Source organism: Malus sylvestris, chromosome 8, assembly GCF_916048215.2.
Source record: "Malus sylvestris chromosome 8, drMalSylv7.2, whole genome shotgun sequence".
Lineage (NCBI taxonomy): Eukaryota > Viridiplantae > Streptophyta > Magnoliopsida > Rosales > Rosaceae > Malus > Malus sylvestris.
The window spans coordinates 20,416,856-20,488,944 of NC_062267.1; the positions used below are offsets into that span (position 1 = coordinate 20,416,856).

The 72,089-nt window shown below is 38.3% G+C and overlaps 4 protein-coding genes across 5 annotated transcripts; 2 read left to right on the plus strand and 2 right to left on the minus strand.

Moving 5' to 3' along the window:
• Window positions 1–6,425: 6,425 nt before the first annotated feature.
• LOC126632053 (uncharacterized) lies at window positions 6,426–17,087 on the plus strand. 2 transcript variants are annotated; one of them, XM_050302275.1, is made up of 20 exons: window positions 6,426–8,223; window positions 8,907–8,992; window positions 9,128–9,170; window positions 9,258–9,517; window positions 9,600–9,683; window positions 9,796–10,173; window positions 10,783–10,843; window positions 12,271–12,412; window positions 12,525–12,625; window positions 12,702–12,950; window positions 13,084–13,331; window positions 13,416–13,646; window positions 13,732–13,950; window positions 14,047–14,100; window positions 14,234–14,299; window positions 14,412–14,552; window positions 14,641–14,694; window positions 15,411–15,470; window positions 15,954–16,358; window positions 16,464–17,087. In XM_050302275.1, the coding sequence occupies exons 1-20, from the start codon at window positions 6,819–6,821 to the stop codon at window positions 16,629–16,631; spliced, it is 4,455 nt and encodes a 1,484-aa protein (XP_050158232.1). In that variant the 5' UTR covers window positions 6,426–6,818; the 3' UTR covers window positions 16,632–17,087. The 2 variants fall into 2 exon arrangements, with proteins under 2 accessions (XP_050158232.1, XP_050158231.1); XM_050302274.1 differs by having other exon boundaries at window positions 6,427–8,223; window positions 9,128–9,517.
• Window positions 17,088–23,116: 6,029 nt separating this feature from the next.
• On the plus strand, window positions 23,117–29,186 carry LOC126632545 (histone acetyltransferase of the MYST family 2-like). The gene is made up of 9 exons (XM_050302969.1): window positions 23,117–23,463; window positions 24,261–24,349; window positions 24,541–24,600; window positions 24,884–25,093; window positions 25,222–25,290; window positions 25,819–25,980; window positions 27,346–27,439; window positions 28,258–28,400; window positions 28,777–29,186. Exons 1-9 carry the CDS (start codon window positions 23,157–23,159, stop codon window positions 28,978–28,980), a joined length of 1,338 nt encoding a protein of 445 aa, XP_050158926.1. The 5' UTR covers window positions 23,117–23,156; the 3' UTR covers window positions 28,981–29,186.
• Window positions 29,187–30,952: 1,766 nt separating this feature from the next.
• Window positions 30,953–37,116, minus strand: LOC126631199 (uncharacterized). Its single transcript, XM_050301370.1, has 2 exons — window positions 36,345–37,116; window positions 30,953–31,445 (listed from the first exon to the last, which is right to left on the minus strand). The coding sequence occupies exons 1-2, from the start codon at window positions 36,721–36,723 to the stop codon at window positions 31,144–31,146; spliced, it is 681 nt and encodes a 226-aa protein (XP_050157327.1). The 5' UTR covers window positions 36,724–37,116; the 3' UTR covers window positions 30,953–31,143.
• An 18,935-nt stretch (window positions 37,117–56,051) lies between these two features.
• Window positions 56,052–57,139, minus strand: LOC126631198 (uncharacterized). The gene has a single exon (XM_050301369.1). The coding sequence runs from the start codon at window positions 56,943–56,945 to the stop codon at window positions 56,247–56,249; it is 699 nt and encodes a 232-aa protein (XP_050157326.1). The 5' UTR covers window positions 56,946–57,139; the 3' UTR covers window positions 56,052–56,246.
• Window positions 57,140–72,089: the final 14,950 nt, after the last annotated feature.

Consider the following 72,089-nt stretch of genomic DNA (forward strand, 5'->3'; position numbering starts at 1 on the left):
AATTCGGGTTCATGCCAAGGCACTCAACCATGGAGGTAATCTATCTTTTATGAAGATTGATGGACAAATATAGAGATATGAAAAAGGATTTGCACATGGTCTTTATAGATTTAGAAAAGGCGTATGATAGGGTCCCAAAAGACATTATTTGGAGGATTTTAGAGAATAAATGAGTATGAGTAGCATATATCTAAGCTATAAAAGATATGTATGATAGAGCAAGGACTGCCGTAAGAACTCATAAAGGACAAACCGAAAGCTTCCCCATAACTGTAGGGTTACATCAAGGCTCATTTTTAAGTCCTTACCTTTTTGCATTAGTAATGGATGAGTTAACATGACATATTCAAGATGATATTCCTTGGTGTATGCTTTTTGCAGACGATATAGTGTTGTTAGATGAAACTCGGGAATGAGTAAATGCGAAGCTTAACCTTTGGAGAGAAATGTTTGAATCTAAAGGTTTTCGCCTAAGTTGGTCAAAGACATAGTATATGGAGTGCAAGTTCAGTGCAAACAGAGGCTCAAATAAGTTAGGGGTGAGGATTGGAGATCAGAAAGTGTCAAAGAGCGACCGCTTTCACTACCTAGGATCTATCTTGCAAAAGAACGGAGAGTGGGATAAAAACATAAACCATAGAAAACAAACTGGATGGATGAAATGGAAGAGTGCATCTGATGTGTTGTGTGATCGTCGTATTCCACTAAAGCTCAAGGAAAAATTTTATAGGACGACAATAAGGCCGGTAATGCTTTATGGCATGGAAAGTTAGGTGGTGAAGCATCAAACACATACATAAAATGGGTGTAGCGGAGATGAGAATGCTTCGTTGGATGTGTAGGCACACAAGAAATGATAAGATTAGGAATGAGGATATCTGAGGTAAAGTAGGAGTAGCCGAAATTGAAGGAAAGATGAGAGAAAATCGGTTACGGTGGTTTGGACGTGTGAAACAAAGGTCTACTAAAGCTCCGATTAAAAGATACGATTACGAGATAGAGGTTCCAGGTCGAAGGGGTAGAGGAAGACCTAGGAAGATTTTGGAATATACTATAAGAAAAAACTTAGAGTACTTCGATTTAACGGAAGAAGTGACACAGGACCGAGCGCAATGGTGTTCTAGGATTCATATAACCAACCCCACTTAGTGGGAAAATGCTTTGTTGTTATTATTGTCCTTATTTTATTGAGATTTTCCCCATAATGACCAAAATGATTGATTGTGGACAAATTTAGGGACCAATTCTATCGATTTCAAATCTCAGGGACCAAAGTGAGGTGTTGTGCAAATCTCAGAGACCATTTTGATTAAAAAGCTTTATTTTTAGTTAACAAAAAATTAAAACAAAGAGATGATATAGTTAAAAGGGAACAAAAAGGAGATTGAAGTGAATACTGATTTGGAATGTTTTCTGTTTAATATTGTGGTGAAGCACATTTGGGTTTGTGTCGTAGGGTAGCAACCTGGCTGCTCACACGATTGCCTCATTTACTGCCAGACATGGTGGTTTATTTGTTTGGGACGGAATAGGCTCTGAGTTTTTAATTTAATATTTTTGCTATGGATGTAAACATTTCGATTAAATTATAAATAAAATCTATTTTTGACAAAAAAAAAAGGAACCAAAATGTAAATGAATACAAAATAGGAAAGTTAAAAAGCTAAAAATGTGCCAAATTAGACAAATGACTGGGCGAAAATCATGACTCCATCGTATGAATGGACGCCATGAGTAAATCAGTGCCATTGTACGAGTTCAAATGTGTTGCATCAGTCCACGCTACAATGCCTCCACATATTAAAATAAGAACAAAACTTGGCTATTTAAATATGAGTGAGAACTCCTACTCAAAATTTCTTAAACTTGTTCGTTATCAATTTATATTACTTTGTGTTTATAATCAGATTTATTGATATCCCCGATAAGTTACAAATATGTACATATACTTGAGTCAAAATAAACAAACAAGAGGGAGCCTTCACAAAGGTTGCTTAGGAGAAGTCTCAGCAGTCGGTAGAGCCCCAGAAAGAGAAGGCACCGGAGGGGGATCATTTGGAGCCTCAGTACTGGACATAACCCTAGAAGGAGGAGGCATCAGAGGTTGATCATTTGGAGCTTCATTACGCGGTACAGCCCCAGAAGACGAAGGCAATAAATGCCGTTGGAACAAACCCACAAATCTCTGATGATCAAGTAAAACCTGACCATCAGATTCCTTCATCTGGTCAAGCTTCCTCTTCATGTTTGTAGCATAGTCATGTGCGAGACAGTGCAACTGTTTATTCTCATGTTTGAGCCCTCTAATCTCCTGTTTGAGACTCATCACTTCAGCCGCCAATGATTCAACTTGGCGGGTTCGAGCAAATAGGCGTTGGGCCATATTAGACACAGAACCTGCACACTGAACACTGAGAGCCAGAGAATCCTTAACAGCCAACTCATCAGACCGTTTGGAAAGCAGTCTGTTATCTTTGGGAGTGAGAAGGTTCCTGGCCACTACCGCAGCGGTCATATCATTCTTCATCACGGAATCCCCAACAGTAAGAGGACCAGTAGGGGAGATGAAGGATGGGCGCCATATGTTGTCTGGAGAAGGTGGGGATGCCTCTTCAATAAGGTTCAAGTCCAAACGACGGTCGGATGGGCCAGACATTTTCAAAGGTGTTGAAGAGAGAAGAGGTCGGACAAATCAAGATCTTAGAAGTGCAAGAATGGAGCTTCTACTGGTGGATATTCAAGTGTGCTTTGGAACTTAATGTCAGCCCCTATAAAAATCTGCACTCGACGAAGCTTCAGAAATCGAAGAGGTGCCTGCTCAGAAATCGAAGAGGCGTTTGCTTTCTCAAAAGCTGGGCTGCTCAGAGACCACGAGGGTCGATCTCAGAAATCGAAGAGGCATTTGCTTTTTCAAAAGCTGGGCTGCTCAAAGACCACAAAGGCCGATCTCAGAAATCGAAGAGGTTTGCTTTCTCAAAAGCTGGGCTGCTCAGAGACCACGAGGGCCGATCTTAGAAATCGAAGAGGTACCTACTTTTCCAGCCTTGTCAGCACATGTCACACGCACACTCAACTTTGGGGAAATTATGGGCATTCTGTCGAAGATTTCTGGCGAAGTAGAAAGCACATGAATCGTACTGTTCAATCACCCACTTCCCACACGCAACAGTAGCTCATGGGTACCACAGATAACTTTGCCAAAGTTCTCTGACAAAGTTGAGACACGTGAAGCTTGCAGCTCCCACTACATCGCTCTGACCAAGAAGGGTAAAAGAATAGCAAAGAAACAACACTAACAAAGTTTAGACACATAAATTTTGAAGGTCTAGCTACCATATTATTACCCACAAGGGTAAAGGGACAGTACCACTGCTGGATAATTGGAAAGTCCCGGTGTGTCAACCTCTGTGCTTCGTGGCAAGGTAGACTAGCAAACATGCCCAACCTTTACTCACATTCGAGAAAACACTCCCAACAAGATTGCTTGCTCCAAAATCGAAGAGGCACCGCCCTCCGAATCTCGAGAGCCAGACTCCCAACATGATTACTTTCTCAAAAATCGAAGAGAAGGTAAAGGAACAGTACCACTGCTGGATAATTGGAAAGTCCCTGTGTGTCAACCTATGTGCTTCGTGGCAAGGTAGACTAGCAAACATGCCCAACCTTTACTCACATTCGAGAAAACACTCCCAACAAGATTGCTTGCTCCAAAATCGAAGAGGCACCGCCCTTCGAATCTCGAGAGCCAGACTCCCAACATGATTACTTTCTCAAAAATCGAAGAGCGGGTAAAGGAACAGTACCACTGCTGGATAATTGGAAAGTCCCTGTGTGCCAACCTCTGTGCTTCGTGGTAAGGTAGACCAGCAGGATTGCTTTCTCAAAAATCGAAGAGGCATCGTTCTCCGAATCTCGAGAGCCAGATCCCCGACAAGATTGCTTGTTCGAAAACCGAAGAGGCACCACTTTCCCAACTTCAAGAGCTGGATCTCCTTGGATAAAGCTTGTCTGCAATCTTCACACGCAACATCAGCTTTCCAGATACCACATACCATTTTTTCAAAGTGCTCTGACAGAGTTAAAACATGTGAAGCTGGCAGCTCCCACTACCGTGCTATGACCAAGCAGGGTAAATGAATAGCATTATTACTTGATGTTAGGGAGACTCCTATATATGTCAACCTTCATCCCCAACGGACAGGCAGACCTGCAAAAATGCTCAACCCTTCCTCTTATCTGAGAGGGCACTCCCAACGAAGCCTTTCGAAATATTCAGCTTTCTTTCCCCCCGATAATACCTCTGTAAACAAGCTATACTAGAGCAAGAATATCTCATATCATCAGGGTTAAAAGCAAGAGTATCCCATATCATGCTTTTTCCCTGTCTTTTCCTTTGGCCTTATTCTTACCTGCAAGACAAGGAGAAAGAGAGCAATCAGTCAGCACTTGGAATCAAGCTTCCAGCCAGGAACTGACTGCCTGGAACCCCTTACCTGATTACTTACCTGGCATTGCTCTCGAGTACTCATCTTCAACATCTTATGCTCCCAGGGAAGATACCACATCTGCCTGAGGAACAGATAGGGCAAGTGAGAAGGATACAAGGAAGCATGTGGAGACAAGCGTAACAGCACACGTGCCGATACATCCACTACTCTGTCAAAAGCAAAAGTATCACATATCAGCAGGGTCGAACGTACTCTAGATTTGATGGACTTGTTTTGACCCTCAAATTCTTCAGTCGGCCTTATACTCTGGAGGAAACCAGAAAACCCTCCAGCCCAGTTCAAGAATAAGCTTGTGGAAAGTTACTTCTTCAAAAGCAAAAGTATCTCATATCATCTCTTCTCATTTTTCTTCTCTTTATCCTTCATGTTGCCTGCAAGATAGGGAGAATGTGAACAATCAGCCGGAGCTCTGATTGCTTACCTTGTCTGTCACCTCTTTCAGCAGATCCCCTAGCTCGGCGACTTGGGGGACTCCTACTACATGGTTTGTATCGCGCTTGACCAAGCCTGAAACTACAAGTAAGCTTCAAGTGAAATTGATACATTACCTTGTGTATCTCCACCAGTTACAGATACCACCCATGGATGGAGGAAGAGTACTACCAGAGAAGATGCCACATCTACCTATGAGACAGATAAGGCAAGTCAAGACGATATCACACTCCGATACTTAGAAGTTTCGTGGTTACGAGATCATTCTCCCACAATATTTCCTAATGTCATTTGTACTAAATCATTCACTTGTACTCACTAAAGGAGAGCTTGAACCTATGTACTTGTGTAAACCCTTCACAATTAATGAGAACTCCTCTATTCTGTGGACGTAGCCAATCTGAGTGAACCACGTACATCTTGTGTTTGCTTTCCTATTTCTATCCATTTATATACTTATCCACACTAATGACCGGAGCAATCTAGCGAAGATCACAAAAAGTGACCGTTTTCGCTACCTAGGATCTATCTTGCAAGAGAACGGAGAATTAGATGGAGATCTCAACCATAGAATACAAACTGGATGGATGAAGTGTAAGAGTGCATCCGGCGTGTTGTGTGACCGTCGTAGGCCACTGAAGCTCAAGGGAAAATTTTATAGGACGGCAATAAGGCCAGCGATGTTGTATGGCACAGAATGTTGGGCGGTGAAGCATCAATACGTACACAAATTGGGTGTAGCGGAGATGAGGATACTTCGTGGAATGTATGGGCACACGAGAAAGGATAAGATTGGGAATGAGGATATCCGAGGTAAAGTAGGAGTAGCCCAAATTGAAGGAAATATGAGAGAAAATCGGTTCTGGTGGTTTGGACATGTGCAAAGAAGGCCTACTGACGCTCCGGTTCGAAAATGTGACTACGGGACAGAGGTTCAGGGCCGAAGGGGTAGAGGAAGACCTAGGAAAACTTTGGAAGAGACCCTAAGAAAAGACTTGAGTACTTGGATCTAACGGAGGACATGACACAAAACCGAGCGCAATGGCGTTCTAGGATTCATATAGCCGACCCCACTTAGTGGGAAAATGCTTTGTTGTTGTTGTTGTTGTTGTTGTGTGTTTATAATCAGAACCATTCATATAAATCACCCTACAAAGATCTTCTCTGCAAAAAATAAATTGAAACTAAGGTTGTTTAGTCATCAAATTGTTTAAAAACAAATGAACGGTATTGGTAAAAACATTACAAACCGTCTATGTATTTGCTATAATAGATTGACAAAACGATCTTAGTTTTAATTTATTTTTTGCAGAGATGATCTTTACAGTGTAATTTATAATATAGACGATTCTGATCATAAACACAAAATTCCGTAATTAAAACACTAAGAGTTTTGAGTATGAGTTACTAATCATCTTTGAAGTTGCCAAGTACTCTTCTTAAAATAATACCTCCTAAAACGTACCGTCCACACTCACTCGCTGCAAAAAACGCGAATCTCTCTCTCTCCTCTCTCTTTCTCTCTCTAGAAAAATAAAACCATTTTTCGAAGAAAAAAACAAAAGAAAAAAGGAACCCACTGAAAGAGACGGATCCGGAAGAATACGACCAGAATATAACCGTAAACCCTAGCCCTAGCCCAGCCGCGACTCACCTTACCCACCGCCTCTCTCACTCTCTCTCCACCTCTCTCACTCTAAAGCGAGTTTTCCAATTAGGGTTAGGGTTTTTTCGTTAGCTGCATGTTAAGGGTTGGAGAATCATAGGTCGATTGGGATTTGGGATTTTTGAGAAATTAGGGTTGGATTGGGTTAGGTTTAGGGATAAGATTTCGGCGATGGAATTTGTGGTCGGTTGTGGGTCGGGGGGTTGTTGGCGATGACCGGAGTCCGATGTCACGAGAAGAAGAAGATGATGGGTAGGGGTGCGGTCGGAGGTTGCGGCACCGAGGAGAGGCCTTGCCCAATTCCTAGGGTTCGGCCCAAAATTCCGGCTACCCAACTGGAAATTCTAGAGAAGTCGTCGAGCTCTTTGAGAATTGATTTTTTCTCGCAGGCTAGGAAGGCTTTGTGTGAGCGCTCTCCTTTTGATGTTCCCGAGGACGGCTCATCTTCGAGTGTGCCCACCACCTTGCCTAGGGGTTTGGCTAGCTTCTTGTCGAGGCAGTCGGATAGTCGAAAGCGGCATAAGAAGTCGCATGCCGGCGCTGAGAAGAAGAGTTTTCGGCAGAGAGAGAGGTCCCGGGGTAATAACATTTGGGTGGAGACTGAGGACTACTTTAGACCATTGACACTGCCTGATATTGATGCGTTGTCTCAGGTATCCGAGCTTAGTAATTTAGCTTCTCACAAGTGTTTTTCGATTCCGGTTGTGGGAAATGTTCCGAGGCGGAATGCGAATGAGAACGTTAATGCAAACGGAGTTGTTGTCAGTGAGGAGGATGCAAATGGCGGTAAGTCAAATTGTGTTGTTGTCAAGGATGAAGGTATAAATGGGGGGAATGCAAATGATGCCATTGTCATGGATGAGAATGCAAACGATCAGAATGCTAATGATGGTGTCGTCAAGGCTGAGTGTGCATATGAATGGAATGCCAATTCGGTTGTAGTTGAAAAAGTGAATGAAAATGGTGGAAATGAAAATAGGGTTGTCGAAGACGAGGTTAAGACAGAGAAGGATGAACATTCCATGGAAATAGATAGTGTGGGAGCTTCTGGGTTGCCCCCTAGTGGTCTTGAGTGGCTTTTAGGGTACAGGAATAAGATTTCTTTAACATCAGAGCGCCCGTCAAAGAAGCGGAAGGTTCTAGGTTCTGATGCAGGATTGGAGAAAGTGTTAATAGCGGCTCCATGTGATGGGAATTCATCTTTATGCCATTTCTGCTGCATGGGTGACGCAGGGAACTTGTCAAACCCATTGATTGTCTGTAGTTCTTGTAAGGTTGGAGTTCATCAGAAGTGCTATGGAGTACTAGAGAATGTAGATGCTTCATGGTTATGCTCTTGGTGTAAGAAGAAGACTGATACTAGTGATTCAGTAAAGCCATGTGTGCTTTGCTCAAAGCAGGGTGGCGCTTTAAAGCCAATTATTAAGAGCGTTGAAAATGGTGGATCTATGGATTTTGTTCACTTGTTTTGCTGTCAATGGATGCCTGAGGTTTATATAGAGGACTTAGCAAAGATGGAGCCTATCATAAACGTTGGAGGAATAATTGAAACCCGCAGAAAGTTAATATGTAACATATGCAAGGTGAAGTGGGGCGCTTGTGTTCGATGCAGTCATGGTACTCTTTGTTGCTTTACTGTCTTATACAATTATCGTTTCTGTTTTGGCTGGCATGCCAATGGAATTTTTGGTAATTGGCATATATGCTTAGTTTTTGGTTTATTAGACTTGAGAGTTGTCTAACGCAAAAGATACAAGGGTGTTGCCTTGACGTGTTGCATCTGTGTTAGGGAAAAGGTTAGAAATAATTTTGCTTAGGTAGTTTGTAGGGGTCATAATCTTATTACTTATAATATGTACCCTCTCCTTCCCCAGACTTAACTTCAATTGGTATTGGAATTTAATAGTTTGTGAGATAAGAGTGCAATGTTTTGGCAGAATACCTACATGGGTGTTTTGCATCATCGTACTTTTATCTGAGCCAGATGGCCTGTTTAGGTTTTATCTTAATGACCATTTGCAGGCTTAAAAACATCTTAATAATTATGGTATATTGTGGAATCTGGACTGTCGCTGTAGCTTACAAGGTTAATGCACGTTGCATATGGCAGCTTTATTTTTTTATCAGCTTGGCCTGGTTGTGGTTCATATTATTGATGGCTGAGTGGTAAAATGGAGCTTCTATAAATTCCTAATTATTGCACATACTTACCTGTCAGATCTTTCAATTACTAAGTTATTAAATGTTTCGACTTTGGGATTTCGTTCACCATGCTAATTTTCTTTTGGCTTGGGGGTCAGGAACTTGCAGAACTTCGTTTCATCCATTATGTGCGAGGGAGGCAAGACAGAGAATGGAAATTTGGGGAAAATATGGGTGCGATAATGTAAGAGTTTTATGTATGTATTTGAAAATCGTAATATTTGTTCATCGCTGACTGCTGTCTAGTATTGATATGTCGCCAACTTATGATTGTGATCAACCTTTTTGAATAAAATTCCCAACTTTGATAAACATGTAGGTTGAGCTGAGGGCCTTTTGTTCAAAGCACTCAGAAGTACCAGGTAACAACAACAGTCAATTAGTATCTCCCTCTGTCTCTGCTGACAAGAACTCAAATGTCTCCAACCATCTTCCTATGGCATTGTCAGAAAACAAATTACCCAAGTTAAGGATAGGCCCTAGAAATGGTGATAAAACTGCAGTACCTATTGAGGCTCTAGATATTACTTCTGACAAATCGGGTGATAGTGAATCACAGGAGATAGTGTTTCCTATTCCAAGATTAAATCCTAGGCTGACATCGGAGTGTGGTAATGCACAGCCGATGATTAATGCAGGGGCATTTGAGAGAAGCAAAGAGGATGTTAATGCTTCTAATTCCCTTAAATTTTCTCTGATTTTAAAGAAGGTAAAGTATGCCTCTGGTCACTTATTCTCTATAAATTGGGAACTTCATGAGCTTGTTTTAATACTTATATCTTCTCCTGCAGCTGATTGATTGTGGAAAAGTTAATGTGAAGGATGTGGCATTGGACGTTGGTCTCTCACCTGATTCTTTATCTGCATCACTTGCTGTAATGCGAACTAAAAAATTACTTTTATGTTCCTGATTGGCTTCTAAAATAGTTTTAGCATGTCCGGTGCTTTCTTAAAATTTTCCCTTATGATGTAATGTCCTTCCTGCAGGATGGTACTATGGTGCCTGATGTGCAAGGAAGAATAGTTAAATGGCTAAAAGACCATTCTAACTTGGATTTAAAGCAGAAAAATGGAAAAATGAAATTAAGATCAGCAATGTCATCCATGGCTGAGTTTGGGGATTCTGATGGCTCTGAAGCTGCTTCATTATCGGAGTCTGATATGGCAGATGTAGCTGTTAAGTCAGTACCCCCATGGAGAAGAACCAAAAGCAGTATTAGGTTTCTGAAGGATGACAAAGTAATAAGCTCATCCAAGGGGATCTTTAATGACAATGGCACATTGGACAAGATTAAGGTTGATCAACCTGTCACTGATGAACAAGAAAATTTAAGTAGAGTGTCTGTCCCTGATCCTGTTGAGAAGGTAATGATTTACTAGAGATATGGTGATTATGCACGCCTTCTGACTAGTGCATTTGGATACACTAGTGTAATCTGATTGCTTGGTCGTTAGTACCTTATGATGGACGGGCATTATGTATAAATATCAATTCTGATTTGGTTGAGTGAGTTTCGTTTTAGTGTGTTATCTGTAATTCATGAGTTTTGCAATAAGCTTAAGAAAGCCATCCTCTGTGGCTTCCACAAGGTCAGGCTTTCTCTGTCATAATATGCATTGTTAAACCATTGGGGGTATATTGTTGGACCTTAGTTTACTTATAGGTTTAGTTGAAGTGATTATGCTTAAAGGTTTCATGGGGTTTGAGCTTTATGGATGTTATAATGTACTTGTTACAATAATAAAGTTAAGTCTTTATTTTGCTTTTAAATAGAATTTCTCAGTAGTAATGGAAATATGTTTACTTAACTGTGGCTTTGAATAAACACTTAATGGGGTGCCCCTCTCTCTCTCTCTCTCTCTCTCTCTCTCTCTCTCTCTCTCTCTCTCTCTCTCTACATCCCCCTCCCTCCCTCCCTGTGTGTAATTTCCTACCTCAAGCATTCATTGCTAAGATATTTCTTGTCTTTGCAGAATCCAACAGAGGCCGATGTGTTTCAACATTCTTTGCTGACACATTCACCTAGATCAGAAGGTACTCGTCTCCGTTTCTGCTGGTTAGATGTCAGAAGTATGATTGAAGATTGTGGTTGTTCATGTGCATGTTGATTGCCTAGGGAAAGACTTCTAATTTCTGGTTCTGGGGAGATCCATATTAGGTGAACATAGCCAATTTCCTAATTGTGTCGTACAAATCTTAATTTAATAGATTTGAATAATATCTGGAGGGTTTGGAGTATCCTTGAGTAGGAGTCAGGAAGTTGTCTTATCCCATTGCTGAAAATGGTTAGGAAGTACAGTTGCATGCCTACACAGGAATTTGGATAGGCTTTGTTAGTTTGATTGTAATTTTTCCTTTCATGTTTTTTGTTCTGTATATTCTGTTGTTCAAATAGTTCATGTATAAATTAACAAGTTCATTTTTCATAGGTGTGCTTGAAATGTTTACCTTTCTGCCACTCTTGCCTCATTTAAGCTCACAATCAAATTATTAGTCTTCCTCATATAAAAAAGAATTTAAATTAGGGAAGTGTTATTGGCACTCCAAAAATCTCATTCTACACTTCTCACAAGTGTATTTTCCTTTCTAAATATAGAAAGTTTGGAGTGTAGAATGAGGAATTTGGAGCGCCAATAACAATTCCCTTTAAATTATTGTCTTCTATTTTTAAATCAGCTTAATTTACTGATAAGAGCTTCTGATGTTAATTTTACATTTGGCTATTATCGCCGTGCATTTTTTACTATTCACCAGCCGTAAAGGCTAAGGAAAGGAATGGGACTTGTGTTGACCTCATGTGATGGTAGTCAATGTAGGAAGGACGACAGAGCTATCTTTATTGATAATTACGTTCTTTGTGTGAAATGCCTCTACTTTGCGTTGTCAAGTTAAAGTTCTTTGTTTTGGGTGACATTTACTCTATTTAAACAATTTTCTATACATGAAAAAGTGTTGTTCTTTTCAAGTTCGAAGTTAGCGTCATTTCAGAATATTCTATTGTACATTTAGAGGAATGCTAAACAGCATACTAGTGTTGATGACCTAAATATAAGATACTTGCGTTAGTGAGGGAAGTCAGATTTGTATATAGTGCAAAATAAGTTGGGAACCACTCCAGAACATAACCATTTTAATAGATGTAATTGGGGTCTACGGTGCGCATGATCAACCAAATCAATGTTCTTTTGTTTGCAATTGTATTTTGTAGATGTAATTTTATTCCCTTAATATTTGTTCTAATTTGTTATGCTCTATTTGCTCTGTTTTTCTGGCGATGGGGAGTTACTACATTGTTATTGTACTTTTGAATTTGGTCTGTTAGTACATTTTCTGTTTGGTTGCATAAGTTTGTTGTTGTCTCTGTACTCGTTGTAGTCTTCTCTGTTTCATGCATAAATGACCCTTGCAGCATTAGAATAGGTTCTGGTGTATTATGACTTAAAATATTGTATGATGGGCAGGTCTTTTAGCTAAACCCTTGAATTGCAGCCTTTTGCAAATGGGTCAAGAGCAGTTGGCTACTATTCCTTTGCAGGGTACCTCAGCAATTGCAAATGAAGGTCAATCGTTTTCAGTTGCAAAACCGGTTATTCCTGAATTCAAGTAAGCTTTCTTTTTTATAATTATTTCTATTTTGCTACATGTCAAAAATTTTTTTGCCTGTTTTGTGATGTGATGATAGCTTTTCTGAATCTCGCAAATTCATGGTTTGCAGTAAATCTGACGCTGAAGATCCTGGTTTTTATGTCCATCCATATATTGAAAATAAGTTGTTGCAGATGCAGACTGGGGTGTCCTTAGAAAATTCAATATATGGTATTGATACAAATTTATTTATTTTTGTTTCCATTATGTTGTTATGGGTGAGTTTGACAGGTAGTTTATTTGTCAGGTTCAAGTGAGGGAGAAATTTCACGTCTGGAGGCATCCTCCCATGCAAGTGTTTGCTGTAATCACCAAAATAAGCATCCAAAATGCTGTGACATCATTTTTAAATCCGATGAGATGAAACTAGAACAGTTGGTTAAGGCTCGAAAAATGGGAGTTCTAGAAATCTGTCCAGGTGATGAAATGGAAGGAGAGCTTATTTATTACCAGCATAGGTTGCTCAACAATGCGATTGCAAGAAAGCATTTTACTGGTATATGCAATGCACTTGTCTTCCATTTAGTTTTATTTTCACTGTTCCTGCCTTTAGTAGAGGCATGCAATACTGTCATTTGATGTCGTGTAATATGAATATTAACTTCTGTTGTAAATACATTCTTTTGCAGATAATTTGGTATCTAATGTTGCTAAGAGTCTTCCATTGGAGATTGATGCAGCACGGAGGCAAAAATGGGATGCTGTACTCGTTAACCAGTATCTTTGGGAGCTTAGGGAGGCAAAGAAGCAGGGTAGGAAGGAGAGACGGCATAAAGAAGCACAGGCTGTGCTAGCAGCTGCAACTGCTGCTGCTGCTGCCTCTTCTAGGATTTCATCATTTAGGAAAGAGGTTCTTGACGAATCTTCCCATCAGGAGGTTAATGATTTTCTTATTTTCTCAATAACATGTCTCTTCGTGGTCATTTATTTACTTTCATACTTTGTCATTTTATTCTTGCAGAATGTGACGAAGTTGAATACTTCTAGTGGGAGGTCCAGCTTTTCCTCACAGATGATGCCGCGACCTAAAGAGACATTTCCGAGGGTGGCTGTTCCCCGGATTTCTGTGGAAAAACACTCTGGTTTTGTTCATTCAGTCACTGATTCTTCCAAAGAACATCCTAGATCTTGTGACATCTGCAGACGTTATGAAACGTTGTTAAACCCGATCTTAGTCTGTTGTAGTTGCAAGGTATTCATGCCTTTCTTATGGGTTTACTTTGATGAGACTTGCTACTCTGCTTGGTTTATGACTGATAACCAAGCGCTTTTAACAGGTTGCCATTCACTTGGATTGCTATCGTAGGACTAGAGAATCTACAGGTCCATGGTATTGTGAATTGTGTGAAGAAATGTCATCAACTTGTATTGCTGGTGCTCCTGTCAATTTTTGGGAGAAAGATCATTTTGTTGCAGAATGTGGTTTATGTGGTGGCAAAACAGGTGCATTTAGGAAGTCTTCTGATGGTAAATGGGTACATGCCTTTTGTGCCGAGGTATACTTTTCTGCTGCACACAAATGATGTCATTTACTTTTTTCAATTTTTTTAGTGCTTAAAGAAATTGATGTTATTTTCTGCTTCATTTGGTAGTGGATCTTTGAGTCAACATTCAGAAGGGGGCAAGTATCTCTCATTGAGGGAATGGTATGTGTATAGGTTATGCTGTGGCAGTTGTAATGTTGAACAATTTAGATTACTGTCATTGAATTTTTTTGCTTTTTGATAAGAATTGAACGTAATGTTCCAGCAATTATAACAATATGTCATTGAATGCCAGGAGACGATTTCTAAGGGGCTTGATTTTTGTTATATCTGCCGACGCAAATGTGGTGTCTGCATAAAAGTAAGAGTTTGACTTTTTCTTCTTCCCTCGTGATCTTATACTTAAGTGGAAATGTTTTTTGTCTTTATAATTAGGAAACTGATTGCCAGGCATCTGTATTGTTTGTCTGCAGTGTAACTTTGGCAATTGTCAGTCAACATTTCATCCTTCCTGTGCTAGAAGTTCTGGTTTTTACATGAATGTGAAAACTTTCGGTGGAAAGATCCAACACAAGGCATACTGTGAAAAGCATAGTGTTGAGCAGAGGACGAAGGTCTATATCTTTATCACCCCAAAGCCTCCATCTTTTAGGTGGTTGATGAGTTGTTTTGTTCATTTTCTTGGATTCTGAATTTATGCAGGCTGAAACACAAATACATGGAACTGAGGAGTTAGAGAACCTCAGGAAAATCAGAGTAAGTATCATTCTTGTGTTTAGTTTATTGTACAGTAATTATAGTTGCTCAAATACATTTCTAAGGCCAGAAGTAAAAAACAGAAGATTGAAGAGCAACAAATATGCCACACCGCCGTCAATTCTACCAAATATGCCAAGTCAACCCAACCTGTCACTCCTTTCATCACCCACCCATCCCTTTTAAACCACTCGCATCTCCTCTGCGACCCATTCAATTGATTGAGATGAGGCTTGGGATCTATCAGGAAGAGAGAGACAGGGAACTAGGTGGTGGTGGTGGTTAGGATGAAGCGTGGAAATTTGGAATCGAGCAGAAAGAGCAAGAAGGGGGGAGAGGAAGGAGGGAGAGAGACGTAGGAAGGGGATGTGTTTTTTTGTCCTTGTATTTGATGGGTTTCATGGGTTAAAAATGGGCATAATGGGTATGGACAATAAAAAACCCAAGTCCATCAGACCCCTTTTTTTTAGTCCTATTAGAATAAAATACCCATGAATGTATAATCCATCGGTATAAATGGCCATCCCTAGGCGTGTAGTAGTTTTGAAAGTATTTGTGCCTTGGTGGCATCTCTTTTTGCAACTTGTTTCTCATCTATATATATGTGCTTAGTGATATTGTTTTTGGTCCATCACTTTAACTTCTTTCAACTTGCGTTTATTTGCTTGATGAACCGAATTCTCTGATTGAATTATGACATGAATGATCTTTTGCAGGTTGAACTGGAGAGGGTACGACTACTTTGTGATAGAATCATCAAACGAGAAAAAGTAAAGGTGAGGCATTTCCATGGTTCTGTACATGGTTTAGATGCATGCTTTTATTGGCTCCCTGGTTATCAATTTAGTGTCTGTTATGTTTTCATATGTCTCCAATCTTAAGGTTCGGAAAGAGGTTTTCTGTCTTTTGCCCTTTAACTCTTTGTTGGATCCATGGAAACAGTGACTTCCTAGACCTACATATGGTCCGGTATGACCCACTTTCTCCATGGAATTATTATCTGGTGCATCTTTAGCTTTGCTGGAGATCAGTAAGAAATTGAGACATATGTATGTAATGTTGGCATCTGTAATGCCAATGGAGCTGGAGTAGCGTCACTAGCCACATGATTTGTACCTGACTGTTTATAGCCTTGGTTCAGTTCTTGTTTAATCCTGTTGCCTCTGATTATCTTAAGTTGCATATTTTCATTCCCTTGTATTTCTAAGGTACTTATCTTGTGGAGAATTTATGCTGAATAAGGTTTCTTTTGAATGCAGCGGGAACTGCTCATTTGTTCACATGACCTTCTTGCTGTCAGGAGAGATCATGTTGCTCGGACAGTGCTTGTTAATAGTCCTTTCCTGCCACCTGATGTTAGTTCTGAATCGGCTACAACATCTCTTAACGGACATACAGATGATTACAAATCATGCAGTGATGCAATTCAAAGATCAGATGATGTGACTGTAGATAGTACAATTTCTGTGAAGCGGCGGAGAGTTCCTATAAGTATTGACAATGACCCAAAAACAGATGATGACAGCTCCACATCCCAAAACCATTCTACCAAAAAGCTCTTGGAGAGGCCACAAGTTTCTGATAAACATATTCCTTGTGGAGCTTCTAGTGCTGCAACTTGTAAGCTTTCGGAAGATGGAGGATGGAGGTCAAAATCTAGGAAGGTATTTTACATTTTGCATAAAATATACACACGCGCGCACATACGTCTCTAGAATAAGCACAATAAGGTGTATGATAGAACTAACTGTAAACCTTCCAACTCACAGCATGCTGAGACTTTTGAGAAAGAACTGGTAATGACATCGGATCAAGCATCGATGAAAAATATGAAATTACCCAAAGGATATGCATATGTTCCTGCTGATTGCATTCCAAATGAAAAGCAGATCAACCAGGATGCTTGTTCTGGTGAACAACCGCAAGGAGACGGGTAGTGTCAGAAAACTTCCTCCTTGTGTTTAATCTGCCTTTGTGGAGCTCAAAAGTAATAGAGGACAAGCATTCTCTGCCCTCCATCCCATGGCATCACCTTGCCCTTCCTGGCCTGGAAACCACCACGTTTCTTGGTTTCAAAGGGAAATGGCCGAGTGGAAGCCGGAGGTTAGGTCATCGCCTTGTGCGTAAAGATTTCACGTCCTAATTTCGGATGTGTGTAAGTTTTGGCATCGTTGTATATTCTTGTGAGAGTTAACTGTACAGTGGGTGAGTTTCTTCCATTTACAAGTGTTGGAAGGCAGCGTGGGTTTTTCTTGTGTTTGTTAGGACTAAAGAGAAGCTCTGCTTGTAAACAGGTGTACAAGAAGCTCTGCCTGCTCTGTAAAGTTATTGTATATATCCTTACAATACCAATCCCCCGGATGCATCAGATTAATGGAATCGAGCGTTTAATATTTGAGCCGTGTCGTTTTTATTTTCTTAGTTGAAGTTTTGTCCAACTGACTCCAGTTTGTATGTTGGATGCCGGTAACGTAGAGGAATAAATACAATTCTTATGATTAATACGGTGGTGTATCATGCTGATTATATGAAGGTTTACTATATCTACAACATGCAGAACCTTTGCACACTAGCATTACAAATAACAAATTCAAGTGGTATAATCACTTTTTAACTTCAATTGATATTTAAATGTTATTGAGATTATCTATGAAATAGTTTAAGATATTGGGGAGAACTAAATATTTTTATAGAGTAATTTCGAGGCTAAGTAAAAGTTTTTAACATGATGTTTGAAAGATTGGCCTAAGAACACATTAATGCGTGACTATTACTGAGATAGGGAGAAGACTATATAAGCTGAACCATTTTCTTTTAAGGTCGCAATTTCGAACCACGTTCTCATACTTTCTCAGCGTTTCTTTTTTTTGCCAAACTAATGGTTGACTGCATGCGAAAATATAAGAGTTTGAATGAAAAATAAAGAATTTGAATCCCACATCAATTAGGTATTTTGGCGAATGCCGTTTTGGTAAATGACATTGTATAATTTTGCAATGTCTTCTTTTTGGATTTGACGTGGTGGTCTTTTCATTGTTATAATCATAGTACAGAGAGATAAGCTTGAAGAACAACAAATTGTATAATGATATTACAATAAGTAATTTGGTTTAAGTTTTAAAATAATATGAATTTGGTAAAAGAAACTCATCAATATAGGTTGGGTTCTACTCGACACAATTGGTTAAAAACCAATTCTTTTATTCTCTTACAAATAATAGAAATCAAGATTTAAACTTTGAACCTAATAGTGTACGGTTGTAAATTTGCATTTTTGAGATTTAATGATAATTGAATTTTTTAAGCGTCCAAAAACTACTAGCACAAGAATAAAAGCGAAATTATCACAATAAAAAGAGAGAGAGAGAGAGAAAAGAATGAACGCACTGGCATATCATGCTAATTAGATGAGGGTTTACCATACACAACTAGCAGCCATATTATTACTCTTTACCGATCAAATAATTTTCCCCCTTTGAGTCGAGTGGTATTAGGATGGAGTGGAGAAGTCAGGGTTACGTTAAAAAGAAAAGAAATTTAATCTTGGAATTATATGATATACAGCAGCCGGAAAGAGTTCCTCTCCTAATCTCTCCCTCCAAAATCCAAAGATTAAGTGATCTGAGCCTTTGAATTTGATCTAATGGCTAAAAACAGAGAAATTAGTAAAAAATTGTAAAAGCTATAATAATTTTTAACCGTTTGATTAAATTTCAAAGGCTCGGATCATTTGATCATTGGGTTTTGGAGGGAGATATCTGGAAATGATCTCTTTTCGCCTCAGCCCACCCACAGTATTCGGTAGGCCTGGCAATTCCTGACACGACCCGATAACCTGACACGACACGATACGAAATTAACAGGTATTCGGGTCGACACGATAACGAATATGGTCGTTATCGGGTAACCTGATAAGCACCTGTTAAGATAACGGGTTGGTTCGGGTATACACATGGGTAACACGATACACGATAAGCAAAATATTAATTTTATAATTTTATAACCCTAAAAAAATACTATAATAATTATATATATTAATTTAACAATTTTATACCCCTAAAAACTATAATAATTATATATATATATATATATATATATATATATATTAAATTAAATATTAAAAATTGGTGACCATTGGAAAGGCTTAAATGTACATATCATTCAATTTCTGAAGTGCTATATGTACAAAATAAATAAATTTAAATCTATTTAATAAATAAATATATATTAACGAAAAATCACGATTTAACGATTTTATACCATTGAACTTGATGGGATACGAATTCTACGAAACTAATTTCAACAATCCAGTCGTCAAACTTGTTTGTATATGCTTCGAGATCGCATCAGCAAAAAATCGCAAAAAACAAACATTCAGAGATCAAGTAACGAGACAAAACTTTTCGACGGTTATCAACGAAAAATCACGATTTGACGATTAGTTTAACTTCGATTTTGATGATTTTTTACAACTACACTCCTTGACCCTATATGAATACAATGAATGAACTCGATCTTCAATTTAAAATATTTACACTAGTGGATACCACAAAATCTTATGTTATACTTAATGAAAGTAAAAATAAACTTTAAGTGTTAGTGAATCTATCGTTTTTATGGGATACACATTCTACGAAACTAAATTCAATGATCCAACCGTCAAACTTATTTGTATATGCTTCAAGATCGCATACACTAAAAATCACAAAAAACAAACATTCAGAGATGAAGTAACGAGACAAAACTTTTCGACGGTTATCAACGAAAAATCATGATTTCACGGTTATTTTAACTTCGATTTTGATGATTTTTTACAGCTACATTCCTTGACCCTATATGAATACAATGAATGAACTCGATCTTCAATTTAAAATATTTACACTAGTAGATACCACAAAATCTTATGTTATACTTAATGAAAGTATGAATAAACTCTTAAGTGTTAATGAATCTATCATTTTGATAAGATACGCATTCTACGAAACTAATTTCAACGATCCAATCGTCAAACTTTTTTGTATATGCTTCAAGATAGCATACGCCAAAAATCGTAAAAAACAAACATTCAGAGAACCAGTAACAAGACAAAACTTTTCTACGGTTATCAACGAAAAATCACGATTTAACGGTTATTTTAACTCCGATTTTGATGAGTTTTTACAACTATACTCCTTGACCCTATATGAATACAATGAATGAACTTGATCTTCAATTTAAAATATTTACACTAGTGGATACCACAAAATCTTATGTTATACTTAATGAAGTATGAATAAACTCTTAAGTGTTAATGAATCTATCATTTTGATGGGATACGCATTCTATGAAACTAATTTCAACGATCCAACTGTCAAACGTGTTTGTATATGCTTCGAGATCGCATACGCCAAAAATCGTAAAAAACAAACATTCAGAGATTAAGTAGTGGGACAAAACTTTTCGACGGTTATCAACGAAAAATCACGATTTAATGGTTATTTTAACTCCGATTTTGATGATTTTTTACAGCTACACTCCTTGACCCTATATGAATATAATGAATGAACTCGATATTCAATTTAAAATATTTACACTAGTGGATACCACAAAATCTTATGTTATACTTATGAAAGTATGAATAAACTCTTAAGTGTTAGTGAATCTATCATTTTGATGGGATACACATTCTACGAAACTAATTTCAACAATCCAATCGTCAAACTTCATTGTATATGCTTCAAGATCGCATATACCAAAAATCGAAAAAAAAAAAACATTCAAAGATCAAGTAACGAGACAAAACTTTTCAACGGTTATCAACGAAAAATCACGATTTAACTGTTGTTTTAACTCCGATTTTGATGATTTTTTACAACTACACTCATTGACCCTATATGAATACAATGAATGAACTCGATCTTCAATTTAAAATATTTAAGTGTTAGTGAATCTATTGTTTTTATGGGATACACATTCTACGAAACTAGTTTCAACGATCCAACCATCAAACATGTTTGTATATATTTCGAGATCGCATACGCCAAAAATTGCAAAAAATAAACATTCAGATATCAAGTAACGGCACAAAACTTTTCTACGGTTATCAACGAAAAATCACGATTTAACAGTTATTTTAACTCCGATTTTGATGATTTCTTACTGCTACACTCCTTGACTCTATATGAATACAATGAATGAGCTCGATCTTCAATTTAAAATATTTACAGCAGTGGATACCACAAAATATTATGTTATACTTAATGAAGTATGAATAAACTCTAAAGTGTTAGTGAATCTATCATTTTGATGGGATACGCATTCTACGAAACTAATTTCAATGATCCAACCATCAAACTTGTTTATATATGCTTCGAGATCGCATACGCCAAAAATCGTAAAAAACAAACATTCAGAGATCAAGTAGTGAGACAAAAATTTTCGACGGTTATTAACGAAAAATCATAATTTAACGGTTATATTAACTCTGATTTTGATGTTTTTTTACAACTATACTCCTTGACCCTATATGAATACAATGAATGAACTCGATCTTCAATTTAAAATATTTACACTAGTGGATATCACAAAATCTTATGTTATACTTAATGAAAGTATGAATAAATTCTTAAGTGTTAGTGAATCTATTGTTTTGATGGGATACGCATTTTACGAAACTAGTTTCAATGATCCAACCGTCAAACATGTTTGTATATACTTCGAGATCACATATGCAAAAAATTGCAAAAAACAAACATTAAGAGATCAAGTAACGGGTTCGAAGGTTATAAACGAAAAATTACGATTTAACGGTTATTTTAACTCCGATTTTGATGATTTTTTTACAGCTACACTCCTTAATCCTATATGAATACAATGAATTAATTTGTTTGTCAATTTAAAATATTTACAGAAGTGGATACTACAAAATCTTATGTCATGATGATCGATGAAAATTGAGGATTTTGTAAAAGGAATAAAATGCAAGCTTTGAGTTCCATTGGTAAGGTTTAAACTTTTGAGAAAGGCTTCACAACCTTAAAAACAAAAACTCTTTCATTTTGCATATCCTTGCACATTTAATATTTTGTAATAGACTAGTAGTGTATGGATGTTTGTTTATTAGGCTCTTATTTTCAAGTGTAGATGTAGTACTTAAACGAAAAATATATTTTAATGTTTTGAAGTAATATTTATGTGGTAATGTGTGGTATGTGCAAATTTAAGAAAAAAAATTATATTTTTCTTAATGGGTCATAACGGGTCGGATCACTTTACCCGTTGGGTAAAGTGACACGACCCGACCCGTTAAGATAACAGGTGTTACACGAAAACGACATGAACACGACAGACACGATCCATTTGTCAGGCCTAGTATTAGGGTTGATTTGAGACTGTGGTGTTTTTTTTTTTTTAACAGCTTATTAAAAAATCTGAAACATCAAATGTATTTGATAAAAAAAAGTGATTTTTTTTTAAATTATTGTCAACGACAGTAAAAAAGCATATAATAGTAGAAACATGATGTACCACAACAAATAAAACAAACAAAAATGCAACCATAGCTGGGCATATGTATTTTTGTACGTGGATAAGGACGGTGTCCACTGGGATGAACGGAGTGTCAAACTGAAATACAAAGAGGCCTTTTTCATAAGAATTGCAGACCAATCTTTCATTTATTAATCATTCTATCACCTAAGTCTCCTCTAAGCACAAAAACTTAATTAATTATCAATTTGAGATTATAAGCAGAATAAGTTATTAAATAAAGGATGATGGTGCTTCTGTTCCCCACTGGGGAACTTAAATGTCCCCTTTGTATGATTAGAGTATTTTCATCGTACAAACATCACAATTCGAATCATTCATTATTTTTATTATCATTTAAAGATTATATTTGTAAAAAATCATTCAATTTAAAGATAGTTTAGACAACTATTTATTTGTTTAATGTATATAAATGACTGCAAGATAGCCAAAGTAACAAGTAGCATACTACTGAAATGACGAAGTGGACTGCCGAGGGCAAAATGACATGCAATCAATTTATCAATCATAATTTGAAGGGGCATTTGCCATAATTTAGCTTATCAAAGATTATGAAGAAAAGTGCAGATCGAGTTTAGTCATGTTGATTAGAGTAGAATATTGTTTGTATATAATGACACTACTAAGGGATGTGAAAAGAGAATTAAGCTACACAATGAGTCAGCCATAATATATTAATATGGACATGCCATCAACAATGTTCTAACCTAAAACCTCACACGTATAAGTGAACAATAATACTATTAGACTGTTCTACAACTACAAATAAATTTCTGTTTAATCTCGTATGTGAATGTTCCCCATATTCTATGTTATCCGGCCCAGAAACATACGGTCCTCTCACGGACCCGGCCCACGGCCTTTCAGAGTTAATCCCGCTTCTAATAATACCAAGTTACCAACAATTCCAGAGCCCCTTTCGGTCGACCGACTTAATGGTTTCGATAGGAACACCGGCGAGTGCAGAGAACGGCTCTGCCACCCCTAATCCGGTCACCGCCGCATGCGACGCTGATAGAATGCTTCAGGCAGGCGATGGATACCATCCTTCGGCCAACGAAATAAGCCCGGAGTCGGAATTTTTGAAGAAGCGAAAGTCGTCGATTCTTCCGTTGGAGGTCGGCACGCGCGTCATGTGCCGGTGGAGGGATAACAAGTACCACCCGGTCAAGGTCATTGAACGACGGAGAGTCCATTGCGGTGGGCCCAACGACTACGAGTATTACGTCCACTACACTGAGTGTAAGTTTAATCTCTTCGTTGCCTGCCCAATTTTGCAAATTAGGGTTAGGGTTTTCGGTTTAATTGATCTGTACTTTAAATTCTTTTCCTTTTGGTAGAGTGTATTTTTTGCTATTTATTTAGCTGGTTAAATTGATTGATACCTTAAATTTGGGAACTTGCTGAGTTTTCAGCTGGGACATTACTCAAATTTGGGATAGATCTCTTAAAAGTTGCTGGTAGTAGAGGTTTTGACAAAGTGATACGTTACAATGTAGAGTGACATATAAGACGATGAGCATAATAAGTTTGCTAAAAAAATTGAGGAGTAATATGAATGTACATTTTCTATGATGATGAAAAGGTGGTGGCTAGACGTATGTTCGTCCTGTTGAGGGATAGTTTTGTGATTAATGATGATGGAAGATTGTGAGGCCTTTTTTAGAAATAAAAATATATAGAAAAAAAAATTGGTGCGAGGGATTTCATGAATCAAACCTTACATGCCATAATACACAACACAAAACTTGTTTTATTAATGTCATTCCTATATGTGGATTTGTTGTTTGATTCTCGTAAAAAGTCTCAGTGTTCGATATCCTGGAAATTCTATCTTTTATACCATCATAATAGAACAGGGCAATTAGCTTACTGATTGCAGAACTGTTATAAAATTTACTTTTGGATAAGCTCCATCAGGTGATTATTTACTTAGTTTTCAACGTCTTATACTGGGGGTGATTTAATTAAATTATTCTGTTATGATCTCAATGAAATACTTCTTATGATGTTGTTCTTATGTTTGTTCCTTATGTCAGTCAATAGGAGGCTTGACGAGTGGGTGAAACTTGACCAACTTGATCTTGATTCAGTGGAGGCTGTAGTTGATGAGAAAGTGGAGGACAAGGTGATGCATCCTTCCTCATTGTCAACCCTACTTGAAATTCCAAGCATTTTCCTTGTGATAATGTTTAGGGTTGTACAAAGAAAATCCTGCTATTTATGATTATGGCCCTTATTTCCCCCTTCAGTTGCTTGTACTGTACTTTTTATTTTCAAGATATCCTATGCGAATATTTCACTATGCGGGTTTATTAGGTTACAAGCTTGAAAATGACTCGTCATCAGAAGCGGAAGATTGATGAGACACATGTAGAGGTATCCACTGATTAGAATCGTTATTTCTTCTTGTTTTTCCTGCTGTTTATCCCTATTTTTTGGATGAAAACATTATGTACCTATAGACATCACTTTTGGCTAACAACTGAATTTAATAGTCTAGATCATTAATGTTTCTCAATTGGATCAATTCTTATGCCTCTCTCTCTCTTGCTCTTACACACACACAAATTGGATCAATTCTCCAAAAGCTTGTGCCTTTATTGAATATGTTTCAGATTTTGTATATATATGGTCTGAAGGTGCTCTTGCAATATTATAGGGCCATGAGGAACTTGATGCTGCCAGCTTGCGTGAACACGAAGAGTTTACGAAAGTGAAAAATATAGCAACTATAGAACTTGGAAGATATGAAATTGAGACATGGTACTTCTCCCCCTTCCCACCCGAATATAATGACTCTTTGAAGCTGTACTTTTGTGAGTTTTGTCTCAATTTCATGAAGCGCAAAGAACAGCTTCAAAGGCATATGGTGAGCTGTATCTCAATATTTTTCCCTTTCTTACAGTATCTTTCATTCATGGTTAAGTTCACACACTGTAGTCGACTGTTTCTGTTATTAACATAATAATTTATACATTTTCCTGTCTGCATATGTAGAGAAAATGTGATCTCAAGCATCCCCCTGGTGATGAGATATACCGAAGTGGTACACTTTCTATGTTTGAGGTTAGTTGCATAGTTTCTGCACAATATCCCCGTGATGGTCAAAGGAAAACCTTGTGTTAATTTTCATAAGTTAATGTGGGAAGGTTTGAAGTGGTTTCAAAAGTTGCAATCTGTAATGGACTTTGCTGTGAAAATAAAAAGCTGTCTCATTGTATATCCTGTTTGGGTGGTGAGTTTCACACCCCCCCCCCCCCCAATTTTGTCTCTCACACACCCTTTTGCAAGATAGATCCAAGATAGCGAAATCGTTCACTCTTTGGCACTTTCCTAATCTCCAATCCTTTGTGTTTGAACTATTGAGGCGAGGACCTTTAGATTCCACACTTCCTGCCAAAGGTTAAGCTTCACATTTACACCCTCCTACATTCATCTATCAACACTATATCATCTGTGAATCTGTGAAAAGCATACACCAAGAAATATCATCTTGAATATTTTTGTTTATGCAAGTTTTCGGATCGTTTTGTCATGTTCAGATATTGAGTTTGTGGCTGATGTCTTTTTTATTTATTAAATCTATTGAATCAGGTTGATGGCAAAAAGAACAAGGTTTATGGGCAGAATCTTTGTTATTTGGCAAAATTGTTTCTTGATCACAAGACCCTGTATTATGATGTTGACCTCTTTCTGTTTTACATTTTATGTGAATGTGATGATCGGGGCTGCCATATGGTTGGATATTTTTCCAAGGTAATATTTTTGCTGTCATTATCTTTTACCATTGAAGAAGCAAGAGAAAATTGTATTAGAATTCATGAATTATATCATCTTTCTGTGTGGGTATATTTGTAGCCTGCTTGCTTCCCTTTTGCAACTTTGTCCCAATATTGGAACATCATTTTTATGATTTCTTCCTGCATTATCTGGAAGTTATATATCTTTTCCGAATTACCTTGAGTTGTATACGTCTTTTCTATACAACAACAACAACAAAGCCTTTTCCCACTAAGTGGGGTCGGCTATATGAATCTTAGAATGCCATTGTACTCAGTTCTGTTCACGTCTTCCGTTAGATCCAAGTACTCTTAAGTCTTTTCTTATATTCTCTTCCAAAGTCTTCCTAGGTCTTTCTTTATCCCTTTGGCCCTGAACCTCTGTCCGTAATCGCATCTTCTAACCGGAGAGTCAATAGGCCTTTGTTTCACATGTTCAAACCACCGTAACCGATTTTCTCTCATCTTTCCTTCAATTTCGGCTACTCCTACTTTACATCATCTTCATTCTTAATCTTATCATTTCTCGTGTGCCCACACATCCAACAAAGCATTCTCATCTCCGCTACACCTATTTTATGTACGTGTTGATGGTTCACCGCCCAACATTCTGTGCCATAAAGCATTGCTGGCCTTATTGCCGTCCTATAAAATTTTCCCTTGAGCTTCAATGGCATACGACGGTCACACAACACGCCAGATGCATTCTTTTCACTTCATCCATCCAGCTTGTATTCTATGGTTGAGGTCTCCATCCAACTCTTCGTTCTTTTGCAAGATAGATCCTAGGTAGAGAAAGTTGTCGCTCTTTGGTAATTCTTGATTTCCAATCCTCACCTCTAACTCATTTGAGCCTCCATTTGCACTGAACTTGCAATTCATATACTTTGTCTTAGACTGGCTTAGGCGAAGACCTTTAGATTCCAACATTTCTGTCCAAAGGTTAAGCTTCGCATTTACTGCTTCCTGAGTTTCATCTATAATAGTAAGAAATTTCTGCGTATCTGTTATTGTGTGTATATGTGGCTTGGTGTATGCGGATTTAACTGTGAAAACCAAGTGTTATTTTATTAGTAATGAACTTTGATTCTGAGGGTGCTAAAATAGCATTTGGATACAAGTTCTACTTGGTAGAGAATTTTGTTTGTTTGTATCTTGGAATTTGGAATTTTGTCTGTTCTCTCTTCTTGCAAATTTAGACATGTGAAAGGGTAGAAATGATTCTGAAGTCGCTGAAGAATTTTCTGCACTTTCCTGTTTTTAGTTAGATTATTTTACCCTGGTTTATCTTTGTTAACTTGAATTGTCAGTATTGCTAATTATGTAATTTCTTGTGATGCAGGAAAAGCATTCGGAGGAATCCTATAACTTGGCATGTATCCTCACCCTCCCTCCGTATCAAAGAAAAGGCTATGGAAAATTTTTGATTGCCTTCTGTAAGCTCTGGGACCTACTTTCTTATTTTGTTTCGGTTTATTTTGAATCTATTGTCTCTGTTCTGTCCCGATGATTGAGTTCTGACTTTAGTATTGGTAGTCCTTGGAATATCTTTGAATTGTGTAGGACCATTGTAAACAGACATCTATTAATGGGTTTGCGCCAACAAGTTTTTTGAAATATTCTTCTATATTCCTGCAATGAGTTGCAGTTGCAGATTGTGGAAGACCATATTAAGCCAAAACTCATTACAATATAGTATAATATAAAGTAAAGCTCTCTAACTAAATTGTTTCTGTAGCAAGGAATAGACCATTAGAACTGAAATTCTAGAATTTCCTTCATATCTGTATATTTGCAGGTTGCTTTTACATATAAATCTTCTCTTGCAAAGAAATTCAAAGGTCTCTAATTGTATTTGTGGACTCTATACCCTGCTATCCAGTTGTCCCCTATTTTTAATCTTCAAGCCTATCATCTATATGACAAGGATCACTTTGGTCATTTTCTAGGCATAAACATGGGTTTATTGCCACATGATGTGATCGACTCCATCACTTCATGCTCCTAAGAAATTTTTAGTCATAGAATTGAGCCTAGAGGGTGACACATTCTTGTATGATGGAATAATCTTATGAATGGACCTGTTGATAACTCTGGTTTGTAATAGGCCTCAGAAGACAGTTTTGCCTTCTGTCAATCATCAAAACCAATTTCTGGACTGATGTCAAATTTTGCTATTTGATTGTCTCATTTGTCCGTATTTGTATAATTTTTGCGAGTAATGAATGCTTATGTTTTATTAAATATGATGCAGCATATGAACTATCAAAGAAAGAAGGTAAAGTTGGCACGCCTGAAAGACCCCTCTCTGACCTAGGATTGCTGAGTTACAGAGGGTACTGGACCCGGGTGCTTCTAGATATCTTGAAAAAGCACAAGGGAAATATTTCGATCAAGGTGAGTGTCTCAAAGTTTTTAGTTAAACCAAAGACTCCACCATCGTATAGTTGTGGCTTAACTCTATGCTGAGAGTGTTTGAAGTGTTTTGCACATTGCATGGAGATTGTTACTAATGAGACCAAGCAAGTATCCATTCTCCAAACGGGATTTTACACGATATGAATTAAACCCAAATACTTAAGAATTGTATACTGGATTTGTCTTGGGACAGTTTAAACACCGTTTAACATGGGTTTGTATTTTCCTGTATTGCTCTCTCTCCTTATAAAGCCTAGGGTTATCGTATATATATCTGAATGCCATATGGTTTTTGCTGAGTTTCGTAGAACATACAGATATATATACTTGTATATGATGATGTTTCGCCATGCAGGAGCTTAGTGACATGACAGCCATCAAGGCAGAGGATATATTGAACACCCTTCAGAGTCTAGAATTAATTCAGTACAGGAAGGGGCAGCATGTCATTTGTGCAGACCCAAAGGTCCTGGATCGTCATCTAAAAGCCGCCGGACGTGGGGGTCTCGAGGTCGATGTTAGCAAACTGATTTGGACGCCGTATAAAGAGCAAGGGTGATCATAAGTAGTCCGCTTCATTCAAAACCTGTAAACTTGCGACTGCTTGTATAAATATAGACCTAGGCATCAAAACAAAATTTGAACTTGAATACTAGGCTTGTGTTGTTGACGTGAATAACTTGGTTAGGGCAATATTGTCATTTGCTATTGTCGCTTGAAACAATAACAACATTCACTAGTGCAGTAATGTGAGTTATGCTCTAATCAGGTCTTCATTTTGAGGGACCGATGAAGATCAGATGCATGCTAGCTACAAAGTTATATTAGTTTAGATTTAAAGCCTAAAATATTTGACAACTTAGTAAGAAGAAAATGAATTCACTAATAGTTCATAAATTTTAAGCAAGGGTGGTTACAGTTCGGTTTGGTACAATTTTGAGTGAACGTGAAATCGAAACAGAAACTTTTAGCGGTTTGGTTTGGTGTACTTTTGAAGCTAAAATCGAAATACAACTAAAATGTTCTGTTCGGTTCAGTTCAATGCGGTTTTAGTTCGGTTTCAAACCATTTACTAACAAAAAGAAAAAAAAAATCTATCTTCCTCTCTCTCTGCCCCTCCCTCTCAACAACATTAGTATTTTTTAAGAAAAAAAAAAATATACAGTTTAAAACCTTATTTCAAACCATTTTGCATATTCAAACCTTCAAGGGACTTTGGACCTCCAGCAAGCCTTCAACATTTACACCTATATACGCATAAGATAGTCTCATTTTCTACACAAAACATTAATTAATGAACTCATGGCAACAATCAGTGCATTGTGTGGATATTCTTCGAGATGTCCATAAACTGCAAACTTTGGCAGTCTCGGGCACGAGGAATGTTTCATTCTGATTTATTTTTTTATGAAACAGAGTTGAAACAATTGAGTGAGGTTTCCCGTGGAAGATGGGATGAAATTAGAAATTCTGGTATGGTTAGAAAGGAAAGGGATGCTCTCCGGATCACTTCCAACAAATTCACACAATCACCTAATTTGGGTCCTTGAAATTTGATCCAAGGATCCCTTCCAACAAATTCACACAATCACCTAATTCGGGTCCTTGAAATTTGATCCAACGGCTAAAGTTATCATAACTTTTAAAGGAGCTCCCTAATTGTAGCCGTTGGATCAAATTTCAAATGTCCGGATTGATTGATTGGGTGGATTTGGTGGAAGGGATCAGGAGAGGATCTCTTTCCGGTTAGAAAGCCACTTTTATGGATCATATGCGCTTTTAAATTCTTTTTATCTTGCATCAAAAGCTCATTCCATAAGCAATCTCAAACAAACTCTAATAGGAGAGATTTTTCATGTATTCGGAACACAAGTCGGTAACACCACATGTTATCATAATATAAATGGTGAGAAGATGTATTTTTCAGTATCTCTCTATTATGACACATAATGAACCGCTTTATATTCCAAATACACTAAAAAATCTCTCTTAACTGAGCAATCGTTCGTTGATTGCAGAGTGGGATTGTGTTGACTCGTTCCTATAATATTAGTTTTAGGGAGGGATTTTATTGGGATGAAGATAAATACTATGCTTTGTTCTTGTTGTTGCGCTTGAAAACTACGCATGTGGACCGCCCTTAACATAACGGCACTGCCAAGTCCCGAGTCCCGACCATTACTTACGAATGAAAAGTAAATTTCACCCTCAAACTTCTCGACACAACAACCTTACGAGGAACAGTTACTTGAAACATCGTTCAACTTGTGTGGATGAGTGGCTCTGGCTCTTCTCATCTCCAATTCTTTTTAACCTCGGCGATTCGGGAGTAATTCCTCAGTTAACAGCGTAACACCATCACATGACTCTGTTCTTCTAGCCACCACTTATAATTCTTCTCTATATAAGTTTCCTGCTTTACTACTTTGAACAGAAAGAAGAAAACAAAAGAAAAGGCAGAGAGATCTTCCTAAAAAAATATTAAGAATATCAGATGTTGGGGTTTGTCGCTAATTCAAATAAATAAAACATTAGATCAATGAGTATTAATTATTCATATAACCAAATATTAGCTCTACAAGTATCGTAATATTATGTCACTACTCATCGGAACACTGAATAATCAATCAAACAATATATCCGAAATTGGGATCCAAAAAAAAAATAAAAATGTAAAAGAATATTTTTTCGCAATCCCCTTTTGGTTTTTTTTTTTAACCCATCAAACAGTAATGGATTGGTTTAGATGCCTACGATGGTGAATCTGTTTAAGCTGCAAACGTTTCAATTCAACCCCACCAGATCTCCTCTTCCAAAGACTCTTCACCTCCTCTTCTTGTTCTTCAGCAGGCTTCTTGGGCACCCTCTTGATCACAGGCAGAGGAGGATCTAAATCCACAAGGTTAATATTTGCACCATTGTTATTAGTCCTGGGCCCACTTCCACCATTTTTACTATTCACAATCACTTGCCTTCTACTACATCTTGTGGTGGTGTTTCTAGTGGTTGTTGTGGTGGTGGCGGTGTTAGCAATCAGGAATATGACCCTGTTTTGTAGAAATGAAATCAAGAAGAAAAAGAATGATCTCTTCCTACACAGATGAATGCAGCTAGAACGTTCAAAGAGAAAACCCGAACTAACAAAGCTTTTCTTTCATTCATAATCTGCACACAAGTCATGTGCAAGGATATACCCGAAGAGAAGAGAATTCACAACTCAAATCACAACCCTTCATGTAATCTATCCTATAAGATAGATACAAGTGGCAATATGCAAAACTAAAGCTAAGATTACATCTCAGCTGTCCAATTGGTCTATAATCCAATGGCTCACATTTAAACTTAGAAACATTAAGAAAACACAGCACACACACACTTATATTCCAACACTCCCTTCTAAGTGTTGTGCTGAAATTACTCCAAGCTTCTGTCTCAGAAATTCAAACCGATCTCTAGACAAAGCCTTAGTGAAAATATCTGCAACTTGTTCCTCTGTCTTGCAGTACAGTAAGTCAATTTCTCCATCTTGCAGTGCATCACGAATGAAATGAAACCTCCTGTTTATATGTCTTGTCTTATGATGATGCACAGGATTTTTGGTTATGGCAATAGCAGATGTATTGTCACATAAGATTGTAGTTGGTTCAACCTGTTCTTCACCAAAATCCGAGAGAACAAATCTCAACCAAATTGCTTGTGCTGTGGCCTCTGCTGCACTAACATATTCAGCTTCTGCAGTAGATAATGCAACACTACTTTGCTTGACTGATGCCCATGAAAACACTCCTGAACCAAGATTAAATGCATATCCTGATGTGCTCCTCATGTCATCCTCACTACCTGACCAATCACTGTCACAGTAGCCGATAAGCATTGCTTCATTTCCTTTCTCATATGCTATACCATAGTCAAGTGTGCCTTGAATGTATCTCAGCACCCTCTTAGCTGTTCCCATATGTTTTCTAGTAGGACCATGCATGAATCTTGCCAACAAGCTTGCTGCAAACATGATATCTGGCCTTGTTGCAGTTAAGTATAATAGGCTTCCAACAATCTGCCTATATAGACCTTCATCAGCTTGTTCACTACCATCCATTTTAGACAGTTTATCATTCACAGCCAGAGGAGTAGCCACGGGTTTACAATCCTTGAAACCAAACTTGTCTAACAGTGTCTTTGCATATTTCTTCTGATGCAAGAAAATGCAATTATCAGTTTGTATCACACCAAGACCCAAGAAATGATGCAACAAACCAAGATCAGTCATTTCATATTGTCTCATCATTGCAGTCTTGAACTCCATCAACAATTCTTTAGAATTCCCAGTGTAGATTATATCATCTACATACAGTGAAACAATAAGTATTCCATCTTTAGCAATCTTCACATATAAAGTTGCCTCACTAGGACTTCTTTGAAAACCTGCCTTGGTGAAATAGGAATTGATTTCTTCATACCAAGCTCTTGGAGCTTGCTTAAGACCATAAAGTGCCTTCTTGAGTTTGTACACCCCATCTTCCTTGTTTTTAATCACAAACCCAGGGGGTTGATCAACATAAACCTCTTCCTGCAAGACTCCATTTAAAAATGCTGACTTCACATCTAACTGATAAAGGTTCCATCCTTTCTGTGCAGCCAAAGCAACCAAGGTCCTTATTGTATCAAGCCTAGCAACCGGTGCAAAAGTCTCATTGAAGTCTATACCAGGCTTTTGAGAGTATCCCTTTGCAACAAGTCTTGCTTTGTTTTTCTGAACCGAGCCATCAAGATTCAGCTTAAGTTTATAAACCCATTTGACACCAATTACTGGTTTATCAGATGGTCTATCAACAAGCTCCCAGGTATTATTCTTTTCTATCATTGCAATTTCACTCTCCATTGCTTTCTGCCATGCTTCATCCTTGACAGCTTCTTCAAATGTTTCAGGTTCAAGTATACACAGATTACATCTTTCATACACTTCTGCAATACTTTTATATTTCAGAGGTGTGTGATCAACATCCTGTGGACCTGAATCAGATCTAACATGTATTTCTTCACTCTCTTCTGGTATTTCAACATCATTTTCAGAGATCTCAGCTTGACTCAACCTTGTTCCTTCAGTTTCATGTCCTCTCTCAGTGAAAGAGTCCGTAATTGGCATTTTAAGACTACACTCCTTTTGTGTATTCCAGTCCCAACAAGCTTCCTCATTGAACACTACATCTCTGGAAATAATGACTTTTCCAGAGTCAATATTGTAAAGTTTGTAGCCTTTTTCACAACTTCCATATCCCAGAAACACACATTTTGTACTAGTTAAATCAAGCTTTTGTCTCTGCTGCTCTGGAATATGTGCATAGCACAGAGAACCAAACACTTTTAGATGTTTGATTCCTGGCTTTCTTCCACTATAAGCCTCAAATGGAGTTTTCTTATCTAATGCCTTAGTTGGACACCTATTTAGAACATACACTGCAGTGTTGACTGCCTCAGCCCAAAACTCCAGTGGTATACTCTTTTCAGCCATCATACATCTAGCCATCTCTACAACAGTCCTGTTCTTCCTTTCAGCTACTCCATTCTGCTGTGGTGAGTATGCCACAGTGAGTTGCCTTTCCATTCCCACTTCTTCACAGAATCTATTAAACTCAATAGATGTGTATTCACCCCCTCGATCACTTCTCAGCTTTTTCAACTTATATCCACTTTGCAATTCAACAGTGACCTTGAACTTCTTAAACACATTGAATACATCTGATTTATATCTCAAAAAATAGACCCAACACATCCGAGTACAATCATCTATGAAGGTAAGAAAATACCGATTTCCAGCTTTGGTAATGGTTTGCATTGGTCCACACACATCTGTGTGTACCAACTCCAATGGACCAGTAGCTCTACTTGTTGTCTCCCTTTGAAAAGAGTCTCTGCAATGTTTCCCAAGAGTACACCCCTCACACACATTATTAGTGGTCTTGATTTCTGGCAATCCGAGTACCATTTCTTTCTCCTGTAGTAGCTTCAGACTGTTAACATTTAGATGCCCCATTCTTCTATGCCAGATCAGTGTTGACTCATTTACACTTGCTTTTAATGCAAGATGCAAATCTGTTTGGAATTTCAAAGGAAAACTTCGGTTTCCTCTCATTGGCACCTTAGCCACCAAATTTGAAAGAGAGCAATCATCATAAATTTCTGCTTTGTTATCTCCAAAAATAAGGAAGTATCCGTGCTCCATCATCTGCCCTACACTTAGTAGATTCTCTTTGAGACCTGAGACAAGCATTACTTCATGTATATATCTCCTTCCCATCTTTGTATTCACTACCAAACTTCCTTTTCCTATAACATCAACCAACTGTCCAGTTCCCATTTCTACTTTGGCAGTTATGCTTCTGTCAATGTCAATCAGTATATCTTCTTTACCAGTCATGTGGTTACTACAACCACTATCCACATACCATACATCTTCAATAGTCTTCTTGTCAACCTCATTACTTACATAGAACATAGTAGTTGTAGAAGGAACCTGAGCTGCAAAGTTTAGTTGCTGAACACCTTGAGCATTTTTCTTAGTATTACAATCCCTTGCAATGTGACCAATTTTTCCACAACAATGACACTTAGGCTTGCCTTTAAGAAAACACTCTCCATAATGGTACTTATCACAGTGCTTGCAAGGATTTCTTCCCCCTTCTGCAGCTACAAATTGCTTTCCAGATTGGTAGACAGGCTTTTGATTCCAATTTTTGTATTTTGGCTTCCAATTCTTTTGATATCTATTTCCTTGATTTCCAGGAGAATTGACAGACTTAGAATTCACACTTAAACTTGCAAATGCTCTCTCAGTTTTGTTTTCACTATGTCTCTCCAACCTCTGTGCAAAACTTTTCAGTGAGGCTACTACCTCTTGAACCTCAATCACATCTATGTCCCTTGAGTGTTCAATCACAGAGCATATAGAATCATACGCAGAAGGTAAGCTAATTAACAATTTTTGCACAATCCTCTCTCTAGATAACTCTTCTCCATAACTTCTCATTTGATTAATCAGATCGAATAATTTTGTAAGATAAACAGAAATTGATTCATCATCTCTCATTCTGGTATACTCAAATTCTCTACGAAGACCTTGTAGTTTAACACTTCTAACCTGTTTGTCTCCATGAAATTCTTGCATCAGAATATCCCAGGCTCCCTTAGAAGTTTCTTCGTGTGAAATCCGAGGAAAAATTTCATCCGAGACTGCTCCCTGAATCAACCCAAGCGCCTTGGCATCTTTCATGAGCTTCTCCGTGAGCAATGAGGCGTCACTCGATCCCTCTGTCTCCTTCATCTTCAGATCTGAGGCAGCTCCCTTCGAATCTGAGCTCTCGATTCCTTTTTCCACAAATTCCCATAGTCCATAAGACTTAAAAATAGTTTTCATTCTTATACTCCAGAATTCATAATTCTCGCCGGTGAAGATCGGCGCCCTCAGATCACCTCCTCCAGATCCTGCCATGTTAGACACAGATCTCTTCACAGATTCAATCTCCCAGATTAAGCGATTGAACCTGGCTCTGAGGCCATGTTAGCAATCAGGAATATGACCCTGTTTTGTAGAAATGAAATCAAGAAGAAAAAGAATGATCTCTTCCTACACAGATGAATGCAGCTAGAACGTTCAAAGAGAAAACCCGAACTAACAAAGCTTTTCTTTCATTCATAATCTGCACACAAGTCATGTGCAAGGATATACCCGAAGAGAAGAGAATTCACAACTCAAATCACAACCCTTCATGTAATCTATCCTATAAGATAGATACAAGTGGCAATATGCAAAACTAAAGCTAAGATTACATCTCAGCTGTCCAATTGGTCTATAATCCAATGGCTCACATTTAAACTTAGAAACATTAAGAAAACACAGCACACACACACTTATATTCCAACAGGCGGCTGCTGCGGCATTAGGGTTGTTGAGGTTTTTGCCAGAGAAGCGTTTCTTGAGCTTGGAGTACTTGAGGTGGTTGTGGTGGTGGTTGTTGGGGCTGCTGATATTGTCCTTGGAATTAGGGTTTGAGGAGATGGTGAGTAGTCTATGAGTGGCGAGAGGGGTTGGAAAGCCAGTGACCTTGTTGCTTCTTTTCACTTGGCCCATGCAACTGATTATTGGGGACAAAGCGTCTTCTTTTACAGAAGCCGACTTTGGAAGCCTCACATCTTTGATGGATGGTCTCGAACATAACATGGGCAAGAATATGCTTCTCTGATGATTATGCATATGCAGGTTTTGATTGTGGCGGTGGTGACGGAAGCGGCTGTATTCGCTTGCCATTGGAATCTCGTCCCACCCTTTGAATATCTCGACTATTCAGCTTCTGAAATTGAGGAGAGGTATGTGGGGAGAGAGAGAGAGAGAGAGAGAGAGAGAGACAGACGGACGGACGGACGGACAGAGGATAATGAATAAGAAGTGGGGGAGAGGGGAAGGCAGTGTTATATATTATAAGATTTGAGGTCTTGTTGTGGTATTTGAAAAATTTCCTTACTTTCAAGTGAAGAGGAATACCATCAGATCATAGTATTGAGTGACACAATTAGTGCGTTAAATGAGGATATTCTTCAAGATGTCCATAAACTGTAAACTTTGGCAGTCTCAGGTTGGAGGAATGCTTCATTCTGATTTATTTTTTGGGATGGGATGAAATTAGAAATTCTATTGTGGTTAGAAAGCCACTTTTAGTTTACCAACTTAATTGTCAAATTAAAATTGATTGCTGATGTGACAATTTGAAGTTTTATGTCAAATTTTATAGTTTACCAACTGAATTGTCAAATGTTATTTTCTTACTTAAATAGAGCTTTAAATTGTTGTAATTATTACAAAAAAAAGATGGAACTGTTGTAGCCTATTTTATCTGACAAGGTTAAGGGGGGCCGGCGGCAAGGGTAAAGAGATTGAGAGAGATGTGTTTGTAGAATTGTAGGGGAATGTGTGTGTTATCCCTCACACATAGTGCCTTTATTTATAGTAGTAAAAGGAGAGAAGAAATTCTTTCATCCCCAAGGAATACAAGTTGTAATTGGAAAGGATAATTAGAATCAAATCTAATCTAGGATTCACACAATCACACTTAAACTAGAAAAGTTTACAACACTCCCCCTTGAGTGTGTAAATACTCAAGGTAGATTTAGCATCATGCAGAAATTGAGGAAGTTGTTTCGTCGGCACTGATTCTAAGGAACAACGCTTATTCTCAATAAGGTAGGAACTTGCATAAGTAGTAAGTCTCACTAAAATGGAAAAAACCCGAGTAGGGACAAAATCCATAGTCTAAGGAAAAATGTGTGAGAAGTGCAAAGTCAAAAGAACCGTCTACAAGACGTCATCAGGGATATGGCTAGGCCAAGGTGGGTGCCTCGTTAAAACCTAGTTAGGTAACAAAAACCCAGTGGGAAAAAAACTCTTAATCGTAGGGAAATAGAGTACATTAAAATCAAGCAAGTATCTTCAGGATACTCCCCCTGAGTTTGACATAATTCCAAAGAGAAATAGCAATGTTACAACTCAGAAAGTTTAGGCATACCAATTCCATGAACAAGCTTCTAAATTGTCGTCTTCGGTAGTGATTTGGTGAAGAGGTTGATTAGATTGTCTTGTGAACGGATTTGCATGACTTCAATCTTCTGATGCTCTTGTTATTGGTGTGAAAAGAAGAACTTCAGCGCAATGTGCTTGGTGTTGTCTCCTTTGATACAACTTTTCTTGAGTTGTTCGATGCATGCTGCGTTGTCTTCAAAGATCATCGTAGGGACATCTATGGCGGGATAAAGATCGCAGGAGCTTCGAATATAGCCCATTACTGCTCTCAACCAAAAGCATTCCCTAGTTGGTTTATGTAAGGCGAGAATTTCAGCATGGTTAGATGAAGCGGTAACTAAGGTAAAGACATAACCTGTTTGAGAACGCGTGTGCGGATCAGACAAGTATCCTGCGTCGGTATAACCAACAAGGTGAGAATCGACTCGAGAAGCAGGGGGTGTGGCATCACTCGAGGATTAGTAAGGGTAGAACAAGCCCAAATCCATAGTACCTTTAAGGTAACAGAAGATGTATTTTATGCCAATCCAGTGTCTGTGTGTAGATGCATTACTGTATCTTGCCAAAAGATTAACAGAGAATGAGACGTCGAGTCTAGTGCATTGAGTTAAGTACAATAAAGCGCATATCGCACTTCGATAAGGAACTTCAAGCTCCAAAATCTCTTCATCATCCTCCTTCAAACATAAGGGATCTCGTTTTGCATCTAGCAATTGAACGACCATATGAGTACTCGAAGGCTTCGCTTTATCCTCATTAAAGCGGTGCAACACCTTCTAGGTGTAGTTCGATTGATGTTCTAGGATTCCATCCGAACAGTGCTCTATCTCGAGACCGAGACAGTATCGAGTCTTACCTAGATCTTTCATCTCAAATTCCGACTTCAGGTGCATGGCAGTTCTCGCGAGCTTTTCAGGAGTTTCGATAAGATTCATGTCATCAACATATACTGCAACAATCGCAAATCTGGAATGCGACTTCTTAATGAACACACAAAGGCATAGTTAGTTGTTCACATATCCCTGACTAGTCAAATACTCACTTAGATGGTTATACCACATTATTCCAGATTGCTTCAAACCGTAGAGTGAACGTCTTAACCGAATTGAGAGCGTGTTTTGGGGTTTGGAAATATTTGAGCTAGTCAATGTAAGTCCTTCAAGAACTTTCATATAAATTTCTGTATCAAGATCCCAATAAAAATACGTAGTTACTACGTCCATCAGCTGCAAATTCAGTTTTTCAGAAACTACCAAACTGATAAGGTAGTGAAAAGGAATTACATCTATAACGGGTGAATAAGTTTCATCATAGTCAATCCCGGGGCGTTGTGAGAAACCTTATTCAACAAGACGAACTTTGTGACGCACAATTTCGTTCTTCTCAGTACGCTTCCGAACAAAAACCCACTTGTAGCCAACAGGCTTCACATGTGAAGAAGTAGGAGTTACAGGTCCAAACACCTTACATTTCGCAAGCGAATCGATTTCAACTTGAATTGCTTGTTTCCAGTTTGACCAATGAATTCTACGTCGACATTCGTCAATGGAACGGGGTTCAATGTCATCGTTCAACATGATCTCAGTAGTTACTGCAAATGCTAATACATTGTCAACAATCATCTCATTTCTATGCCATACATCATCTAAGCTAGCATAATAGACCAAAATCTCACAATTCTCGGGATGAGGATTTGTCTCTTCAAAGACACTTCCATAATCTAGAATTTCCTCATGAGTTGGATAGAATGAGTAAGCGATGGTCGGATTCATGGTAGGCTCTTCAGGACCTTGTTCCGTGGATTTCCTCTTCCAGGGGTGTGAATCCTTTAAACCAAGGGGTCTGCCATGCTTTTGTGTAGGGGCAGATGATTGGCTAACCGCTAATGTACAAAGATCACCAAGATTGGCGTCCTAGGCCTCCAAAAGGGAAATCCGTCATATATTTGGTACATCCATATTTGCAGGCGTATTCATAGTTGGAATATGTGATTTTGTCACTCGCGCTAGATCGGTGAAAGCATCTGGCATGCTCTGAGTTATGCTCTAGAGATCTAATATACACTGCACTTCAGTTTTAGATTGAGTGGTGCAAAGATCTAAATGAGACAAAGTGAGAGTCGTTCACGATAATTCGAGTTGTTCTTTAGGAACGTTGACATTTTTATCTCTTTCTAACGACGGGAAGACTATCTCATAGAAGTGACAATCCATGAAATGAGCAGTAAACAGATCACCTGTCAAAGGTTGTAAGTAACGAATAATTGAAGGAGAATCATATCTGACATAGATTCCCATCCTTCGCTGAGGCCCCATTTTTCTATGTAAGGGCTGCGAGATTGGCACATATACCGCACAACCAAAAATGCGTAAATGCGATATGTCTGGTTCATATACGGTAACCAATTGAAGGGCATTAAATGGTTGTGTCGCAACAGGCCTCAGGCGAACCAACTTTGTTGTATGTAATATTGCATAGCCCCAAGCAACGATCGGGAGCTTGATACATATGACTAATGATCGAGCAATCATTTGTAAGCGCTTAATGAAAGCCTTTGCCAAGCCATTATGGGTGTGAACATGGGGTACGGGATGTTCAACTTTAACTCCAACCGACATGCAATAGTCATCAAAAGTTTTAAATGTGAATTCTCTAGCATTATCCAATCAAATAGATTTGATCGGATAGTCAGGGTGGTGAGCCCTGAGCTTGATAACTTGAGCCAATAGTTTGGAGAATGCAACATTCCTTGTGGATAACAAGCACACATGTGACCAACGTGTGGAAGCGTCAACCAAAACCATAAAGTATCTAAATGGTTCGTAGGGAGGGTGAATCGGTCCACAAATGTCCCCCTGAATCCATTGTAGAAAAATGGGAGGATTCGAACGAATATTGTCATAAGAAGGCTTAGTAATTAGTTTTCCCATAGAACATGTTTGACATGCGATTCCTTGGATTGAACCTAAACTTCGGGTTAGTGGATGCTCGTATGATGATTTGAGGATTCGGCGCATCGCTATTCATCTAGGATGTTCCAAACGATCATGCCAAAGTGTAATTTCGTGAGCGATCCCAGTAGAAAGGCCGACCACATATTGGCATTATATGGTGCGTATGGTTGTAATATACAGACACTCGAGATACACTACATCTTCTCTAGAATACACTTCTGGCCATATTCATAGAAAGTTATGCACAAAAATTCAACTCCGTTTTCTGGGTTTCAGCGTGGTAATTGTTATCTTTAATATCCTTGAAACTTAACAACGTTCTTTCGGAACGTGGAGAATAGAGTGCCTCAGCAGTGGTCAAGATTGTACCATTATACAACATTATATGTGCCTTATCGTATCATTCTATCAGGTTGGATGGGCCTGAGAAGGTTGTCAGAGGTGCATTCTTAGATATGAAGTTAGTGAAATAGATGCGTTCACGCAAAAACGGTGTGCATGGTTGCACTATCTGCCAGACAACTAACTTCCCCAATTGTCATACTTAGAATGAAAAATTAATTTGAATCAGTCACATGCATAAAAGTTCTAAAAACAAATAGCAATTCAAAATAATTTCATTTATTCAAGGATGGTAATTAATTAAAACTTAATATCCAAAAAACAAATCACCAACAAATAATCCAAACATAAAGGAAAATTGTTCAAAAACCAACCAAAAAACAAAAAAAATTGGGGGGGGGGGGGGTCTCGGCCATTAGGTGGAATTCGGCCCCATTGTGCAATTTTAACTAACTAAAATTGTTTATGTCTAAGATTCTAATCTTCCATAGGGGTGGTATCCTCTTGAAAGTCAGAAACCTCCATCTTTGTAGTCTCTAGTTTGTCCACTTGCACGAAGTTTGATTCAAACTTCTTACGACGAGAATGATATTCAGCTATAACCTTCTGGGGAGCTCGGCAAACACGGGACCAATGGTCATTTGAACCACAGCGATAACACATATCTGCATCCATGGTTTCAGGTGCTTTGCCCTTATTCTTGAAGTTCGGGGCCTTGGGACCGAGGTTTGAGCGCTTATGGGCTTTGTTTCCTCCCTTGGATAGGCCTTGACTCTGTTGACCTTTGTAGGGTGGCTTTTGGTCGCCCCTACCATGCATTTTTTGGCGTTTTGGGCGTTGATTTGTGATATAATGTGCTTCAAGCATAGCAGTCGCCCCAATAGGTAGAGCTTGATGATTTTTCATCAATAGCTAGTTCTGCTTTTCAGTGAGAAGTAGAACAGAGATCAAATCCGAGAACTTAGTGAACTTCTCAACTCTATATTGTTGCTACAAGACAATATTAAAAGCATAAAAGGTCGAATAAGTCTTCTCCAGAAGATCCTCTTTGATCAAAGTTTCGTTACAAAACTTGAGAAGTGATCAAATTCAACAAACTTCAGAATTATATTCATTCACAGACTTAAAGTCTTGGAAGCGTAAATGCTGCCAGTCATGTCTTGCTTTAGGCAATAATATGTCATTTTGGTGATCAAAACGATCAGCCAAAGCAACCCATAGTGCATGTGGATCCTCCTCAGCAAGGTATTCAGTTTGCAAGGCGTCATGGATATGTCTTCGGATGAAGATCATATCAATGGATTTTTCAGCTTTGCTAACAGGGTTGTCCATCTCTTCTTCAATGGCGGGACGCAAGTTCTTTGCAGTGAGGTGAACCTTACATCTTGGACCCACTTAAGGTAGTTCCTTCCAGAGACCTCCAAAGCGGTGAAGTCGAGTTTTTTCAAATTCGACATGTTCCTATCACAAAATAGATGAACAAGATGTGGTTAGTGTAATGGAGAAAAATCAATCCATTCACATAGGAGTAGAACATATAGGTTCTAAGAGACATGTATTGGTTTAATTTTGCATGAAAAAACTTCGGGTTTTCATGGGTGATGTTTTTAAATTAAAACTTCAGGTTTTCAAACAAGGCATGTTTTTAAGAAACTTCAAGTTTCGAAATAATTATGAACTTCAGGTTCATATGTTCCTACAAGCAAATACAAATATATACACAGAACTATGCAATAAGAATATACAAATAGAACTTTAGGTCTACAATTATAATTTAATTAATTATTTGGACTTCGGACCAAACTTAAAGTGTGGGTGAAAAAATATAAAACCCAAATTGTCTAAAAATTTTAGACAATCGAAGCTCGGGGCCCAAAAATATAGGCCAAAGCCCATGGGTGGGCTGAGCAATTTCAGTCCGTGTGACTCAGACCCAAAAATAAGGATAGGGTGTCACGAGTATAGGGTGCAGGTCCACGGGGAGAGGGAGAAAACAAGCAGCGGGCCGCAGAAGGCGAGCCCAAAAAAAAATCACATGGGCAGGAATATGGCTCAAGTTAGGTCCAAAAACACCTCAGCCGTAGCTGGGTGCGTTCGCTGAGGAAAAAAGCTGGCGCCACCGCTTAAGGCGGCCATGCTTTAGGACAATGGTGTTAGGGGCAAGTCCATGGGTCGACAGAAACCTCAAATATGAACGGAGATTTTGAAGAAAAAAAAAACTCAATTGTTCTAACAAAACCCTAGAAATTCAAATCGGATTTTTTTTTGAAAAATTCTAATGAATCTCGGTCCAATTTTTGGTATGGGATGACTTCTGATTGTCGACGATGTGAACGAAACGTTCAGGGTGGTGGCTGCAAGCCATCCCCGCAGTCGATATGGACAAGGACACCATCAATGGTGTCAGGTTTTATTGGTTTCCACCTGGAGCTCTTGGCTCTGGCATGGCTCAGCCACAAGCTACAAGCTTAGGTGAGCGCTCGAGGTCATGGATTCGAAGAACCCAAGCCATGGTTTCCGATTTCTTTTGTTTCCCTTTTCTCTATTTTTTTTTCAATTCAATTCATATATAATTCAACTTGAAGCATATTCAATTCAATAGTTTTAATGCATGTACATATATTTGATGCAATTCATGGTAAATATCAAATTCACATAATTCAATAATTATTAATATAATGCATACACAATTTATGTAGAATCTAAAATTCGAAAAACGTAAAATTGGGTCATGCATTATGGTGAATGTTCATGTTATCAGGGCTACAAAAAATATCGAGATAAAAATCATTGTTTTGAAAGAACTTGATTGCGTGATGATATGGATGAATTGGTATGATGCAGAAAAAAATTCCTAGCCAAATTCCTAAGCACAACGGTAGGAGCATGCTGATAACGTGTTGTAGCCTATTTTATCTGACAAGGTTAAGAGGGCCGGCGGCAAGGGTAGAGAGATTGAGAGAGATGTGTTTGTAGAATTATTGAGGAATGTGTGTGTTATCCCTCCTACATAGTGCCTTTATTTATAGTAGTAAAAGGAGAGAAGAAATTCCTTTAACCCCAGGGAATACAAGTTGTAATAGGAAATGACAACTAGAATAAAATCTAATCTAGGATTTACACAATCACACTTAAACTAGGAAAGTTTACAACATGAACAAAATTTTTATTGGTTGAAATGTTAGTGAAACAAGAGACCCACCATTAAAATTATTTAAAAATAAATTTGACATTAAGGTCAAATTTGACACCTAATCACAAAACCTTCAAATCCAGACATCAAATAACACTTTAGTTAGAAAGATTTTTGATGTAAAAAATGCATAGTTGAACTATGCATTCCACTTGAGATTTTGACATCTCCTTCGGAAATGCTCTTATAAGTCATATGCTCATTCCATAAGCAATTTCAAACAAGCTCTAATATGAGAGATTTTTCAATGTATCTAGAATATAAGTCGGTACGGCACATGTCATCATAATATAAATGGTGAGAAGATATATTTTTAAGTATTCTTAATTAGGTTCTCATCCCTATTTTTCCTACTCCATTGATTAAACCTTATTCATTTTCAATTTTTGATCATGGTCCTTAGATTTAATAAATGCCATTAATTTTTCAATAATAAAATATTTTTTATTTCTAAATATATTCATTTAGTGTTAGAAATGTTACATTTGTTATATTTATATTCATGGCTATATTTGTTATCATATATTTTTATTTTTTAGTTTGTACCCATTTTTAATTTGCTACCCTTTTTTTAATTTGTATCAATTTTCTTTTCAATTTTAATTTGTACCCATATATTAATTCCTTTTTGTGCCCATATTTTTTAAACTTTTATTTGTATTTGTATCCATATTTTTTAATTTATTTGTATCCATTTTTTATTTTATTAAATGTATCCATGCTAATTATATGTATTTATTTTATCTTTTAAAATATATCAATAGTTAATTTTTAAAATATGTTAATAATTATGTGGGTACATTATTTTTTTGCTATAATTTGCGACGAACAATATTACTCTAAAATTTATTTTAAGTATTTATTGTCAAAGCCCGTCCCAAATATATAATTTTCGACGATGTGGAATGACGGAATTACCCTTGGACGTTGAGAATTATTATGGATGTTGTGGGTTAGACTTAAGAGTGTGGACCAATTAGTTATATCCCTCTATTATTGGAACCAATTAGAACTAAGTGTTCTCTTAGTTATGATTGGTGGCTTTTGGACCACACATACCCACCTACCTTCTCTCTCATTCCCGTGCTCTCTCTCTTTCATCTTTCGGACTCTCTCTCTCTCCCTTCTTTGGTACGGACAAGCTTCGAACTCCCCCTTTCAGGCACGAATTGAAGCTTTAAAGGTAAGGTTCTTGCTCATTGTAACCTCCTGAGTATATTGGTACCCTTGTTTGGACGTGAATGCTTCGAGAACCCGAGAAACCCTAACCCCGATTTTGTGCACTATTCATGCACATGTAAAACCTTGTGTTTCAATGAATTCTAAGGACATAGGAAGCTTAAGGAGGTCCTCACGAGTTTAGGCACTTCGTTGGAAGGATTTGGATGTCGGAGGACTAAGATCGACGTATTTCTAGGTAAGCCGAGCTATCGACCTTTCTCAAGAAAAATCTAGTAGAATTTAAGCCTTGAAACTTGTATAACATGATTCTACATGTTATTAGCTTCATTTTGGTACCAATTTCATGAAAAATGGTGAAGAATCGAAGGAGAATAGTGATTTTAAAGTTTTACCCAGAAACCAGCGACTCACCAGAGACGAAAGGAGAATATTTTGTCAGTTTTGACGGAATATGCTGACGCCATCAGTTAGTTCGGACGGTTATTGTTGGACTTAACGAAATATTCCTAACAGCGATTAGGGAATCTTGACGGATTCCCTACGCGTTTTGCCGTGCACTCGCCAACGCGTGGAGGCGCGTGAGGGGTCCAAAAGTTAATCTAAAAATATGGGGATGTTTCTGAAGTTGTGTAGGTTCTTGTGGTATATTCATATACCCATTTTGAGTTGTGTATGAGAAGTTATTAGCTAGTTTTGCCTATGTGCTTTAAAATAACGTTTTTATAGTTAATTCGCATATAGGTAAGACTTATCCCGAGGACGAGCATATCCAAGGACGACTCGGGGGTTACGACCCATCGACATATCAGTGAGTGGGCTTTTGGTTTTCAGTATATATTTATATACTTTATACTTTCCCAGAAAAATGTGTTTGAATGATAATATGCCATAAATGCCATGCATATAAGTTTATAATTCATACATGAATTGGTATGTGATGCTTTATATATAAAAATGTGGTGATGTGGACGCTCAGGTAAGCTCAGGTAAGTTGTGTTTGGTTACGTGAATCCTCGATGATGCGAGATGTGAATGAATAATGTTGAGCTCATAAAACTGCACTTAGGGTGATTGTGATTTAGCCATAGATATGGCACGGGCCTGTTTATTATGTCACCTCCCGCACCATATGCTCATATTGGATCCAATTTTGGTGCATAGTCTTGTCGTACAAACCTTACTTATGGTTCCGACTTGTAGGTGACTGGCGAATTATCGCCCAACTATTATGTGAGAGTAGTATTGAGCATGATTGTATTACACCCATTATTGTCGTATAGACCTTTTTGTTTGGTTCCGACTCTTGTGCAGTATATTGCTATATAGGTCATAGTAGTGACTCAGGCTAGAGTGACTTTTGAGGTATGAATTCAGCCGTACAGACTATCACAGGGGTTCCGGCTAACATGTTATGTTTCTATGAAATTGTTCTTACTTGAATTGTTTATTCTATTATATCTTTGCATGGCTATATGATTATGATTATGTGATACATGAATTGAATTGATATGATTTCATATATATTTATGTATATGCTTATAGCTTGATTCTGGGAAAAATTATACATGTTTTACAGCGAGAGGTTAGATATGTTGATAAATGAAATGATTTTGTAGAACATTTGTTTTTGCCCACTCATGTTTTCTATTTTGCGCCCCTCCAAGTTTTAAGTAAGCTTGTTGTTGGTGGCTTGAAGACGTCAGCTGTTCTGACCTACCTAAATAATAGTAGGACATTGCTGGTACTGTATAACTAGTACTTGTCCTACTAGACTGCACCTAGACTTATTATGCTCTGATTAGGAATGTTGACTTTGTAACTAACTCCTATCACGTCCTGTTTAGTAGTGCATTCTAGTAATTCAGTTTTTAATTATTCGTATATTTCTTATCTCTATTGCTTCCGCACTGTGCACATGGCTACGTCACTCTCACGTGACGGCCAGCATGCCTTGATCTCAGTCGGGGTGTGTCAGTTTGGTATCAGAGCCAAGTTTAGCGATCCTGTATAATTCTTGAATGTTCTAATCCTTGTGATGTCTTATGTCAGAGCTATGTCGCCTCGTAGAGAGCCCTGTCAATCAACTGAACCTAGTTTCCCCGATATTGCTCAATTAGGGGAAGCTATAGATTCTACCATTCAGTCTGCATTCCGTACTCCCTAAAACACACCTCTTGAGACAGTTTATAATCTGAAGTTGACTCACTTCATTGGGAATGGAGGTCATGAGGGGGCAGAAAAATGGCTGAATCATATTGAGAAGACCTTTCAAGTGATGTAGAGTTAGGGGAATCTTCCTCCTGATAGGTGGGTCGAGACGACTACCTGGTATTTGGGAGAGCAGCCTGCATCCTGGTGAGGACATGAGTCTTACTTGTTGACCTTAGCAGAGATTGCGGATTGGGGAGTATTTAAAGAGCTGTTTCGAAAAAGGTTCATTTCTCATGAGTATGTTGATCGGAAGAAACAAGAGTTTACTTATTTGAAGTAAGGAAAGATGTCAGCTAATGAGTATTACAGGATGTTTACTGACCTGTCGAGATATGATCCGGAGGTTGCTGCTAACCTAGTTGAGATAATCTGCCATTTCAGATTGGGTGCTAAGAAGAAATGGCGTTCCATAGCGACATCGACTCACTATGCCACTTACCAGGAGTTTTATGAGATTCTACTGAGGATTGAAGACTTAAAGAACATACCTAGTGAAAGTGAGGATGAGGAAAGAAAGAATGGAGGCCAAAGACGAGATGACAAAGGAAAAGGGCAAGCATTTCAAGGACCCCGCAAGACCCAGAATTTAAGATGAGTGGTGGCAGTTCCAGCTCTTCTAGGAGGGGATTGAGAACTAATATGCAGATGAGAGGTGGTAGATTTACTGGAAGCCCTAGGCTCCAGAGGCAGAGAGATTTTGGTGGTTTAGGTGGATCCAGTGCTCCCTTATGCCGCAGGTGTAATATTAGGCATTTTGGGGAGTGTATGAGAGGTAGCAGTGGATGCTTCACTTGTGGTCAGATGGGTTATAGGGTTGCTCAATGTCCTCAGAGTTAGCAGAGACCCCAACAACATTTTTTCCCACCACATGCACCGACCCAGCAAGCTTCAGGATCTGGTGGTTATACTCAGACTGGACGATGAGGTGCCTACCACTATCAGGGCGACACCGCTCCCTACACCTCAAGACAGCAGCAGTACTCTCAGGATCCTCAGTATCAGAGTGGGTACCCTTAGTATCAGGGAGGATTTATGTCTTATCAGCCATATTCAACCGGAGGATCTCAATGGTACCAAGGGGGACAGCCCCAGCAGGGAGAGATTGCTGCTAGTAGTGTAGGATCTTCGAGGCAGTCGAGTCAGCAGAGGCAGGGATGTGGTATTCATGCCAACAGAGGTCGTAGTGGACGACAGCAGAATCAGGGGCGTATCCACAACATGTCACTGCAAGATGCCCAAAATAATCCAGATTTAATCATGGGTACGTTAAATATTCTTGGTCATTTTGCTAGAGTATTGATTGATTGTGGTGCTATACATTATGTTATTTCTCGTACATTTGCTCAAGTGACGCAACCCCATCCTACACCTCTAGGATATAATTTAGAATTTTCCATGCCTAGAGGGGATAAATGTTTTGTGGATCGGGTATATCCAGGATGTCCAGTGATAATAGATGATGTTATTATGTCGGCTAATCTTATGCCATTGGATACTATGGATTTTGATGTGATTTTGGGCACTGATTGGTTGCACTATAATCATGCCAAGATAGATTGTTATGGAAAGACAATCACATTTCATTGTCCTGGATTACCTGAAGTTACATTTGTAGGAGAGCCTAGTGGGGTGAGACATGGCATTATTTCAACCATGAAAGCAAAGAGATTGTTGTCGAAAGGTTGTCAGGGATATTTGGCTCATGTGGTATTGAATGATGATGCTCTTAGTAGTGCGGAGGATGTTCGGGTGGTCAGATATTTTCCGGATGTATTCCCTGAGGATTTGCCTAGATTGCCGCCAGATAGAGATGTGGAGTTTGTTATTGATCTGCTTCCAGGTACGAATCCCATATCCTTAACTCTTTATAGAATGGCTTGTGCTGAATTAAGGGAATTGGAAGTTCAGTTGCAAAAGTTAGTGGATAAAGGTTTTCTTCAGCCTAGTACTTCATCTTGGGGAGCTCCAGTTTTATTTGTGAGGAAGAAAGATGGAACTTTGAGGCTGTGCATTGATTACAGGTAACTGAATCGGGTAACCATTAAGAACCGTTATCTATTGCCTCATATAGATGATTTATTTGATCAACTCAGAGGTGCATGTGTATTTTCTAAGATCGATTTGAGGTCAGGTTACTACCAGTTGAAGATTAAAAATGAAGATGTCCCTAAAACCGCATTCAGGACTCGATATGGTTATTATGAGTTTCTTGTGATGTCATTCGGGTTAACTAATGCACCAGCCTTTTATGAACTTAATGAATCGAGTATTCCAGCCATATTTGGACAGGTTTGTTATTGTCTTCATTGATGATATTCTGGTATACTCTAAGTCTAAGGCTGAGCATGCTAGACACCTGAAGTTGGTGTTGAGCAGTTTGAAGGAACACCAACTATACGCTAAGTTTAGCAAATGTGAATTTTGGTTGAATCAAGTGACAATTTTGGGACATGTCATTTATGCTCAAGACATTCAAGTGGATTCTCAGAAGGTGGTAGCTATAGAGAATTGGGAGCAACCTCGAACCGTCACTGAGGTACGAAGTTTTCTTGGCCTAACAGGCTATTATAGACAGTTCGTTAAAGATTTTTTAGTGATTGCCTTGCCATTGACGAGGTTGACTCGAAAGGATGTTAAGTTTGAGTGGGATAATAAATGTGAGCAAAGTTTCCAGCAGTTGAAGTATTATCTCACTCATGCACCTGTTCTAGTACTTCCAGATGATAGCGGTACTTATAAGGTTTATAGTGATGCTTATCTGAATGGTTTGGGTTGTGTATTGATGCAACATGGTAAGGTAATTGCTTATGCTTCGAGACAGTTGAAACCTCACGAGAAGAATTACCTTACACATGATTTGGAGTTGGCGACTATCATTTTTGCTTTGAAGATTTGGAGACATTATCTTTATGGTGAGAAATGTAAGATCTTCACTGATCATAAGAGTCTTCAGTATCTGTTTACTCAGAGAGATCTTAATCTTCAATAGCAGAGGTGGATTGAGTTACTGAGTGACTATGATTGCACAATTGAGTATCATCCTGGTCGTGCAAATGCAGTGGTGGATGCACTTAGGAGGAAGACTCCAGCCAGACTTAATGCCATCTATGATTGTCATGTTCCTCTCCTAACAGATTTGAGGTCCACTAGAGTGGAGCTAGGAGTGGAAGATCGAGAAGACTCCTTGCTTGCTAATTTTCAAGTTAGGCCAATTTTAATTGATCATGTGCTTGAAGCTCAGATGAATGATGAGGAGACTCAGGAAATACTTCAAGCAAGAAATCAAGGAAAAAAGAAAGATTTTGAGATTTGAGAAACTGATGGTATGCTTGTGCAGGAAAACAGAATGTATGTGCTGAATAATGCAGAGTTAAAGAAAGAAATTTTGGATAAAGCACATATTTCGGCATATGCGATGCATCCAGGGGACACTAAGATGTATCATACCATTAGACCATTTTATAATTGGCCGAGTATGAAAAGAGAAATTGCCGAATATGTGAGTAGGTGTGCTATTTGCCAACAGGTTAAAGCTGAAAGGAAGAAGCTGTTTGGTTTAATGCAGCCACTTCTTGTTCCACAGTGGAAATGGGAAAATATTACTATGGATTTTGTGTACAAGCTTCCTCACACACATAATGGATATGACGGCATTTGGGTGGTAGTTGATCAGTTTACTAAGTCAGCACATTTTATTCCAATGAGGGAGAAGTATTCATTAAGCCGATTAGCTAAGTTATTTATATCACAGTCGGATTGGGATCCTAGATTTACTTCCAAGTTCTGGATAACATTCCAGGAAGCTCTTGGCACGAGCTTTATAGTACAACATATCACCCTTAGACAGATGGACAATCTGAGAGGACTATTCAGACATTAGATGATATGTTGAGATCTTCAGTGCTGTAGTTTGGAGATAGTTGGTATGATTGTTTGGATTTGATGGAGTTCGCCTACAACAACAGCTATCATTCGAGTATTAGTATGGCACCATTTGAGGCACTTTATGGGAAATCTTGTCATACGCCTCTATGTTGGTTAGAGGTTGGTGAAAGAGTTTTGGTAGGCCCTGAGATTGTGGATGTGACTACTCAAAATGTTCAGGTAATTAAGTCTAACCTGAAAGCGGCCCAAGATCGACAAAAAAGTTTAGCAGACAAGCATGCCACTGATAGGAAGTATAATGAAGGTGATTGGGTATTTCTAAAGTTATCACCTTGGAAATGTGTTGTACGATTTGGAAAGAAAGGAAAGTTGAGTCCTAGGTATTAGACATATATGATCACCGAATGAGTCGATGAGGTTGTTTACAGGCTTGAGTTGCCTCCAAAATTGTCCAAGGTGCACGATGTGTTTCATGTTTCGATGCTTCGACATTATGTTTCAGATCCTTCACATGTGATTCCTCCTCAACCTTTGGAAATCAATTCGAACTTGACTTATGATGAAGAACCAGTGACTCTTTTGGATTGGAAGGATAAGGAACTAAGGAACAAGACTGTACGCTTGGTGAAAGTATTATGGAGAAATCATTCAGTGGAAGAAGCTACTTGGGAGACAGAGGATTGGATGAGAGAGATGTATCCATGCTTGTTTTATGATTACTAGTGGATGTATTTGTTATGTATAATTTCAAGGATGAAATTTTATAAGGTGGGGAGATTGTCACAGCCCGTCCCAAATATATAATTTTTGACGATGTGGAATGATGGAATTACCCTTGGACGTTGAGAATTATTATGGATGTTGTGGGTTAGGCTTAAGAGTGTGGACCAATTAGTTATATTCCTCTATTATTGGAACCAATTAGAACTAAGTGTTCTCTTAGTTATGATTGGTGGCTTTTGGACCACATATACCCACCTACCTTCTCTCTCCTTCCCGTGCTCTCTCTCTCTCATCTTTCAGACTCTCTCTCTCTCCCCTCTTTCGTATGGACAAGCTTCGAACTCCCCCTTTCAGGCACAGATCGAAGCTTTAAAGGTAAGGTTCTTGCTCATTGTAACCTCCTGAGTATATTGGTACCCTTGTTTGGACGTGAATGCTTCGAGAACCCAAGAAACCCTAACCCCGATTTTGTGCACTGTTCATGCACACGTAAAACCTTGTGTTTCAAGGAATTATAAGGACATAGGAAGCTTAAGGAGGTCCTCATGAGTCTAGGGGCACTTCTTTGGAAGGATTTGGACATCGGAGGACTGAGATCGACATGTTTCTAGGTAAGCCGAGCTATTGTCCTTTCTCAGGAAAAATCTAGTAGAATTTAAGCCTTGAAACTTGTATAACGTGATTCTACATGTTATTAGCTTCATTTTGGTACCAATTTCATGAAAAATGGTGAAGAATCGAAGGAGAATAGTGATTTTAAACTTTTACCCAGAAACCGGCGACTCACCGGAGAAGAAAGGAGAATATTCTGTCAGTTTTGACGGAATATACTGACGCCGTCAGTTAGTTTGGACGGTTACCGTTGGACTTAAAGGAATATTCCTAACGGCAGTTAGGGAATCTGTCAGGATTCCCTGCGCGTGGCGGCGCGTTTTGCCGTGCACTCGCCGGTGCGTGGCGGCGCGTGAGGGTCCAAAAATTAATCTAAAAATATGGGGATGTTCTTGAAGTTGTGTAGGTTCCTGTGGTATATTCATATACCCATTTTGAGCTGTGTATAAAAAGTTATTAGCTAGTTTTGCCTATGTGCTTTAAAATAATGTTTTTATAGTTAATTCGCATATAGGTGAGACTTATCCCGAGGATGAGCATATCCAAGGATGACTCGGGGGTTATGACCCGTCGACATATCAGTGAGTGGACTTTTGGTTTTCAGTATATATTTATATACTTCATACTTTCCCAGAAAAATGTGTTTGAATGATAATATGCCATAAATGCCATACATATAAGTTTATAATTCATACATGAATTGGTATGTGATGCTTTATATATATATATATATATATATATATATATATATATATATATATATATATATATATATATATATATATAAATGTGGTGATGTGGACACTCAGGTAAGCTCAGGTAAGTTGTGTTTGGTTATATGAATCATTGATGATGCGAGATGTGAATGAATAATGGTTGAGCTCATAAAACTGCACTTAGGGTGATTGTGATTTAGCCATAGATATGGCACATGCCTGTTTATTATGTCACCTCCCGCACCATATGCTCATATTGGATCCAATTTAGGTGCACAGTCTTGTCGTACATACCTTACTTATGGTTCCGATTTGTAGATGACTGGCGAATTATCGCCCAGCTATTATGTGAGAGTAGTATTGAGCATGATTGTATTACACCCATTATTGTCGTATAGACCTTTTTGTTTGGTTCCGACTCTTGTGCAATATATTGCCGTATAGGTCATAGTAGTGACTCGGGCTAGAGTGACTTTTGAGCCATGAATTCAGCTGTACAGACTATCACAGGGGTTCCGGCTAACATGTTATGTTTCTATGGAATTGTTCTTACCTGAATTGTTTATTCTATTATATCTTGGCATGGCATATATATAAGATTATGATTATGTGATACATGAATTGAATTGATATGATTTCATATATATTTATGTATATGCTTATATCTTGATTTTGGGAAAAATTATACATGTTTTACAGCGAGGGGTTAGATATGTTGATAAATGAAATGGTTTTGAAAAACATTTGTTTTTGCCCACTCACGTTTTCTGTTTTGCGCCCCTTCATGTTTTAAGTAAGCTTGATGCTGGTGGCTTGAGGACGTCGGCAGTTTTGACCTACCTAAATAATAGTAGGACATTCCTGGTACTGTATAACTAGTACTTGTCCTACTGGACTGCACCTAGACTTATTATGCTTTGATTAGGAGTGTTTACTTTGTAACTAACTCCTATCACTTCCTATTTAGTAGTGCACTCTAGTAATTCGGTTTTTAATTATTCGTATATTTCTTATCTTTATTGCTTCCGCACTGTGCACATGGCTACGTCACTCTTACGTGACGGCCAACATGCATGATCTCGGTCGGGGTGTGTCATTTATTATATTTAAAATATTATTTGAATTTATTTAAATTTCATAATTTGTGAGACATTAAATGCATAAATGCATGAATTAAATTAGTTCAAAAAAAAAATGCATGAATTAAATATCTTAAATGAGGCTAAGGACCTCAATCAAAATATTTAAACAAAGAGTAATGTTATTCATACCATGTTTTTAGACCACATTTTCATACCACTTTAGGTGGCATCTGATGTGGACAACCACATCATTTGAAAAAATTACAAAACCCAAGGAAAGGAAGAAGAAAGACTCATCGTATACCACAATCATCATTTAATTAACTAGTTTTTCTTAATTATTAGTTTATTAAATAATGAATTAAATTTAAAAATCTGATTAATTCAAATAATGTTGTTGTCCACATCAAATGCTACCTAAGGTGGTATGAAAATGTAGTACAAAAACAAGGTTTCAGTCTAACAATTAGGTTGATTAGAGACCGGAAACAAAATGACCCTTTTAAGTATCTCTTCATTTGTATTATGACAAAATGACCTTTTTAAGTATCTCTTCATTTGTATTATAACATGTAGTGTACGACTTTATGTTCCAAAGGCACTAAAAAATCTCTCTTAACTGGGCAATCGTTCGTTGATTGCAGAGTGGGATCGTGTTGACTCATTCCCATAATATAAGTTTTAGGGAAGGATTTTATTGGTATGAAGATAAATACTATGCTTTGTTGTTGTTGTTGTTGCTCATGAAAACTACGCATGTGGACCGCCCTTAACACAATGGCACTGCCAAGTCCCGAATACCGGCCATGACTTACGAATAAAAAGTAGATTTCACCATCAAACTTCTCGACACAACAACCTTACGAGGAACAGTTACTTGAAACATCGTTCAACCTGTGTGGATGATGAGTGGATCTGGTCTTCTCATCTCCAGTTCCTTTTTACCTCGGCAATTCGGAGTAATTCGTCAGTTAACAGCGTAACACCATTACATGACTCTGTTCTTCTAGCCACCACTTATAATTCTTCTCTATATAAGTTTCCTGCTTTACTGCTTTGAACAGTTAAGAACAAAATAAAAGAAAAGGGAGAGAGATCTTCCTAAAAAAATATTAAGAATATCAGATGTTGGGGTTTGTCGCTAATTCAAATAAATAAAGCATTAGATCAATGAATATTATTCATATAACCAAATATTAGCTCTACAAGTATCGTAATATTATGTCACTACTCATCGGAACACTGAATAATCAATCAAACAATATGTCCGAAGTTGAATCCAAACCAAAAAAAAAAAAAAAAAAAAAATTTACAAGAATATTTTTTCGCAATCCCCTTTTGGTTTTTTTTCAACCCATCAAACAGTAATGGATTGGTTTAGATGCCTACGATGGTGAATCTGTTTAAGCTGCAAACGTTTCAATTCAACCCCACCAGATCTCCTCTTCCAAAGACTCTTCACCTCCTCTTCTTGTTCTTCAGCAGGCTTCTTGGGCACCCTCTTGATCACAGGCAGAGGAGGATCTAAATCCAGAAGGTTAATATTTGCACCATTGTTCTTAATCCTGGTCCCACTTCCACCATTTTTACCATTCACAATCACTTGACTTCTACATCTTGTGGTGGTGTTTCTAGTGGTTGTTGTGGTGGTGGCGGCGGCTGCGGCATTAGGGTTGTTGAGGTTTTTGCCAGAGAAGCGTTTCTTGAGCTTGGAGTACTTGAGGGGGTTGTGGTGGTGGTTGTTGGGGCTGCTGATATTGTCCTTGGAATTAGGGTTTGAGGAGATGGTGAGTAGTCTATGAGTGGCGAGAGGGGTTGGAAAGCCAGTGACCTTGTTGCTTCTTTTCACTTGGCCCATGCAACTGATTCTTGGGGATAAAGCGTCTTCTTTTACAGAAGCCGACTTTGGAAGCCTCACATCTTTGATGGATGGTCTCGAACATAACATGGGCAAGAATATGCTTCTCTGATGATTATGCATATGCAGGTTTTGACTGTGGCGGTGACGGTGGTGGCAGTGGTGGTGGTGATGTGAGCGGCTGTATTCGCTTGCCATTTGAGTCTCGTCTCACCCTTTGAATATCTCGACTATTCAGCTTCTGAAACTGAGAAGAGAGGTTTTTGTATAGCTAGACAGAGACAGAGAGAGAGAGAGAGAGGATAATGAATGAGAAGAGGGGGACAGAGAGGGGAAGGCAGTGTTTCAGATTATAAGATTTGATGAGGTCTTGTGGTTCAAAAGGGTGTTGAGATTGTCAAATATGAACAAATAAGACCATCCCCTTTTTTTTATTTTATTTTACTTGTTTATTTATTTATTGTTTACTCATTCCAATTCCATTAGCAACGACTAGTAGAAATGAGAGACCAAGAAACAAGTACGCATGTCATGTCAGGACCAGTCTTTTAAAATATATGGCAGTAGAATAGAAAGAGTGTGTGTGCTTAATTAAGTGATGGAAGTGTGAAAACGAAACCTCTTTTTCTTTTCTTTCTTTAAATAATATTAGGGACATCTTCTATCCATCCCATCCCAACCAATTCATGAAGCCAATTCTACACGTTATTGTTGGTAAATCATAGGCTGACCTCCTCTTTGTCTCCTTTTAAAATTTTCATGGATTTGGTGGTTAAAGTTGAATCCTTGGGCAACATATAACAGAATAAATAAACACCAACATTAGTTAACCAAATAACCGACTTACTCAAAACTATTCAAGACTCAAGAGTTTATTTTACTCTTTGGTTGGTTTATTACCAAAAGCCCTAGTTTTGTTCCCTCTTCTCACGTCATTGTTGATTTTTTTTTTCTTTTTGAAAAGGGACAACTAGTAATAAGTCACAATTATCTACCTCTATTGAGCCCAAGTAGACTATGAGGAATTTCACCCTTCACATAGCCACAATCAAGCAAACTCACAAGCTTGGAGCATCGAACCCAAGACCTTCCACATTTTTTTTGTTTATTGCGAAGCCGCAGTCCGCTTCCTTACAATTGGACCACTTGCTGTGGTTCGTCATTGTTGATTATTAGATCAAAAAATAAGTTAGATTTAAATATTAATTATGTGACCAAAACTTAAAATCTAAACGATTAACCAATCTGTAACTAAAGACCTTAAATTTAAGCTCATTTTAAAAGAACAATCATGTCAATAAATGATATCAAAATTGAAGAAATTTGTTGAAAAATAACTATATTCAGCCAAGACATATAAAATGCTTTTTTTCTTTCTTGCTTATAAGTTATAAGTTTAATTTGATGGAGGAATACTTTGATGGAAAATACTATCAATTTTCTCACTTACTTTTTCATTTTAAGTTTTTCACTTCTATTCATGCCACATGTATTTCACTAGTACGAAAAACCAAAAATTTAATTCTCTTTTGGTTGACAAACTAAAACTTTGATTATGCTAACAAATGAAGAAAAATAGTTGAATTTTAATATAATTCAAATTTTAGTTTTGGGTGTTAGTAAAGTACATCTAGCATGAAAAGAAGTGAGAAAGATGAAATAAGAAGGTTGTTAGCATTTCCCTACTTGGATTAGATGTGAGGATAGGAATCCTCACATCCTATCAGTTTATCGCATATTGTGACACACCCCGATCCTAGAATCAAGGCGTGCTGGCTGTCACGTGAGCGTGACGTAACCAAAAGTGCGACGCAAAAGTAATAAGATAAGAGAAATACGAAGGAATAAATACCAACTACTAGCAATAATATACAACTAACATGCTAGAGTGAGTTTAAGTGTGAAACACACATATTCAGAGCATAAGTACTAAGTGCAATCAAGTAGGACCATTACTAAATTACAACACCCGAAGGTGAGTCCAACATTTAAGTAGTCTGTCAGAACGCCGTGGGAATCCTCGTGAGCCACCAACACAGCTAACTAGAACCTGGAGGGGCGCAAAACAAGATTGAGTGGGTCAGTAAAACAAGCTTTTTGAAAACATTTCATTTAATAACATTTCTAAACCCTCGCTGTAAAACCTGTATACTTTCCCAGAAAATAACATAATATGCATATAATTCTTCAAATATCTCAAATCACCAATCTTTATCGAAAACCAGAAAGTATGCCATGCTATAAACGTCAACAACAGAATAAGAATGCATCAATATAACAGGTGAAATAATGAATCAACCAGAGACCCTGTAGCTGTCATGTACGGTTAATTCTATAGCTCAATATCTAATCCAACCGGAGTCACCACTATGACCTGTATGGCGCTACTCTGCACATAAACCGGAATTACCTAAAGTAGTCTGTACGATAAGAATGGTGTAAGAATACACTCTAGTGCTTCTCTCATCAACAGCTGTATAATAATCTAAGATCACCTATAAGTCGAAACCGCCTCTAATGGTATGTACGATATGTCGGAACCCTCTAATGGTCTGTACGACATGCACCTACTTGGATCCAAGGTGAACGTGTGGTGCGGGGTGAATGATATAAGCATTAACACCAGGGTGCAGGTTATGAGCTCTCAACATGATAGGAGCATATTTATATGACTTAATTAGCTTGTTTCCTTGCATTTACGTTGCTAGTACTTAGTAATTTTCGGATTTTAAGCTATTTTCGTGCAATTTCAGGTTTTAAGGACAAAGTATGCATACATGTGCATTTTGGAGCCTTTTGGAGCAGTTTTGGGCATCAAATGGATTGCATATGCTTGGAGGTAAGAAGATGGACGAAATTGAAGATCAAATGAGCATAGGATTGAATGATGATGTGAAGAATTGGATTCAAGACAAATAAAGAATGAAGTGTTCAAAATTGGAAGCCAAAGTTTTTAAAGTTGGAAGTTTATATTCTTGGAAGTTTCCTAATCTTTCCTCACCTATGTTCCAGCCACAAAGGGATTCCAAAACATATTAGGGCACTTAATTGGTTTTTCTAGAAGCCCTAAACTTTCCCTAAAGTCCTTGCTGCACAAAAGCATCCTTTCTTTCCTATTTTCTGATCTTAAAACCACATTCCCTTTTATTCAAGCAACCAGCCGCACCTTTCCCCTCTTTCTTACCTATTTTCTGACCCAAAATTACATTCCCCTTTGTTCTAAAGCCTTGCCATACAAGGGGATATGATTCTTACCTATTTTGTGCCTCAAAACACATTCCTAAATCTGCCCTACAATCTTTGCCGAATTTCCCTTCCTTTTCTCTTTAATTCCTGCACCTTTCTTGCCTATTTCCCATAGATTTATGATTCCAAATTTAATAAATTCGTAGCCCTTCCTTTCCCTATAAATAAGACCCCTTTCTGACCATTCTAAGCACTCCACCTTCACCATAACCAACCTATATCCATCCACCACCACAAATCACCACAAACACCTTCAACCATCCCTTGTGCCACAGCAAAGAAGGAAGGAGACCCTTGGACGTGCTTGCCATTCAAGACGTTGGATTGTTGGAGCATTTCTAGGTGTTTTCATTCTTTGTTTTTAATGTCTAAATTTATGTATCTTTGTTTTGCGTTTATGAGGAACTAAGCCCTTCTTGGCTAGGGGGCTATTCAATACCATGATTATACTTGCATTATGAATTGATTACCTTTAGTTGTTATTTCATAAGTTGTGAATTCAATTTGCTTAACCGTTTGATTGATAACTTATTCTTGTATGTTTATTAAGAGTGCACACTTAGTTTTCAAGCAAGGATTTGAAGCTAAAATATAAGGGAGTTTCACCTAATAGTTACAAACTTATATTTGCAATTAGTGGAGGTCGCTTATAAACGATCGTGTTAAGTGAATTCTTGGAAAAAGTTTCATGCTTTTCATAGTTACAATTGCCTTGTCAATGCTTATAGTTTTCATGAAACTTAATGATCTTTGATTGTACCTTTATTGTGCTTTTCACGTAGGGGACTTTTAGAGAATGCTTTAATTTGTTGTATGTGCTTTCCCATCCAATTCATTAACTTAAGGAGAACTTGAAGGTTAAAAAAGTGATGTCACAGTTAACCTGGAGTATTGAGTTTCATGACTTATTGAGAGAAGCAATTGGAAATCAATTTGAAAGCAAGTGTGTCATGTGTGGAGAAGAACCCTCTAGTTACCCCATATCTCATCAATTCACCTAAATTTGTCTAAGAATCTGTTTAATTTGTTTTTGTTTTAATTTACTTATTTTCGTCCAAAATCAACCCCACCTTATTTCTTTGAGTCATATTAATTAGAACTTCTCTTAGATTATGTTTTTAAGTGTTTTGAGCCTTTAGAAACCCAAAAATTCGTCCAAGTTTGTGTTAGAGTCCAAAACTGCCCAGAAAGTGTTTCTAAGGCAGTTTTGAGTGTTTTTGTGCTGTTTTGAGTCTTTTGGTTTGTTTTAATGTTTTAGAGTTTAGTTTTGCATTCTTTGAGTCTAGTTTAGTGTTTTAAACTTTGTTTTACATATTTGAGTCAGTTTAGAGTGTTTTAGCAATCCTTCCTAATCCCCGGTTTAAGAACGATCCCTACTTATCCATACTACAATTGTCAACAAGAGGGTTTAATTTGAGTGTTTAATTATTTTACGCATCACAACACAATTCACATAATCAATAAATCATATGAACAATATAAACTCACCTGATACTCACATGTGCGTCCACAACATCATTTAACATATATATGCAACAATTACTAATTCATATATTTCATATATATGTATGCATGGCATTTTAAAACATACTTTCATTTAAATTCAATTTCTGGGAAAAATCAATAGTATATAGGTAAATACAGAAAATACTGCCCACTTACTGGTAAGTCGAAGGGTCGTAACCCCCGTGATGCCCTTGAACGCGCTCGTCCTCGGGATAGGTCTCACCTATATGCGAAACAACTATAAAAACATTATTTAAAGCATCCAACCAACAATACGTAATAACTTCTTATACAATGCTCAATTTGGGTATATGAATATACCACAGTGACCTACTCGACGTCGAGGTATTTTTAGAAAAAATTTCCAACACGGCACGCGTGTCATCTTCTTCCTCCAATCGCCAGACTAGTTTCGCCGGCGCCAGAAAACTGGAGATTTTTCAAACTCCATTTTCTCCGTCGATTCTTCACCAGTTTTTTACAAAATTTACATCAAAATGAAGCCCTAAGCATGTAGAATCACGTTATACTACTTTAAGGCTAAAAAACATACGAAATCGCACTGAAGAAAATCCAAGAAAACCGGCCAACTTCGAACCCTACGATCTCGACGTCCAAAACCTTCAAACTAAGTACTCTGAGCTTCCTTGGGACCTCACTAAGCTCCCTGTAAGCTTAGAATTCCCTGAAAATCAACATTTCACGTCCACATGAACAGTACTCAAAACTGGGGGTTCAGGTTTCAGGAGTTTTCGAAGGTTCCAAGTTCCAAAAATGGTACCAATGAACTCACAAGCTTGCAAGGATGAAGGAACTCACCTTTTTGACGTCGATCCGTGATGTTTTGAGGGATTTGGTGTTCGTCCGTACGAGTTCGTGAGGGAGAGAGGAAGAGAACTGCGAGGGAGGAGAGATAGAGGGCACGGGTAGGAGAGATGGCTTGTCCCGTGTGTGTGTGGTCCACCCGAAACAATCACAATCCAATTCCTTTAGGTCCCTAACCACACAATTTGTATACCATTTAATCTACTTAATTAAATTTTCCAAGAACTTAGGAGAGTATACATTTATTCGAATGACATGTCACACGTACCTTAATATCCTTTAAGGGCAATTCCGTCATTTCACATCCACGATAAATAAATTTCGGGACGGGCTGTGACAATCTCCCCTCCTTATAGAATTTTGTCCTCGAAATTCATACAACACTCAATCCATTAATATTCATAAAATAACCTTAGATACATCTCTCTCATTTGATCTTCCGTTTCCCAAGTAGCTTATTCCACTGAGTGGTTCCTCCACAATACTTTTACTAAGCTCATTGTCTTATTCCTTAGAACTTTGTCTTTCCAATCCAAGATAGTCACTGGTTCCTCATCATACGTCAAATTCGGATTAATCTCCAAAGGTTGAGGAGGAATCACATGTGAAGGATCTGAAACATAATGTCGAAGCATCGAGACATGAAACACATTATGTACCTTAGATAACTCCGGAGGCAACTCCCTTAGATAACTCCGGAGGCAACTCCAATCTATAAGCAACTTCACCAATCCTCTCAGTGATCACATAAGGTCCTATGTACCTAGGACTTAGCTTGCCTTTCTTTCCAAACCGCACTACACCTCTCCAAGGTGACAATTTCAAAAATACCAAATTACCCACATCATATACTCGATCAGTAGCATGTCTATCTGCTAAACTCTTTTGTCGATCCTGGGCCACTTTCAGGTTAGACTTAATCACCTGAACATTTTGAGTAGTTTCATCCACAATCCCTGGGCCCTTTAGCACTATTTTACCAACTTCTGACCAACACAATGGCGTACGACAAGCTCTACCATAAAGTGCCTCAAATGGTGACATACCAATGCTCGAATGAAAGCTATTATTGTAGGCAAATTCCATCAAGTCTAGGCGATCATGCCAAGAATCACCAAACTATAACACTGAAGATCTCAGCATATCCTCTAACGTCTGAATAGTCCTCTTTGATTGTCCATCGGTTTGAGGATGATAAGCAGTGCTGTAAAGTAATTTCGTACCAAGAGCTTCCTAAAAAGCTATCAAAAACTTAGAAGCAAATCTTGGATCTCTATCAGAAATAATATTCACTGGAACTCCATGATACTTCACAATCTTCGTGATGAACAACTTAGCCAATTTATTCAGGGGGTACTTTTCCCTCACTGGAATGAAGTGTGCAGACTTGGTAAGTCGATCTACAACCACCCAAACGCCATCAAATCCTTTCTATGTACGTGGAAGCTTATACACAAAATCCATAGTTATATTTTCCCATTTCCACTGAGGAAGCATCCGTCCAAAAGGCTTCTTTCTTTCTGCTTTCACTTGCTGGTAAACAATACACCTACTTACATATTCTGCAATTTCCCTTTTCATACCCGACCAATAATAAAATGGTCGAATGGTATGATACATCTTAGTTCCTCTTGGATGCATTGCATAAGCTGAACAATGTGCTTCATCCAAAATTTCTTTCTTTAATTCCTCATTATTCGGCACATACATTCTGTTCTCTTGCATAAGCATGCCATTTGATTCACAAATCCTGAGGTCTTTCTTTTTCCCTTCATTTCTCAATTGGATCATTTCCTAGATCTCTTCATCAACCATCTGAGCTTCAAGTACACGATCGACTAAAACTGGCCCGACTTGAAAACTAGCAAGAAAAGCTTCTCTTCGTTCTTCGATCTCCAACTTTACTCCAGTAGCTCTCAAATCTGCAAGAAGAGGAACACGGCAAGCATACAAAGCATTAAGTCGACCTTGAGGTTTCCTACTCAATGCATCAGCTACCACATTTGTACGACCCGGATGATACTCAATAGTGCAGTCATAATCACTTAGTAACTTCATCCACCTTCGCTGACGAAGATTAAGATCATACTGAGTAAAAAGATACTGAAGACTCTTATGATCAGTGAAGATCTTACATTTCTCACCATCGAGATAATGCCTCCAAATCTTCAAAGCAAAAACAATGGTTGCCAACTCAAGATCGTGAGTAGGATAATTCCTTTCATGAATCTTCAATTGTCGAGAAGCATAGGCGATCACTTTATTATGCTGCATCAAAACACATCCCAAACCATTCAAGGAAGCATCACTATAAATCTCAAAGTTACCACTATTGTCAGGAAGTACCAATACTGGAGCATGAGTGAGGCAATATTTCAGCTACTGGAAACTTTGCTCACAATTCTCGTCCCACTCAAATTTAACATGCAATCACAGAAAAAATTTGAACAAACCGTCGATAATAACCTGCTAGACCAAGAAAACTCCGCACCTTAGTGACGGTTCGTGGCTGTTCCCAATTCTCTACTGCTGCAATCTTTTGAGGATCTACTTGAATTCCTTGTGCCGATACTACATGTCCCAAAAATGCCACTTGATTCAACCAAAACTGGCATTTGCTAAACTAGGCATACAACCGATATTCCCTCAATTTCTTTAATACCAAGTTAAGATGTCGAATATGATCTGCTTTCGACTTAGAGTATACCAGAATATCATCAATAAAAACAATGACAAATCTATCAAGATATAGCTGGAATACTTCATTCATTAGCCTCATGAAAGCTACAGGTGCATTAGTCAATCCAAATGGCATCACCAAAAACTCATAATGTCCATAACGGGTCCTGAAAGCCGTTTTAGGTACATCATCATCTTTAATCTTCAACTGATAATAGCCAGATCTCAAATCAACCTTAGAGAATACACATGCACCTTTAAGCTGATCAAACAAATCATTGATACGAGGCAATGGATAACGGTTTTTAATCGTTGCCCGATTCAATTGCTTGTAATCAATACATAATCTCAAAGTTCCATCTTTCTTTCTTACAAACAACACCGGAGCTCCCCAAGGTGAAGTACTAGGTTGAATGAAACCTTTATCAGTTAATTACTGTAACTGAATTTTCAATTCTCTCAATTCAGCTGGAGCCATTCTATACGGAGTCAAAGATATAGGATCCGTACCTGGAAGCAAATCAATAGAAATTTCCACATCTTTGTCTGGCGGCAATCCAGGCAAATCATCTGGGAATACATCAGGATAGTGCCTGACTACTCCAACTTCCTCTACACTGCTAGGAACAACATCATTTAACACCACATGTGCTAAGTATCCTTGACAACCTTTTGATAACAACTTATTTGCTCTCATGGCAGAAATAACACCATGTTTCACCTAACTTCTTTCACCCACAAAAGTAACCTTTGGTAGTCTAGGACGATGGAAAGTAATTGATTTCCTGTAACAATCTATATGGGCACGATTATAATGCAACCAATCTGCCCCTAAAATCACATCAAAATCCACAATATCTAACGGGATAAGATTAGCTGGCATAATTACACCATCTACCATCACTGGACACCCTGGATAAACACTATCAACATAACATTTGTCCCCTCTAAGCATAGCAAACTCTAAATCAAATCCTAGAGGTGTAGGGTGAGGTTGTGTCATTTGAGCAAATGTATGAGAAATCACAGAATGTGTAGCACCACAATCAATCAAAACTCTAGCAAAGTGACCAAGGATATTTAACGTACCCATAATCAAGTCCGGATGAATCTAAGCATCTTGCAGTGAGATGTGATTAACACGTCCCTGAGCTTGCTGTCGTCCTCCACGACCTCTATTACCTTGATTACCTCACCCCTGAGAAGTACGTCCCTGTCCTGTCTGGCTAGACTACCTAGATGGTCCTGCACTGCTAGCAGTAACCTCTCCCTACCGGGGCTGACCTCCCTGATACCACTGAGATCCGCTAGCTGGCATGGAAGGATATGAAGTATAACCTCCAGGATTTTGGGAATACCCAGTCTGAAAATAAGGATCTTGGGAATACTGATTTTGTCCGGAAGCATAGGGAGTAGCATCACCCTGATAGTGGTAAGCACCACCACGACCAGTCTGACCATAACTGCCTGATCCAAAGTTCTGCTGAATCGGCACCGGAGTGGCATAGCAGACTGCTGAGGCCTCTGCTGACTCTGGGAACATTGAGCAGCTCTATGTCCCATCTATCCACAAGTGTAGCAACCACCACCACTTCTCCTACATTCTCCATGATGTCTGAAATTACAACGGCGGCACAACAGAGCACCTGAACCACCAGCACTACCAAAGTCTCTCTGCCTCTGAAACCTGGGTCCACCAGTAAATCTTCCACCTCTCCTCGGGCCTGTGACACCAAATCCTCCACTGGAAGAACTCGAGCTCGCTCCACTTCTCTTGAAATTCTGTGTCTTGTAGGGTCCCTGAGTAGAGATACCTTTACCCCTGTCATCTTTCCTCTGATTATCATTCGTATCTTCATCTTCCTCACTATTACTAGGAAGGTTTTCGGAATTCTCCATCCGAACCAAAATCTCAGAAAACTCATGATAAGTGGTGCAAGGAATCGTACTAGCAAACGTCCGCCATTTCCTCTTAGTTCCTTGCTTAAAATGGCGAAGCATCTCTACCTGATTACCAGCTATATCAGGATCATAGTGGGATAAGTTTGTAAACTTCCTGTAATACTCATGCGCCGACATATTCTTTTGCTTCAATTGAGTGAACTCCTGCTTCTTACGATCAATATACTCCGGAGGAACAATCTTTTCTTAAAATTCTCTTTGAATACTTCCCAATCAGCCAGCTGCCACTTCAGGTGACATAAACTGAGTTTGATTTACCCACCAAGCTGCTGGCGCTCGCCCCAAAAACCAAGTAGTGGTCTCAACCCATCTACTAGCAGGAAGATTCCCTTGACTCTGCATCACCTGAAAGGTCTTCTCAATATGGTCTAACCACTTTTCTGCCCCTTCATGACCCTCATTACCCATTAAGCGGTCTAATTTCAGATTATACGTAATCTCCAGGGGTACCTCCGAGAAGGAGGAGGACGGATTGCATTCTGAAAGGCATGGGCCATCGCTTCCCCTAATTGAGTTATATCAGGGAAATTAAGCTCAGGAGCACGACGTGATTCCCTACGAGGCGGCATAGTTCTGACAGAAGACATCAAAAGATCATTAGAGCATTAGCAATTTATACAGGACTGCAACCTAGGCTCTGATACCAAATTCACACACCCCAATCCTAAAATCAATGCGTGCTGCCCGTCACGTGAGCGTGACATAACCAAAAGTGCGATGCGAAAGTATTAAGATAAGAGAAATATGAAGGAATAAAAGCCAACTACTAGCAATAATATACAACTAACATACTAGAGTGAGTTTAAGTGTGAAACACACATATTCAGAGTATAAGTACTAAGTGCAGTCAAGTAGGACCATTACTAAATTACAACACCCGAAGGTGAGTCCTACATTTAAGTAGCCTGTCAGAACGCCGTGGGAATCCTCATGAGCCACCAACACCGCTAACTAGAACCTGGAGAGGCGCAAAACAAGATTGAGTGGGTCAATAAAACAAGCTTTTCGAAAACATTTCATTTAATAACATTTCTAACCCCTCGCTGTAAAACTTGTATACTTTCCTAGAAAATAACATAATATGCATATAATTCTTTAAAATATCTCAAATCACCAATCTTTATCGAAAACCAGAAAGTATGCCATGCTATAAACGTCAACAACAAAATAAGAATGCATCAATATAACAGGTGAAATAATGAATCAACCGGAGACCCTGCAATTGTCCTGTACGGTTAATTCTATAGCTCAATATCCAATCCAACCGGAGTCACCACTATGACCTATACAGCGCTACTCTACACATAAACCGGAACTACCTAAAGTAGTCTGTACGATAAGAATGGTGTAAGAATACGCTCTAGTGCTTCTCTCATCAACAGCTGTATAATAATCTAAGATCACCTATAAGTCGGAACCACCTCTAATGGTCTGTACGACATGTCGAAACCCTTTAATGGTCTGTACGACATGCACCTACTTGGATCCATGGTGAGCGTGTGGTGCGGGGTGAATAATATAAGCACTAACACCAGGGTGCAGGTTATGAGCTCTCAACACAATTCAGATCATCAATAAATCATATAAACAATATAAACTCACCTGATACTCACATGTGCGTCCACAGCACCATTTAACATATATATGCAACAATTACTAATTCATATATTTTGTTGATGCACAAAATCAGTGGGGACTTTGGTACAACAGAAAGTATTAAATTTGTGACCTTCGCTAGATTGCTTCGGTCACTAGTGTGGATAAGTATGTAAATGGATAGAGACAGGGAAGAAAACATAAGATGTACGTGGTTCACCCAGATTGGCTATGTCCACGGAGTAGAGGAGTTCTCATTAATTGTGAAGAGTTTACACAAGTACATAGGTTCAAGCTCTCCTTTAATGAGTACTAGTGAATGATTTAGTACAAATAACATTCGGAAATATTGTGAGAGAATAATCTTTATTTATAGAAGAGAGTTTCTAGTTTCATTCTGACATTGACACGTGTCGTGTTGTGATTGGCTTCTGATGTTGACATGTGTCGCGCTATGATTGGCTTCTGATGTCGACATGTGTCGCGCTGTGATTGGCCTCCTGGTTGGAGGGAAACTCTTCTGGGTCCTTGATGGTATAACGTTGACCAGTGCTCAATAGTTTCGAGATTGGTCAACTATGGTACAAACAGTGCTCCCTTAAGTTCCCGAGTGAGGAAAGCTCCTCGGTTGGGGACTTGCAAGATCCAAGCCATTAAGTAATCACGAAACTTCTAAGTACTTGTTGGAAGTATGCCCACAAAGCCACTCATTTGATGTAATAGCTTTTTGGAATACTTAATGTATTAAACTTTTATATGTTTAATGGAGGGCAAAGCTTATTGTTAATCACTATTTATTGTATCATGTGTTTAAGCAATAAGGGAATCCAAGGGATGTATTTGTTCTAAGAGACAAGTGATCTAAGTGAGTTAGATTATCGAGACCATTCTCTTATGTTCATTCCTAAAACGTTCCTAGCCATAGGATTGCCAATTGGGCATTGACAATCCGCTAAGGTTAGTATGTGTTATGTTGACTCAAGCGTGAGTATGACTAGTCTCAAGTCATTTGGTGTTGGACACTAAGACAAACACATAGGTGCTCAAAAGAGTAATCGAGTACACTGAACTACGATCAAAAGAGAGTTCGAACATACATGTCATGTATGAATTCTAAAGTTGCAATATGCAAAGTAGTCCTTTGACCTGAGGCATCATAGATGTCTAATGGTTAGGTCCTTGATCTTTGATCATGTCAAACGGCATTCCATCGGAGTGTCCACGGCATTGTTGGGGTCAAGCTATCTAGTCATGTAGACATATGAATGCACAACAAGGGATCTCTAACCTTCCATGGTGGAAGGAGAATACTCTAAGATATGATTCTAAAGTCTTTGGCCAAAGCAAATGAATATGACTTAGGAAGTTTGTTCCAAATCATATTCAAGGGAATCATATAGGAAAGTATCACATTGGATAGTAGACATGAAACAAACTATCACTTAAACAATGTGATTAAGAGTATTGTATTAGAGAATGACCGTATTGCATTGTAGCTGTAACTGGATAGGTTCTCCAACCAATTCTACTTAGCTTGGGTAACCATGATATTCTGCTAGGCGTCACTCATGGTTTGTGGAAGCCCTAATGGTTAGCAAACACTAATCAATAAAGGGAGAATTGAAATGTGGTTTCAATTCACAATCGATCATTAAGAGTAACAATCGCCCACTGCCTCGTTAATTGGAACCTAATGGATCGTACACCGAGTAAGGATGTATGTGAAGAAATCAAATGAAATGGATAAGCAATTAAATGGTTTAATTGAAGAATGGTCAAGATTAATTAATTAGTTACTTAATTTTACGAAAGGTTCGTGTTGGGCTTATATGTTGGTTTTGGATTTCGGGGCCCAAAAGCGTTTTGGTCCAAAAGGCCCATTATGTTTAAGTTGTTTGACAACTAAAACAAAATGGGCAAATAGCCCAATAACATCAAAGAGGCCGGCCATTAGGGTGGATGGGCAAACTTGGATTAATTACAAGTTTACCACTCACTTGTAATGAAGTATAAATTCAACTTTATAGCTTTATTTTAAAAAAGGGTTTTCTAGTTGAAATTGGGTGAAACATTTTCTCTCCATTTTTCTTCCAAGAGGCCGGCCACTAAGGGAAGGGACATCTAGCAATCTCTTCTTCCCTAAGTCATCCATATCATCTTCACAAGATACATCCTTGGTGAAGAGACTTAGAGACATCAAACTTTTGGTGTTTTGGAGAACATATCCTCATTTCCTCAAATCTTAAAATGAGCAATCAAGGGAGGAAAACACAAGGAGGATTCAAGGAGCTTGGAGGTGACTTGAAGGCCCTCCACTTGGGTGAATCCCTTGTGTAAACAAGGATGAGCTTCAAGGGTAAAGAAACTCTAAATCTTTACTTCTCTTTAATGTTGTTAAAGAGTTTATTGGTTCACCATATACTAGGCTTTGAAAGTCATGGGTTTTATGAATTGTTTTTTAATGCATGTCTACTTTAAAGTGTTAATAGCTTGCCCTTGTATTCAAATGTTCATACTTGTTCTTGGCTAGGACAAAATTTTTCCTTCAGTACCGAAGTGTGATATCATTTTCACTTGCCCTATCTGTCTCATACGTAGATATGGCATCTTCTCTGGAAGTACTTTTCCTCCATCCAGGGGTGGTATCTTTAACCGATGAAGATGCACAAGGTAATGTATCAATTTCACTTGAAGCTTACTCGTAGTTTTGGGCTTGGTCAAGTGCGATACAAAACCCTATAGTAGGAGTCCCCCAAGTCGCCGAGCTAAGAGATTTGCCGAAAGAGGTAAAAGACAAGGTAAGCAATCAGACTTCCAATCAAGCAACCTGGATCGGAGGTTCGACTTTGGCTTCCGATTGATTGTTCTCCTTATCCTTGTGTCTTAAATAGCAACAAGGATAAGGAGAAGCAAATGAAGAAGAGATGATATGAGATACTTTTGCTTTTGAAGAAGTAACTTTCCACAGGCTTATTCTTAAACTGGGCTATAGGGTTTTCTGGTTTCCTCCAGAGTATAAGGCCGACTCAAGAATTTGAGAGTCAAAACAAGTCCATCAAATCAAGAGTGCGTTCGACCTTGATGATATGGGATACTTTTACTGTTGACGAAGTAATAGATGAATCGGCATGTGTTCTATTGCGCTTGTCTCCACATGCTTCCTTGTATCCTTCTCACTTGCCCTATATGTTCCTCAGGCAGATGTGGTATCTTTTTTGTAAGCATAAGATGTTGAAGATGAGTACTCGAGAGCAATGCCACGTAAGTAATCAGGCAAGGGGTTCCAAGCAGTCAGTTCCTGACTGGAAGCTTGATTCCAAGTGCTGACTAATTGCTCTATTTCTCCTTGTCTTGCAGGTAAGAACAAGGGCAAAGGAAAAGACAAGGAAAAAGCATGATATGGGATACTCTTGCTTTTGACCCTAATGATATGAGATACTCTTGCTCTGGTGTGGCTAGTTTGCATAGGTATTATTGGGGGGGAAGAAAGCTGAGTATTTTGAGAGGCTTCGTTGGGAGTGCCCTCTC

Coding starts and splice junctions, on each gene's coding strand:
- LOC126631199 (XM_050301370.1), bottom strand. CDS start 36,723: ATGGCAAGCGAATACAGCCGCTTCCGTCACCACCGCCACAATCAAAAC. Junction 31,446..36,344: donor CAACCCTAATGCCGCAGCAG/CCGCCTGTTGGA, acceptor TGATTGCTAACA/CCGCCACCACCACAACAACC.
- LOC126631198 (XM_050301369.1), bottom strand. CDS start 56,945: ATGGCAAGCGAATACAGCCGCTCACATCACCACCACCACTGCCACCAC.
- LOC126632053 (XM_050302274.1), top strand. CDS start 6,819: ATGACCGGAGTCCGATGTCACGAGAAGAAGAAGATGATGGGTAGGGGT. Junction 9,684..9,795: donor CTTTATCTGCATCACTTGCT/GTAATGCGAACT, acceptor TCCTTCCTGCAG/GATGGTACTATGGTGCCTGA. Junction 12,413..12,524: donor CCGGTTATTCCTGAATTCAA/GTAAGCTTTCTT, acceptor CATGGTTTGCAG/TAAATCTGACGCTGAAGATC.
- LOC126632545 (XM_050302969.1), top strand. CDS start 23,157: ATGGTTTCGATAGGAACACCGGCGAGTGCAGAGAACGGCTCTGCCACC. Junction 25,094..25,221: donor AACAGCTTCAAAGGCATATG/GTGAGCTGTATC, acceptor CTGCATATGTAG/AGAAAATGTGATCTCAAGCA. Junction 25,981..27,345: donor TGGTTGGATATTTTTCCAAG/GTAATATTTTTG, acceptor CTTGTGATGCAG/GAAAAGCATTCGGAGGAATC.